Source organism: Erpetoichthys calabaricus, chromosome 3, assembly GCF_900747795.2.
Source record: "Erpetoichthys calabaricus chromosome 3, fErpCal1.3, whole genome shotgun sequence".
NCBI classification, from domain to species: Eukaryota; Metazoa; Chordata; class Cladistia; order Polypteriformes; family Polypteridae; genus Erpetoichthys; species Erpetoichthys calabaricus.
In genome coordinates this window covers 305,452,671-305,523,787 of record NC_041396.2, presented here as the reverse complement: position 1 = coordinate 305,523,787, position 71,117 = coordinate 305,452,671, and the positions used below count along the sequence as shown (strand labels likewise).

Genomic DNA, 71,117 nt, shown 5'->3' with positions numbered 1-71,117 from the left:
CCCTGCCCGGGATTGTTTCCTGCCTTGTGCCCTGTGTTGGCTGGGATTGGCTCCAGCAGACCCCCGTGACCCTGTGTTCGGATTCAGCGGGTTGGAAAATGGATGGATGTATGGATAGTCTACTTTACGTATTGTGTAATTAAACCAGTAGGTGGCACTATTGACCAGAATAAAAGGTACTGCGTAATTACCCAAGACGGCCTTCGTTTACAAAAAAAAAAAAAAAAAGAGTTAAAGTTTATTACTGCAAAAATCAACACATTTTAACGTCCTGAAGCGAAGTAAAGTACAGCGCATCTCTCACCAAAGGTCAACAGTGCACAGACTTAACAAAATGTTCATTCGCAAACAGCAAACATAGCCATAATAGCGCTTTGTATACTTGCACTGAACATCAACGTAAGTTGCAACATTAGCTAAGATATTAAGCTGCTTTGAACACTGCAAAAAAGAAAACAACTTACTTTGTCAGTAACGCTCAACACACAATTACAAAAGGTAGCAGCAAACAAGCAGGCAGAGACTGTGAGCGGCGCGCATGCGCAATAGTCTTGTGGAGGGCGTGTCTTGCCCAGGTTCCGCATAAAGCAGGGAATTTTGTACAATCAGAATTAAAAGCTTTTAAAAACAACTAAATATTTCAATGAAGGTCAAAATTAAAATCCGTTTTTTTTATACACCACTCTCATATTTTCACTATGAATTGTGGAATTGCATCAGCAAATTTAGAGCACATGGAGGGTGAGGAGCAAATGCGCTCTCTCCGCTCTTTCTCTCTCTCGCTGCTATTCTTTTTTAGCCAAATATGCGGCTCACCTGTGTGCGTATAAAGCATGAGATGAGATATGAAACATAACCAGTAGTCAATGTGCTACTTGAATATTCAATAAGCTACTCTTTGGGGGTTCATAGATTTGTAAATCGGACTCTGAAGGGGTCATGAACCTCACCGCACGTCACTGTATGAGGTGGTCTTCGGTTGTTCCACGTCATTTGCCGCTGCACCGACAGATGCAAGTTAAGGCTTTACTGTGCCAAGCAGATGGCACACATCAGCACTCCACAGAAGTGCCAATGACTTCTGTGGGCTCACTCTCATCTCAGATGGAGAGCATGGCATCTTTCAGGGCACCGTTAATGCCAAAAGATATGGATACATTTTGTCTCCAGGGACGTCCTTATATATCTATAAAATGTAAAATGTATATATATATATATATACATACATATATATACATATATATATATATATATATATATATATATATATATATATATATATATATATATAATGTGATATACAAATAAATGTTATTATTAGATAGATAGATACTTTATTAATCCCAATGGGAAATTCATTAATGTTACATCGCAGCAGGACAACAGCAAACCACATTGGGCTCGGATTACAAGGGCATGGCCGGGTAAAGCAGGCAGCGTGGATATGAGATTGGCAGTGTTGACCTGTGTGGCACATTATGAAGCACAAGATAATTGCGGACCTCCACAGTGGATGAATAATGGGGGAGTTCTGCTTGCTGAACCTAACCAACTTGTGCCTAAACGCTTAATAATGTCATTAAAAGAAATGGCGATGCGACACAGCAGGACCTTTCTTGCAGTGCGATGTGATGATGAGATTTGACGTGTGTTTCAGTGTTTTCAAATATCGCACAGGGGGAGCAGAATGAACAAATGACCCCTTTTTGTTGTTATGAGAATCTTCCGCATTGTCCCAACTGTTTTGGAATTGGCGCTTTAGTAACATCGGGATCCGCGCCAGTCAATAACGAGAAGAGCGCGGGCTGCTGCCATGTGGTCACCTGTCGGCTACGGGAGTGGGCGGGGCGCAGCGGAAACGAGGCGGGCTCGGCTCTCTCCAACCACCAGCTTCAGCAACTGCGCAAGAGCGCCACTTTTGAGATTCACGATAAGTCCTAAACGCACTACCGGTAATGCCCACTAGAGGGGGGTAACACTTAGTAAAAATCCCCAGCCAGACTCCCAAAGTGCCGGGAAGAACTTTTAAAAAATAAAAAAAAGTTCATTTTAACAAAATCATCTTCAAGACAACGAAGCAAAGGAATCGCCCAGAAACACAATGCACACAATGTCCCAAAACAAGAGCGCATGTCAAAAGGAGAGCAAAGGTTCAAAAAGGAAGGCACAAGGCACAGCAAAACCCCTAGACCCAGTGGGCATCCAGCAATGAAAAACCGCCAGGAACTATGGGGGCCCTTCAATCTAGAGGGTGATTGGCAGGTGGCCCCGCCCAGAAAATACATGGAACAAAGTCGAGGCAATGAAACATAAAGTCAAAAGAGCCGAAGAAGCACCGGCATAGTGGAGGAGATGTTTGGTTTATGCCAAGGAGACGATCAACTGATGCCATCTTTGCATTGAGACAACCTGAGGGAGAGAAGCATCTAGAAAAACAGAAAGGTCTGCACAGGGTGGTCATCAACTTGGAGAAGACTTTTGACGGAAGGTCACATCAAGAGGTCTGCTGGTGCACGAGAAGGGAAAGGAGTGTGGGAGGATTGTCCGGGATGTGTATGAGTGAGTGAGGACTCGGGTTGGGCTAACAGACAAGACCCCAGTTAGAGGAGATCCGCACCAGGGGATCCCCACCAGGAGTCCTCACCTCTTTGAACTGGTTATGGAGAAGTTAATGGATAAAAGACCAACCCCCCCCCCCCCCGGTGCTGCTTTGTGCTCATGACATGGTGTTGTGTGGCAGCAGAACAGAGGAAATGAAGAGAAAGTTGCAAGAATTTGGAGGAGAAGAAGGAGGAGGAGAAGAAGAAGAAGAAGGAAAGGAAAAATAAGAAGAAGGAGAAGAAGAAGGAGGAGAAGAAGAAGAACTAGGAGAAGAAGAAGAAGGAAAAGAGGAAGATGAAGGAGGAGGAGAAGAAGAAGAAGGAGGAGAAGAAGATGAATGAGGAGGAGGAGGAGAAGAAGAAGGAGGAGGAGGAGGAGGAGAAGGAGAAGAAGGAGAAGAAGAAGATGAAGGAGGAGGAGAAGGAGTAGAAGAAGAAGGAGGAGGAGGAGAAGAAGAAGAAGAAGAAGAAGTAGGAGGATCAGGAGGAGAAGAAGATTAATGAGGAGGAGAAGAAGAAGGAGGAGGAGAAGAAGGAGGAGGAGAATAAGAAGAAGAAAGAGGAGGAGAAGAAGAAGAAGGAGAAGAAGATGAAAGAGGAGGAGAAGAAGAAGTAGAAGAAGAAGAAGGAGGAGGAGAAGAAGAAGAAGAAGAAGAAGGAGGAGGAGGAGGAGAAGAAGAAGAACTAGGAAAAGAAGAAGAAGAAGGAGGAGGAGGAGGAGAAGAAGGACTAGGAGAAGAAGAAGAAGGAAAAGAGGAAGATGAAGGAGGAGGAGAAGAAGGAGGAGGAGAATAAGAAGAAGAAAGAGGAGGAGAAGAAGAAGAAGGAGAAGAAGATGAAAGAGGAGGAGAAGAAGAAGTAGAAGAAGAAGAAGGAGGAGGAGAAGAAGAAGAAGAAGAAGAAGGAGGAGGAGGAGGAGAAGAAGAAGAAGAAGAAGGAGGAGGAGGAGGAGAAGAAGAAGAACTAGGAAAAGAAGAAGAAGAAGGAGGAGGAGGAGAAGAAGGACTAGGAGAAGAAGAAGAAGGAAAAGAGGAAGATGAAGGAGGAGGAGGAGAAGAAAAAGGAGAAGAGAGAGAAGAAAAATAAGAAAGAGAAGAAAAATAAGAAGAAGAAGAAGAGGAAGATGATGAAAGAGGAGGAGAAGAAGAAGGAGGAGAAGAAGATGAATGAGGAGGAGAAGAAGAATAAGAAGGAGGAGAAGAAGAAGATGAAGGAGGAGGAGAACGAGTAGAAGAAGAAGGAGGAGGAGAAGAAGAAGAAGAAGAAGAAGAAGAAGAAGAAGATGATGAATGAGGAGGAGAAGAAGATGAATGAGGAGGAGAAGAAGAAGGAGGAGGAGGAGAAGAAGGAGGAGGAGGAGAAGAAGAAGAAGAAGGAGAAGAAGAAGATGAAGGAGGAGGAGAAGAAGAAGTAGAAGAAGAAGAAGAAAGAGGAGGAGAAGAAGAAGAGGAGATAGGAGAAGAAGAAGGAGGAGGAGGAGAAGAAGAAGAACTAGGAGAAGAAGAAGAGGAAGATAAAGGAGGAGGAGGAGAAGAAGGAGAAGAAGAGGGAGAAGAAAAATAAGAAGGAGAAGAAGGAGAAGAAAAATAAGAAAAATAAGAAGAAGAAGAAGAGGAAGATGGAGGAGGAGAAGAAGAAGGAAGAGGAGAAGAAGAAGAAGGAGAAGAAGATGAAGGAGGAGGAGAAGAATAAGTAGAAGAAGAAGGAGGAGGAGGAGAAGAAGAATAAGAGGAGGTAGGAGAAGAAGAAGACGAAGGAGGAGGAGAAGAAGAAGAAGAAGGCAAAACATTCAAGGTTTAATGATGATCAGCATTCAGAAGCTACCTGTAGGGGGAGCTACTGAGAAGAGTGGAGAAGTTTAAATATGGGGGATCTTTGGTCCCCCAGGATGGAGAACTAGACTCAGAGATAACCCACAGAGTGAAGTGTGGATGGAACAATTGGAAGAAGGTATCAGGAGTGTGGTGTGATCAAAGGATTAAGGTGAAGGTTAAAAGTGAGGTTTGTAAGAGCAGCAGTGATGGATGGAGCTGAGATACAGGCAGTGAAGGGAGCAGAGCAGGAGGAGAAGATGGATGTGGTGGAAAGGAGAAGGTGGAGATGATGGACATGTGGAGTTACAAAAATAGACAGACTTAGAAAAGTGGGACAGAAATCTAAGAAAGTACAAGAAAGGAGGCTGAAGGGGTGTGGACCTGTGATGAGGAGAGACGATGAAGATGAGGGCAAAAGAGTGATGGATGTGAGGAAGAGAACAAAATGGAGGTGGATGGATAAAGTCAAAGAACATCTGAAGGAAAAAGGGCCTGACTGGCAAAGAGATTTTTGGGGAATGTTAATCAGGGATCTATAAATGTGGAAAGACGAAGAGGAGGAGGAAGAAGAAGAAGAAGACATACAATAGATGACACCAAATCTGAATGTGAACACCAGCTGGGCGAGGAACCCATGGCAGCTGTATGAGTGTCATGGAGTGGGCTGTACTATGCAAATGTTTTCTATTGCTAAAGCTCCGCCCTGTGTCACTGCTCTGCCATCTAGTGTTGGACAGGTGAGCTGCAAACACCGGGTGACTGTGGACCTCCATTGTTTATTCAAGGAGAGCCCCCAGGATTGCATTGCTCTGATTTGCAGTCTCAGTTGAGTCACAGGTGCATTTTAGTTTTGGCTTCCATAGGTGTTATTTTCTTGTTTATACACCTCTTACAACTGTGTGAAAAAGGAAATAAATTGCAATACTACAAATGTTTTTGATGCACCATCTGTTGCAATGACAGCTGCATACGTCTCTGTTACATGTCATTTGATATAGAATTGGTAAAATCTTGAGTTGCACCATCTGTTTGAATGACAAATGTAATGCATTTCATTAAAACAGCTCTCCCAGGGGAGAAATTAAGTTCTATCTATTGTAAGTGCCAGAGAGGAGGGACAAGAATCCTGGCCAGGAGGCCATGTCCCTCTGAGCTAAACCTGATCAGGACACCCGCAGGGTGGCATGGGACTTGGCGTCCAGAAATGCAGCCCTGTCGGGGTGTTTTCGGGACCACCAGAGGGAGATGCCGGGGGAGGACAACCCTGGTTTCCACACAACCTGAAAATGCTCTGGACGACCTGGACAGGAGATTGGAAGAAGTTCCCAGCTCTGGTTTAAAAGGAAGCCAACTGCCCCACTTGAACTGAGTCAGAAACAGGAGGCAGTGGGCAACACTCAGTGGGAGGAAGAGAGGAGGAAGAATAATTGAGGAATACATTTGTATTGTGTGTGTGTGGCTGATTGCTGCTTGGTGTGAATAAATACCTTTGATTTTATTCATATAATGGTGTTATACTGTGTCTTGGGTTTGGGGCTCTCTGGCACCCCCAGTGGCCACACCATCTATCTATCAATCTATTATATAGTGTCTTTCACATCTATCATATAGTGTCTTTCATTTATCTGTCTATCTCTATCATATAGTGCCTTTGACATCTATCATCCCTTTTCAGGCAGATGGCACTTTTTAATGTGTGTGACTACGCAGTTATCTTCTGAAAATGGCAAATCTTTATCATACGCATGCATTTTTTTAACACATCTTGAGATGATCAAATTGAAATTCGACCGCTGTGACCATCAAACTTAAAGATCTTAACACCCTGGAGATGCCGGGGATTGAACCCGGGACCTCACACATGCGAAGCGTGCGCTCTACCACTGAGCTACATCCCCTCACCTGTCCCTCTCTGGCGGGGGCGCACACTTCTATTTATCTATCTATCTATCTTTATCGATCAATAGATATGAAAGGCACTATATAATAGATAGACACAATTTAATAGATAAATTAGATAATTTAGAAAGACTATATAATAGATATCAAAGACACTATATAATAGTATGATGGATATATTTTAAAGGCACTATATGGGAGACAGAAAGATAGATTTGAAAGGCACCATACACCAGATAAAGAGATGTGACAGGCGCCCTTGGAGATGCCGGGGATTGAACCCGGGGCCTCACACATGCGAAGCGTGCGCTCTACCACTGAGCTACATCCCCTGTCACTCACTGCCGGGGGCGCGCACTTTATTGTCGGAAGGGGCGGAGTCGGCTGGAGTCCGCGCTTTGCTAGTTGATCAAACGAGCGCCTGAAACCATTGAGCGGCTTGTGGTCACATCGGGCGGAAGGCCTTTGTGGAAGAAGCAACACTTGATCTCTTGTCGCACTTGCTTTGCATGGCATGCAGGGGACAATCGCTGCTCATGTCATCACTTTTTTACACAGTTACCTTCTGAAAATGCCAAATCTTTATCTTAAGCAAGCATTTTTTTTAACAGGGAAATTCTGTGACGGAATTGAAATGCGACCACTGTGACCCTCAAACAGCAAACTTAAAGTTGGCGTCCCTGGAGATGCCGGGGATTGAACCCGGGGCCTCACACATGCGAAGCGTGCGCTCTACCACTGAGCTACATCCCCTCACCTGTCACTCAGTGGCGGGGGCGCGCACTTTATTGTCGGAAGGGGCGGAGTCGGCTGGAGTTTTTTGAAGCCATTGAGCGGCTTGTGGTCACATCGGGCGGAAGGCGGCCGAGTCTGCTGTGACTCCGCGGGGGTCACTACTTGTACCCTTCTGAAAATCAGCCAGTAAAAAAGAGAGTGCCAGTAAGTCGTCCATTGTGTGCGATGGCTGGGTGACCGATGTTGAGCAGCGTAATGAAGGAAAACTAAAGAGAAGTGAAGCAGCCATGATCAATGTGCATTGGGGAAAAAAGAGCCGTTTGTCCTCAGTGGTAAACATGTCTGGAGGAAACCAAACACCGCGTACTAGTCAGGGTTGGGGGAAAGCTGAACGGAGTTCTCTGAAGTTCGGAGATACGGAGCCTGCCACGTCAGACTGGGCCACAGGGGTCACAAAGCAAAGACAACACTGGACAGGAGTGGCTTATAGACAGCTCGGGAAACTTCCCCTAATGTCCCAGCCAGAGTCCCGACTTCACCCCAATCGAGCATTTCTGGCAGAAACCTCAAAAATCGCCGTCCACCCTGACAGAGCTTGAGAAGATCAGCAGAGAAGAAGGGCAGAGAATCCCCAATGTCAAGTTTGTCAAGTTTGTGCCATCAGAGACTGACGGAGACACCAGGTTGGAATCACGAAGGTTCTACTGTATATTTCAGTCAATATGACGCATTTTAAGGTTTTGTTTTTAACTGCTAAAACTCGTAAACTCCTGTTTTTGCTTTGCATTCTGGAGTACTGAGTGTTACTTGTTGAGGGAAAAAATGAGTTGAAATGATTTTAGGACAAGGCAGCAACAAAAGAAAATGTGACCAAAGTGGCGGGTCGGCATTCTTTCTGAAGGCGCTGTGTGCCGCGTATAGCAATGCAGACAGGGGGCGCTCCTGTCGAGCCCCTCTGGAATTCCTAATGGTGTCTCGATATCATTAGCCGCCGCTCGTTACTCCAGCCTGTTGTAGAAATACTCCGTCACCCTTAACATGTCCAACATGAAACTGCGAGCTACTTTGTGAAATGCCTTTTCCAAATCCGGACTAATCGTGGCTGCTTCTCTTAACTTTTCTCAGTTTTCCTCCACTTTAGTCAACCGCCCACAATGGACGACTGACAGGCACGGCTTTTTATTTACCTATTTGTTTGTTTATTTATTTATTTCATTTTCAGAAGGGTACAAGCAGTGACCCCTTGGGGCAGCAGCCCGACTGACTGACTCGGCCGCTTTCTGCTCGAAGTGACCACAAGCCGCTCAATCGCTTCAGGTGCTCGTGACGGCTCCGCCCCTTTTGACAATTAAATGCGCGCCCCCGCCGCAAATATTTAGGTGAGGGGATGTAGCTCAGTGGTAGAGCGCACGCTTCGCATGTGTGAGGCCCCGGGTTCAATCCCCGGCATCTCCAGGGACGCCAACTTTAAGTTTGCTGTTTGAGGGTCACAGTGGTCGCATTTCAATTCCGTCACAGAATTTCCCTGTTAAAAAAAATGCTTGCTTAAGATAAAGATTTGGCATTTTCAGAAGATAACTGTGTAGTCTGCCTAAAAAGTGATGACATGAGCAGCGATTGTCCCCTGCATGCCATGCAAAGCAAGTGAGACAAGTGTTGCTTCTTCCACAAGGGCCTTCCGCCCGATGTGACCACAAGCCGCTCAATGGCTTTAGGCGCTCGTTTGATCAATCAGCAAAGCGCGGACTCCAGCCGACTCCGCCCCTTCCGACAACGAAGTGCGCGCCCCCGGCTCTGAGTGACTGGGGATGTAGCTCAGTGGTAGAGCGCACGCTTCGCATGTGTGAGGCCCCGGGTTCAATCCCCGGCATCTCCAAGGGCGCCTGTCACGTCTCTTTATCTGGTGTATGGTGCCTTTCAAATCCATCTTTCTGTCTCCCATATAGTGCCTTTAAAATATATCCATCATACTATTATATAGTGTCTTTGATATCTATTATATAGTCTTTCTAAATTATCTAATTTATCTGTTAAATAGTGTCTATTATATAGTGCCTTTCATATCTATCGATCGATAAAGATAGATAGATAGATAAATAGAAGTGTGCACCCCCCCAAATGAGGGACAGGGGATGTAGCTCAGTGGTAGAGCGCACGCTTCGCATGTGTGAGGCCCCGGGTTCAATCCCCGGCATCTCCAGGGACGCCAACTTTAAGTTCCCTGTTTGAGGGTCACAGTGGTCGCATTTCAATTCCGTCACAGAATTTCCCTGTTAAAAAAAATGCTTGCTTAAGATAAAGATTTGGCATTTTCAGAAGATAACTGTGTAGTCTGCCTAAAAAGTGATGACATGAGCAGCGATTGTCCCATGCATGCCATGCAAAGCAAGTGCGACAAGAGATCAAGTGTTGCTTCTTCCACAAAGGCCCGATGTGACCACCAGCCGCTCAATGGCTTCCGGCGCTCGTTTGATCAACCAGCAAAGCGCGGACTCCAGCCGACTCCGCCCCTTCCGACAATGAAGTGCGCGCCCCCGCCACTGAGTGACAGGTGAGGGGATGTAGCTCAGTGGTAGAGCGCACGCTTCGCATGTGTGAGGCCCCGGGTTCAATCCCCGGCATCTCCAGGGACGCTGTCTTTAAGTTTGCTGTTTGAAGGCCACAGTGGTCGCATTTCAATTCCGTCACAGAATTTCCCTGTTAAGATAAAGATTTGGCATTTTCAGAAGATAACTGTGTAGTCTGCCTAAAAAGTGATGGCATGAGCAGCGATTGTCCCCTGCATGCCATGCAAAGTAAGTGCGACAAGAGATCAAGTGTTGCTTCTTCCACAAAGGCCCGATGTGACCACCAGCCGCTCAATGGTTTCAGGTGCTCGTTTGATCAACTAGCAAAGCGCCGACTCCGCCCCTTCCGACAATAAAGTGCGCGCCCCCGCCACTGAGTGACAGGTGAGGGGATGTAGCTCAGTGGTAGAGCGCACGCTTCGCATGTGTGAGGCCCCGGGTTCAATCCCCGGCATCTCCAGGGACGCCATCTTTAAGTTTGCTGTTTGAGGGTCACAGTAGTCGCATTTCAATTCCGTTACCTCAAAATGTGGACAGAATTTCCCTGTCAAAAAATGCTTGCGTAACATAAAGATTTGGCATTTTCAGAAGATAACTGTGTAGTCCCCTGCATGCAAAGCAAGTGCGACAAGAGATCAAGTGTTGCTTCTTCTACAAAGATCTTCCAAAAGGACCTGAACACGTTTGTGAAGACCCCTAGAGATGTTCTTCAATGAGTCAAACTCGCCGATTTCTTGAATTTGTGTCACACAATTCGAGCCAGGAAGAAAGTTGTCACTCTGTTATTTGGTGTCATTGTGTGTCCCCACACTGAATACGGACCAGAGACAGCAAAGCAGAGAGTCGTGCGAGGAGATCAGAAAAAAAATGACAGACAAGCATGTTAAAGGCCAAGACTGGAAAGACCACCATCTCCATGCAGCTTGATGTTCCTGTGACAACTGTGTCAAATATTATGAACGAGTTGAAGGTCCATGGGACTGTCACCAACCTCCCTGGACGTGGCCACAAGAGGAAAATGGACCTCCGAATCAGCAGAAGGACAGACAAGAAGCTGAAGGGACACAAGCAGATCTCCATTACCGTTTGCTCGCACCACCTCAATGGAAGAAGATCACCCAGGAGGACTTCACGTTTAAAAATGTAGACTGGAATTTGCTCGAATGTCTATTGATGCGCCATGATGCTTCTGAGAGAAGGTCCTTTGGACAGATGAAACACGACTGGAGCTTTGTGGCAGGTCAAATCCACAGACGAACAAACAAAAGAAAAGACCACCACAGCTACTGTGAAACATGCAGAAGGTTCCCTGATTTTTGGGGGCTGCTTTGCTGTGTCTGGCATGGGGGGGCTCACAGGTCTGTGCAGGGAATAATGAAATCTCATGACCATCAAGAAGACATTCTGGAGTCAAACGTCCTGCCCAGTGTCACCAACCTCTGTCACAGTCGCAGCTCACGGACCCTCCAACAGGATGAGGAGCCAAAACACTCAGCGAAAAGCACCCGAGAATGGCTGAGAACAGCGCGTTGGACTCTTCTGAGGTGGGCTTCTATATGAGCCTTGATTTGAGTCCTATGGCACCATCTGGTGAAGACCCCCGTCAAAGCTGACACCGCTGGAGCTCAGGGCTGCAGGAATCGCTCGTGTGCAGGGATTGCAACCAAACAGGAGGTGAAGGGTCCCGTCATTTTCATTTGCGTTAGCTTCTGAAGGATTCCGTTCAATTAAAACTCTAAAGCAAAGTCTGATTCGTAATAAATACAAAATAAACAATGATGGGGGGGGGGGGGGGTCATGACTTTGGTCAGTTATTTCAGAGATAATTGCGGGGTCTTCTTTTTTTTCATGGAGGGGGTACCCACAAATTTGCCCCCATCTGTAATTCAAACCAGTGCCCATTCTTGGAAAAAAAAAAAACGGAAAGGCCGATTGAGCAGGACAGTGATGTCACCTTAAAATGACAGGCAGCAGACAGAAGGTGACGTGATGCAGACCGTAAAGCCACCGACGATCAAAATGGACTTCAAGCTGCACGTCTGACGGCTTCATTTAATTTGCCACCCTGTCTATTCAGTCCAGGGCAGCACTGGGCACAGGACGCCGGCCATCTTGTCCTGGAATATGAAATGACTTTGGATTGATCTGACTAATAAAACAATTTCTCAACCGGAAAGAAAAAAACGCCCCCCTAACGGCGCTTTATTACACTTAAAAATGAAGGTGACAATGTGGATAATTAGAGAAATGCATAGGGGGAACCAAACGAACCATCCACATGAGGGGTCTTCCTTTATGTAGATCTGTCCCAGGCTCCATACACAATCACAGATTTGTAAAGTCCCAATGGGACGGTCATATCTCGAAAGCTGAAGACGGGCAAACCAAGACATTTAAGCCTTAAACCAAACATCACAGATGAGAAGTTTTTTCTTTTTTGTGTGTATTATCAACTTTCTTCTTTGAATTTCACAAAAATGTTTAAGGACACTTGGACTGTGGAATTCTTTGTACATGAGTCATGCTAGTTGCTCGCACTTTTTTAGGAGCTTCACTTTGAACCATTTGGGAATCCCTTAACAAATGCTGCTGTAAGTTTTAAAAAACTATTTTAATGTCCCAAAAGCTCAAAGTGAAAAAGAAAACAAAATAAAGTAAAAACCATTGTCCTGTAGAGACCAGTCCATCATATCCAACTTAATTAAAGGACAAGTGTCTGCGTATCGGAGAGCCTGTCTAGTTGCTATGTCTCTGTTATATGCCAATTGGAATGGGATTCTTAAAGAAATGTTAATGCTTGTGATGCACAATCTGTTGGAATGACAAATGCAATGCATAGTGTATGTCTCTGTTATAGGAATATTGGTATAGGATTTGTGAAAGCAGTGTTAATGTTTGTGAAACACCATCTGTTGGAATGACAAATGCAATGCATATATCTCTTATATGCCAGTGGGTATAGGATTTGTGAATGCAGTGTTAATGTTTGTGAAACACCATCTGTTGGAATGACAAATGCAATGCATATATCTCTTATATGCCAGTGGGTATAGGATTTGTGAATGCAGTGTTAATGTTTGTGAAACACCATCTGTTGGAATGACAAATGCAGTGCATATATCTCTTATATGCCAGTGGGTATAGTATTTGTGAATGCAGTGTTAATGTTTGTGAAGCACCATCTGTTGGAATGGAAAATGCAGTGCATAGTGTATGTCTCTGTTATATGCCAGTTGGTATAGCATTTGTGAAAGCATTGTTAATGTTTGTGATGCGCCATCTGTTGGAATGACAAATGCAATGCATATATCTCTTATATGCCAGTGGGTATAGGATTTGTGAATGCAGTGTTAATGTTTGTGAAACACTATCTGTTGGAATGACAAATGCAATGCATATATCTCTTATATGCCAGTGGGTATAGGATTTGTGAATGCAGTGTTAATGTTTGTGAAGCACCATCTGTTAGAATGACAAATGCAGTGCATATATCTCTTATATGCCAGTGGGTATGGTATTTGTGAATGCAGTGTTAATGTTTGTGAAGCACCATCTGTTGGAATGGCAAATGCAGTGCATAGTGTATGTCTCTATTATATGCCAGTTGGTATAGCATTTGTGAAAGCAGTGTTAATGTTTGTGATGTGCCATCTGTTGGAATGACAAATGCAATGCATATATCTCTTATATGCCAGTGGGTATAGGATTTGTGAATGCAGTGTTAATGTTTGTGAAACACCGTCAGTTGGAATAACAAATGCAATGCATATGTCTCCTATATGCCACTTGATATAGAATTTGTGAAAGTGGAGTTAATGTTTGTTATGCACCATCTATTGGAATGACAGATGCAATGCATATGTCTCTGATATGCCAGTGGATATAGGATTTGTGAATGCAGTTGGATTGATCTGACGATTCATACAATTTCTCAACCGGGAAGAAAAAAACGCCCCCCTAACGGCGCTTTATTGGACTTAAAAATAAAGGTGACAATGTGGATAATTAGAGCAATGCATAGGGGGAACCAAACGAACCATCCACATGAGGGGTCTTCCTTTATGTAGATCTGTCCCAGGCGCCGTGATTACATAATCACAGATTTGTAAAGTCCCAATGGGACGACCACGCAGGTTTCGGCTTCTCTTGTATCCTGTTAGGTCACCTGCAAGACATTCGGAATGCCTGCTTTGTCCCCTTTTCGGAACCCAAAGACCTAACTCATGGAGTGAAATGGGATTTGGTCCAGCAAGGGTTCCACAAAACCCAGTGAAATAATAAAAAAAACAAAGCCCCCAAGAGTGAGTGCAGAAGCCTTCTTTCCACCTGCATTTACTCTGATCAACATTTCTAGAATCGCAGAACCTGAAATAACACCCCCCCCAACCCCCCCCCCCCCCCCCCCCCCCAATTGAACTGCACTTTCAGGCTTTCAGAATGTGCGGTAACTTCACACTGGAGCCGTCGCCACACTTCATTGTGCCACCACTAGGTGGGGCGATTGAGCTTCTCTGTGTGCGACTCCGCTTTTCCTTCTCCTTTCTACTCTTTTAACATTTTCATCAGTTAAAGTTGGAACTGCAGATGTACATAATATGTTACCACTCATCGGAAACTGAATTCAAAATCAGTGTAAGTTTCCCGGTGCCCCCGGCAAGTTCTGCCCATATCACCGCCACTGAGCACAAAGCTGCAACCTGACAAAATAAAGTGAAGGGGCCTGAATGCTTTCTGAAGGCGCTATATATTTACAGTTTCTCAACCTGGAAGAAAACGCAAACACGTTATTAAGAAAAGCTCTGTTGGGCTTTAGTACACTCTTTAAGATAAGGGTGACAAATCATAGGGTAACACATCCATATGAAGAGTCCAGAAAGAATCCATAACAGGCTCCATAAACACCAATAGGTTCGCTGTGTACGGTCACACAGGACGAAGTCTCCTACAGGACATTCAAAATTTCTCTTTTGTCCACAAGGACCCTTTTCCAAGCCACCAAAACCCAACTTCATATGCAAAGAGCCCCTCACGGAATGAAATGGTTCTTTTTCAAGCTTGGGTTCTACAGGGAATCACACAACCCAGTCAAGTGCCTTTTCAGCACCCTTGTCGTAATAAACTGAGTGAAGAAAAATAAAAAAGAGCCCCCACTCCCCAAAAAGAGTGAGTGGCGTTTACCCCGATCGACATTTCGAGGCATTTAGCATCTGAGGGTCCAGAGAACCTCATGTCCAGACCACCGCACTGCAAGTTACGCTGGCGCAGTAACGTCAAGCGGACACGGCAGTTCTCGGTGCCATCGCTAGGTGGTGCTGTTTAGCTGCGCTGTCTTCGGCTCGCGAACTGTGCCAACGGCGGGCTTTCTGCTTTGATGTTTACAAAGCTCGTATCGAATTACATTCTCATTGATCAGAATTGAATTTCAAATATACGTGATACGCTTCTAGTTATCACAAACCTGAATTCAAGATCGTTGGAATTTGTTTTTAGACTCCTTAAATTTGAAGGACTTTTTTCCCCCCCGATGACGTGTTTCGGACTTGTGTGGAAGTTTACTGTGATTGGTCAACATTAGAATTACGCGAGTCGTAACTGTGTTTGAATTAACGGTATCTGAAAAAGTAATTGTAATCAGTGCCGGTTACTTGGCGTCCTTGGCCAAGCTTATCAGTGCGCCAACGGCTGGGGTTGACCCACCCCACCATAAACAGCGCAATTCGCCTTAATGGTGGCGCCGACCTTGATTGTAGTTACGCGCTCAGTTTTTAACGTCGCCGTTATCACCGATTGGGATTTTTTCCCTGCAGGTTGTGCGCTGCGGGATTTCACAACCGATTTTTTTTAACACAATATTCTCCCATTTATTATGACGTCATATTTTGCTATTAAACCGTTAAGAGGCTAAATATTAAAAATCAGGAGTGGTCCTCCCGGGACCTGTAAAGTTAATGTTAAGAGGAGTTTCACATAGCTACATACTGTGGCCTGTAGGGGGCGTTGCAGTACCCCAAAGCGCAACTTCACCAGACTAAGACCCGGGTTCAAATCAATCATTTAATGCAGTGTTACTTTCACAACGACCACAAGACCATTCTTTTCTCCTGTCTCCTTCTCTACACTTCCCAAGAAGTCTCGTCCACGTCCTCCAGACTACAACCCTGGGTGAAGCAGAGCAGCTTCTTTTATGGTGGACCCGCAAGTACATCTACTGCTATCACACTGCACTCCTGAAGCCCTTCTGCGTCGGGCGGAACCTCCCTGAGAGGCACAACTAACCAGTCTGGATGGGACATCCAGCCACCTGCATCCTTCCATTAAAAGGGCATCCTGGCCAGGTAAGGGACCATCCATCCTGGTCGGGATGCCAACTAATCCATATTGCCCATCATAACTCTTTTACTCCCTATAAGGTAACATGAGAATGTAAAATTCTTAATGTTCTCCTCTATAGTCCTCTACTCAGACAACAGAATGAGCTAACATTGTAGACAGAAAGAAACACACACACACACACACACCATTAGACAGAAAGGTATAAAGGCAAGCTGCACTTTGAACCATTTGGGAATCCCTTAACAAATTCTGCTGTAACTTTTAAAAAACTATTTTAATGTCCCAAAAGCTCAAAGTGAAAAAGAAAACAAAATAAATTAAAAACCATTGGCCTGTAGAGACCAGTCCACCATATCCAACTTAATTAAAGGACAAGTGTCTGTGTGTCTGAGAGCCTATCTAGTTGCTATGTCTCTGTTATATGCCAATTGGAATGGGATTCTTAAAGAAGTGTTAATGCTTGTGATGCACAATCTGTTGGAATGACAAATGCAATGCATACTGTGTGTCTCTGTTATAGGGCAATTGGTATAGGATTTGTGAAAGGAGTGTTAATGTTGGGCGGCACAGTGGTGCAGTGGTAGTGCTGCTGCCTCGCAGTTAGGAGACCCAGGTTTGCTTCCTGGGTGGAGTTTGCATGTTCTCCCTGTGTCTGCGTGGGTTTCCTCCCAAAGACATGCAGGTTAGGTGGATTGGAGATTCTAAATTGGGCTTGGTGTGTTTGTGTGTGTCCTGTGGTGGGTTGGCACCCTGCCCAGGATTGTTTCCGTGATTGGCACCCGTGACCCTGTGTTCGGATTCAGTGGGTTAGAAAATGGATGGATGGTGTTAATGTTTGTGATGCACCATCTTTTGGAATGACAAATGCAATGTATATATCTCTTATATGCCAGTGGGTATAGGATTTGTGAATGCAGTGTTAATGTTTGTGAAACACCATCAGTTGGAATAACAAAGGCAATGCATATGTCTCTTATATGCCAGTGGGTATAGGAATTGTGAAAGCAGTGTTAATGTTTGCGAAGCACCATCTGTTGGAATGACAAATGCAGTGTATAGTGTATGTCTCTGTTATATCCCAATTGGTATAGCATTTGTGAAAGCAGTGTTAATGTTTGTGATGCACCATCTGTTGGAATGACAAATGCAATGCATATATCTCTTATATGCCAGTTGATATAGAATTTGTGAAAGTGGAGTTAATGTTTGTTATGCACCATCTATTGGAATGACAAATGCAATGCATGTGTCTCTATTACATGCCAAATGGTATGGGATTCATAAAAGCAGTGCTAATGCTTGTGATGTGCCATCTGTTAAAATGACAACTGCATTGCATATATCCGTCTCTATTATATGCCAATTGATATGGCAATTCGTAAAAGAAGTGTTAATATGTGTGATGCACCATTTGTTGGAATGACACATTCAATGTACTTTATTACTATAAATGTTTGGATGTGCCATGTATTGGAATGACAAATACAAAGGACATGACCCCTCTATATGCCATTTGCTATAGGATTCATAACAAACATTGCTAATGTTGGTGATGCACCACTTGCTGGAATGACAATTGCAATGAATTGTATTACTACATGCATTACAAAATACATCCCAATAAGATGGTGCACTGCAAACTTTAACAATAAATACACAGAGGTCCATATTGATTATAAAAATGTTTCAGAAGGGTAGCACAGTGAGTTATGAACAAAATCTAAATGAATAAAAGGATAAGTGTCCATGTGTCTGTGTGTCTGTCCAGTTGCTATGCCTCTATCATTCCAACAGATGGAACATCATAAACATTAACATTGCTTTTGCAAATACCATAACAAATGACATAAGACGGAGACATACAGTATGCATTGCATTTTCATTCCAACAGATGGTGCATCAGAAACATTTGCAGGAATGATTTTATTGTTACAAATATCTGTGATGTACCATATATTGGAATGACAAATGTTTGTGATGCGCCATCTGTCTGAAAGATAAATGCAATGCACATGACTCTGTTATATGCCATTTCCTGTGACATTCATAAAACCAGTGCTAAGTTTGCTGATGCACACCTGCTGTAATGAAAAATGCAATGACTATTAATAACTACTTGTATTATAAAGTACACTCCAATAAATGGTGCACTGCAATCATTAACATTAAATACACTGAGGTCTATTTAAATTTCAACACATCTTAGATGGGTAGCACGGATATGAATATAATCCACCTTAATAAGAGGATAAGTGTCTGTAGGTCTGTTTGTGTGTCCGCCCACCTACCACGTTGTCATGTCTCTCTCATTCCAAGAAATGTTGCATCACAAACATTAACACCGCGTTTGTAAATCCCATATCAAATGGCGTATAACAGAGATATGGGCATTGTATTTTTATTCCAACAGGTGGTTCATCACTAACATTAACTCTGCTTTTACAAAACCCATACCAAATGGCATATGACGGAGACACATGCATGGCATTTGCCATTGTACCAGAAGGTGCATGTCAAACATTTGTAGTTGTGCTACAAGTTGTCTACTAATGTTTGTGATGCGCCATCTGTTGGAATGACAAATGCAATGCACGTTTTTACTACATGAGCTACAAAATGCATTCTAATAGACGGTGCACTGTAAATGTTAACACTGAGGCCTACGTTGATTACTTAGATTTCAAACCAAAGGGTTGGGGAGCACAGCAAGTTAATAACAGAAAATGACAGAAAACATTTGAAAAGCTAAACAAAACTATTAAATAAATAAAAAGACACTTGATCTGGGGCTCCACTCCTAGCTAAACCATAGCACGAAGTTCTTGAAGTTACTCACATTAACTTTTGCCAGCTGGCAAATCAGGCAAGGTCTTCTGGAAGTAAAAGGGCAGCTGGTCTCTGTTTGTGCTATGGTCTAGCTCGGGTACCCGTGTATAGAAGGTGCCACAACGCACACTGCATGGTGGGTTAAAAATCAAGCCATGAGATCCAAGGAACTCTCTACAGATGTCCACAGATTACAGCAAAGGGTCAAAACCATTTGTAAAGCTTTGAGTGCTCCAAAACTCCAAGGTTTGGATCCACCAGTTTTGACTCTTCCTTGAGTTGGCTCTACGGCCAAACCAAGTAACTGGGTAGGAAGGGCCTTGGCTGACAAGGTGACCAAAACCCAATGGTCACTCAAACAGAGCTGCAGAAATCCTCTGCTGAGATGGGAGAACCTGCTGGAAGGACAACCCTCTCAGCAGCACTCCATCAAGCGGGCATTTCTTAGGCACTGCTCATCACTTGCCTAATGCCACCCCTGGTGGTGGCAGTGTCAAGTGATGAGACCAAGACAACTAGTCAGAATTGGGGGATGGATGAAAGCAGCCAGCTTCAAGGAGGTCCCTGAAGAACACCTGCTCCAGACTGCATGCCACCTCAGGCTGGGGTGACATGACAATGACCCTAATCCCTGAATCATACAGCTAGGGTGGCTTTATGACAAGTCTCCGAGTGCTCTTGGGTGGCCCAGCTAAATGTAAATCCCAGAGAACATTTGTGGAGAGACCTGAAGATGGCAGTTTACAGACGCTCCCCATTCAGTCTAAGGGAGCTGCCAGGAAGAACGGGATAAACTGCCCAAATCCAGGTGTGCAAAGCTTGTAGAGATTTAACCAAAAAAAAAACTCAAAGCTGGAATCACTGGAGATGCACAGTCCTCCTTAGACGTCTTCTCCTTTTCATTTTGAGCCCCGTACCTGCTCATTGCCTGTGTGTGTTTCTCACATGTCCATTTGGGTTCTACTCCAGCGTCTCAAAGGACGTGCATATTATGTTGTGTGGCCCAGTGATGGATGGGCATTCATTCCTGGATTATTTTGTGCCCTATGCTACTGGCATTGGCTTCTGCCCACGTACCCAGATTGAAGATGCTGTTACTATTTATGTATTTTCAACAAGTATTGTATTTGATTTAAATGGCACCTGCTCTTTTGTATGCTTTGTTTTCTTACTGTTTTCTGTACACGCAGTACTGGGTGACTTTTACAATGTGCCCGCCAGTTGAAATGAACTTTATTGTCCCGCTCTGAGGGGCGCCACCCAGGGCTTGTGAAAGCTTTGCACCTGGACGTACCCCGCCCTTGGTGACAGTCACCTGCGGGCGACTGAGGCTCTCGATCCTGCGCACATTTTCTCGCGGTCACCTGCGCCAATCTGCGGGGCCCCACGCAGGGCCAGAAGAATGCCTGCGTGCCCCATTGTTTCGTTGTGAATAGCGGGCAGGCCTATCGCCCTCGATCTACTTTCCTTTTCCATTAAAAGCATGTGATCGAGCTATTCTTAACACTTCCCCTGTCGCGCTCGAGATCCACACAAAGGCGTGCTATTGTCGGCGCTATTTTTGGCAACTTTCACGTTCCTTTTGAGCAGCCGGTTCCCAGCCCACTGACGTCAGCCCTTGGGATTCCACCTACGTCAATGGAGCCCGGCATTGACGTCATCGGAGAGCGGTGCCTTGCCCCGAGTCGAGCGCGGCTGCCTTTCCTGGCCAGGAACTGCATTGCAAAGCGCGCGGGGCCGCTGGAAAAAAGAAGAGCGTCAGATTACAGGCGGAGTAGAAAGCCCTGCTATTGTCACCAGACTGGTTTTCCTTGATGCAAATCGCAATGGCTCGCGCTTTCAAAGGCCGGATTGAGAGACAGAGGCAGCATTGTAACCGAGCCGCTAAGCGGAGGAGCAGGGCGCAGCACGCGGGGCCCACGGAGGCTCGCCTTCCATCCGGCTCGACACAGCACGGCGGGGCCACACCGGGCGACTGGGGAGACGGCGGGCGCGTAAGTATACAGCTCAAGAAATCGTCCGCCTCGCGTTAGTCGGTCGCCGGTGAAAAGCTAAAGAGGGGGAGGGACGAAAAAAAAATATGACACGTTAAAAAGATGAAACGAGACTTGAAAAGGATTTGGCCGTTTTGTTAAAACGGCGGCAGGCCAAGTGCAGGGAATCGGAAACGGAGCGATCGTCAAGGCTGAATCACAACGGAATGTCAGTTTAGTGTGTGTGTGTGTTTATATAGCGCCTTTACCAAGTGGACAGACTCAGAGAGATGAGCGGGCACGAAAGTACCAGGGAAACACAGCCAGTCACGTAATACACCACACACATGTATGTATACACGTATAGAGGCTGGCACAGACGAGAACAATATTGTACACCAACTGTATATATACATACATATACACACTCACAGCCCCAGAAATATTCCGTGTGTTTGCTTATATTTCTGCAAATGTTTGTGTGTGTATATATATATATATAAATACAGAAAGAGCGAGAGATACTAGTAAATGTAGATTTATACACATATATGTAGATACAGAATTATAGATAGAGCTATAGATATATAAAGAGAATGGGATGGATAAATAGCTGTGTTTAGATTTATACAGTATACGTTCATACATATATACTGTATATACATAGAGAGGGTGACAGACTGATAGGCAGACAAATCTATCATATATATTTTTTTTGTTCTTTATTTCGCCTTATACAATTTCTTGTATTAGGAATTTGGCAGTTTTCGCATACCCCTTGGGGTCAGAGCACAGGGTCAGCCATTGTACAGCGCCCCTGGAGCAATTACAGGTTAAGGGCCTTGCTCAAGGGCCCAGCAGAGCAGTGGCCTTTATGGCAGTGACGGGGATTCGAACCGGCAACCTTTGGGATACCAGCGCAGATCCTTAGCCTCAGAGCCACCACTCCGCCCCTAGCACCTTTAATATCTATCTATATTATATAGCGCCTTTCATATCTATATATCTGTGTTATATAGCGCCTTTCATATCTATCTATAATTTACATTTATGCCCATATATATATATATATATATATATATATATATACACACACACATATCTATACACACACACACACACATACATACATATATATACATATATTTTTCTACAGTATATACATTCATACACACAGATATACTGACTGCTAGAGTAAGTATGAATGCATCCATACACGTGTGGTTTCATAAATGTATCTCTCTCTCTCTCTATATATATATAAATGTGAGTGTGTGTGTGTATATATATATATATATATATATATATATATATATATATATATAAAATATCTATATACTGTATATTCACGCACACACACATACACAGAGGGCTGACATCTTTACAGACACACCACACCCCCCCACGGACTCTACATATTAAATATGCATTGGCTCATCTGGCGCCCTGCCCAGGGTTTGTTTCCTGCCTTGTGCCCGGTGTTGGCTGGGATTGGCTCCAGCTGACCCCCGTGACCCTGTACTTAGGATGTAGCGGGTTGGATGATGTCTGGACGGACGGATGGCTGGCATTGGCTGGTGTATCTTCATGTATGTTGCACGTGCCCATGCCGTCTAAACTGTATACCAGCACACATTCAGAAGTTCTTCAGTTCTACAGATCTACAATGGCGTGGTCTAATATTGCAGACGTTTCCAGGCTTGTTTTTGCCATCTGTTGTGCTCTGCCATTTGTTTCTGCGGCCCCTCGGCTAACTAACTGGCTCTAAAATGGATGTCGGTGTTGAGACCTGTGTGAGTGACTGACCGGTCACTCTGTGACTCTCCGCTCTTTTGCTGTCCTGTTTTTTCCGGTGAGGTCTTTACATTATCTATCAGGTGGCAGCTCCCCATGGATGTACGTATGTCGGACCCCCGTGTGCCAGCAGGCCACAACCTTTTTGATGTGTTAAATGACGACTGGTCGAGTCCTCACTGGATGGTCCTGGCTAAGTACCAGGTAGGGAGTGGTCTCCTAGGATGCTGTGCCTGGGTCAGTAGCCAGCGTGCTGTCCTTTTTGTTTCCCCCCCTTGTTGCTGGTGCCAGGCGTATCTTGGCATTAATTTTTGTCCAGGGCTGACATCCAACTGGCATTTCTGATTTGCCCTTCTGTCAACATCATGGACGAGATGCGCTTTAATTTCATTTGGACTGACGTTCTGTTCCGGTTGATGGTTTGTGTGTGGTCCATGAGAAAGGGTGGGCATTTGTTATAGAGAAGTGGGGCAGAGGAGCAACAAAACAAACAGATGGTAGCGTGTGATCTTATTAGGCTGCCATCAGGGGGGCGGGGGTCTCCAAGAAGTCCAAAACTGCAGCGGTGACATGAAGGTGAAAGCTGCCCTCTGGCACAGTGGATAAGGCCTGACCAACCTGTAGGCCGTCTACAAGCACACCGCTCTGGCACTGCCAAGGCAGCCCGGTCTGACCTGTGCCCGGGGGCCCACCCCTGCTCTCCTATGTGTTTGGTTTGTTACAACCAGAAACTCAACCTTGACATGGGAGACACACACACACACACACACACACACACACACACACACACTCGGCTGTAAACATCCGCTAGGCACTGGACTGAATGTGTGTGTGTTAGTAAATCCTGTGGAGACGTCAGCATGGATCAGCAAAATAAGAGGCCTGGGGGAAATGTGGATGAATGAATGAAAGAATAAAAAAATAAAAAAAGGGAATGAGAGTAAAAAAATTAAAGAAAAAAAGAGAAATGTGGCATTGCTTATAGCAGGTGTGTCTATACAGTACGACTGTACATAGAGTGGGCGTAGGGGGTCTGTAGAGTCCTTACCAACACGTGTGCAAAATCCAGTGGAATTCTCATTCATGTGTGCCAGTCAACATGCCACACGTCAGCACTCTGTGGTGCCATGAGGAGTGGGAAGAGCTGCCACACCTCGACACGTCTGTCTGCGTTACCTGAAAACTCTCCGGGCACAAAATGCCATTGGGCAGGAGACTTGGCGAGTCCGAGTGTGTTGAGCACCTGCCAGTGTCACCTGGGCTCTTCAAGAGGAGGGACGGACGTGAAAGACACTATATGAGAGAGAGAAAGAGACATGGCACTAGATGACAGATATATTAATAGGTTTAACATGCACAATGTAAGAGAGAGCTGGATATGAAAGGCGCTATACAATAGGTAACCTTAATAGTGAAGGCACTGCAGGTAAATAATTAGGTTTAAAATGCACAACAGAATATATGGCTGGATATGAAAGGCGCTATACAACACACACCTTAATAAAGAAGACACTCTATGTTAGATGGAAAAAAATGGGTTTAAAATGCACAACATCATATACAGCTGGACATGAGAGGCAATCTGTAACTGATGGGTGTGAAAGGCGCTATACATACCAGGGGTGGGCATCATCAGTCCACCCCTGGTATAGTGCCCACCTAGGAGATGGCATCATAGGTCCACCCCTGGTATAGTGCCCACCCAGGAGTGGGCATCGTCAGTCCACCCTGGTATAGTGCCCACCCAGGAGTGGGCATCATAGGTCCACCCCTGGTATAGTGCCCACCCAGGAGTGGGCATCATCAGTCCACCCCTGGTATAGTGCCCACCCAGGAGCGGGCATCATCGGTCCACCCCAGTATTGTGCCCACCTAGGTGTTGGCATCATAGGTCCACCCCTGGTATAGTGCCCACCCATTGTATAGTGCCAGGGGTGGGCATCGTCATTCCTGGAGGGCTGCAGGTGTCTGTTCCGACCCGACTGCTTCGTTAGAACCCAATCCTTGCCAATCTCAGACCTTATTTGATTTTATGGCTTCTTAGTCCGCAACGTTAGCTTCTTATATTCGTATTTTGAAGCCTAAAACATGTCATTCTCTGCCTGTCCCGTTTTTCTCTTAAGTGCGTGCAGGATGAACCCACACAGATGGTAAGTGGGGACCAGTCTGACAGAGACCTGCTGGCTCTTATTGCTAATGAGGAGCCATTTAAAAACGCTGTTTAAGACTGAAATAAGCAATGAAGGGCGGGGACCTTTAACAAGCGAGACCACCAAGATGAAGTGTCAAAATGTCACTTGAGCACTTCAGCGCTTCATCAGCAGTCAGCATTGATCTCTCATTAAGAAACTGGGGTGAAACAAAAACCGGCGGCTCCTCCAGAACCAACGCTGCCCAGCCCGGCACTACACAATACATTCAATGACATGAAAGGCACTATATGGCCGACTGATATGAAAGGCACTATATATTGGACAGCGTGATATACTGTAAAAGCACTAGATAATAGAATAAAATATAATAATGTAATATATAATGAGCAGATGAACAATGCTGAAATAGGCTTACATGAGACTGAGAATGCCACTCTATGCCACATTTAGACCAGGGCATCTACATTGGCATTGATATGCCTGCAAGCCATCCATCCATCCATTCATTTATTTTCTAGCCATCTCATTATCTTGGGGAGCCACAGCCTTCCCTGACAGCCATGGCTAAAAGGCAGGACCCGACCCCGGAAAGGAGGCTACTGTGCTAACATCTTGAGCAGGTGATGAAAGGCACATATAGTGCCTTGACCTTACACCCCCCCACCCACCGCACACTTAGTCATTCATTCTGTGTGCCACTGAAGTCACCTTCACATTTAGAGGACAACAACTCCAGGAAGAAGTTTTGGTTGTTGAATTCAAATCCATCTGAGACCACCTTGGTATGGCACTATATATATATATATATCATAGCATCCCAGTAATCTGGGCCAAAACCAACCCCCCAGCAGATCCTTTTCTCGCCTAATGCTGGTTGGTCCTCAGGCATCATCCTCGTCTTCTTGCCTGTTTGACGCCATTAAATTCAGTGGGCCAGCAGGTGGCGCCCTAGAGCTTTCACCTGGAAGTGCTGGGTCTGGACCACTTGGGAGTGTGGGGTTGCAGTTAGATGGCTCTTTCCAGTGCTTACCTACCTTGTCCTCTGTCTCCATTAAACCCAATGGCACAGCAGATGGCACCCTAGAGCCTTCATGGTGTAGTAAGAAGGCCTATGGAGTCAGATGTGTGGGGGTCTGGCTTGGTCTGGATGGGGGCAGCTGTTGGACGGACCATTCATGTCATGTTTTAGCCAGTTTAATGCGGTAGGTGCATGTGTGGGTGCTGGTGCCAGTCTGCTCGTCCACCACGCTAACACAACGTGGCTGATCCCTGTGGGTAACAATGCGTGGCAGTTGTAGTAGCCAGTTTATCTTTGTAATCCTGACACCATCACTGGTGGTCAAAGACAAGGTGGCATTGAAGGACGGGTGGTTAAGCTGCTATAAAAATCATCGGAGAGGAATGGGTCGCTCAGGTTCCCCCCTTCCAGAAGGTTCTAGGACTTGCTGGGTTTCTGTCCATTTTCTGAAGTTGCTTATCCCAATTCAGATTATGGGGGACTGGCACAGGCTTAGGTGGAATTTAGGAAACAACTCTGAACTGGGCACACTCTCACTGTCACAAACATGCCTATGAGATTTGGGAGGCCACCAGGGAGGACATGCAAGTCACAGACGGCCAGTGAAGGTCACTGGAGTCACCAGGCGGCTCTTCAGCTACTGGGTAGTAAATTTCAAATGTCTATTACAGCCTGGCATCTCCTTTTGCTATGCGGAGAATGCAGCTTTGATTTATAGCGCCTTTATGGCACGATGTTAAGCTCAGTGCCCCCCAAACCCCCCCACAACCATTCTGTCAACCCTGTCACTAGCCGCTCCAACTTTTGACCAACTGCCACCCTCGTGAGGAGATACTGCGTGCCCGGGGGGGCTGGCATTTCTCTGGAAGTGGCAGCTAAACACCCCCCCACCCCACCCCCGGACACTTGTGGAATTCAGTCGGAAATTAATTTGTTCTTTGTGAAACGTAAAACGGGTGTCGTAATTGGAGCTCAGAGGAAGGCCATTGACCCAAACCGCCACCCCATAACCCCCTCGGCCCCCCGGCCTCCATGAACAGATGAAGTGTAGGGATGACTTCAAAAGAGTCGGAAGTTGTGTCCCACCAGAGCAGAATCCGGAGAGCGTAATGGGGTAGCAGCTGGTGGAGTCGGTCAGGGATACGAGGCTGCGTGGCTGGGGCTAAAACAAGCCCAATAGATTCACAGTGAAAGGCGCTATATAAAATAACAGTACACTGCCATATTGGCTACCACTGTTTTGTAGTTTTTCACTCCGCCTCTAGGTGGCACTCTCATGGTCCTCCTTTGAGTTCCATGTACATTTCTATTGATTTTTTTCCGCTGCCACATTTATCCAAGGTGACTTGCGCCAGTTGGCATGCAGTACAATCGGTTCCATTTCTTTTGTTTTTCCAATAGGAATGCAAACAGCTGAAGTGACTTGCTCAGGGTGACACGGGTGTCAGTTGTAGGATTTGAACCCACAACCTCAAGGGTTCCAAGTCCAAGGCCTTTAACAACCTGCACCAAACTGCCACTAGGGGGCACTTTCAAGGCCTCTGGGGAGGGCAACCTGGGAAAGCCTTCTTTAATCTACTGGCTGCCTGCCTCCTCCAAAGGAGAGCTGGAGTCCTTCCAGAGTGAAAGGTCTGCGTCAGGGTGTTCTATCGGTGAAGAACAGAACAAGAAATTAAACAACAACCACCCACACGTGGCACCGTCAAAGAGCTCAAAATAGGCCAGCGATGTGAGGGGGACCACCAGGACAGGACAGGACATCAGGATGGCTTTGCTTTCCCTGAATGGAAGTGTTTACTCAAACTGGGCGGGGCTAAGCCTCCACAAGTGTTTTTATTGGGCAGTGTTGGGGTTGAGGCGGAGTCAACCATGGCCCCATTTTTTTTTTTTTTTTTTTTTATGCAGTGGGGCGGGACTTTGTAGCATTGATATATTTTAGGCCAGGGGGTGGGGCACAGCTTCCTGATGGGTGGGGTCAAAGCCATCTGAGATCTACTTATCATACAGTGGGGTGGAGTCAGAGCCCCCCGACTTCTACATGTCATATGCTGTGAGTGTTTTATGTTTTAATTTTAGGCTTCCTAGGGTCTGCTTATCTTGCGGTTGAGGGTAGGAGGGGCACCTATTGTTTGGTGGGGTATTGGGACAGACCCTTTAATGGCCTGCTTTTACAGCCTCATGGGGTGCATTTATTGAATAGAAGCATAGGGACAGAGCCTCCTGGGGGATGCTGTTGTATGCTGGGGGGGTCTCTGCTTAGGATATGTCCAGGTTAAAGCCTTCTGAGGCACACTTACTGTTTTAGCACTTTCTAGGGGGCATATGGCCTGAAGATGGGATTGGGGTAAGGTGTAAGAGTAAAATGTCACCGCGGAAAGGCGCCATAAGACAACATGAGGTGGCTGTGACCCTGAGGGAGTCGATACACTGGCCTGAGCTCACAATCAAATCTGGAAATGACAGCAGTGCACCGGTTTAATCTACTACATTGAGTGTTAGGTGTAAAAAGGCGCTATATAACAATGTCTTGGGTTTAATATTTGTGCAGTGTGTTAACCATAGAAAGGCGCTATATAAAATAAAGCCGTATCTTTAATATTTTTCCATAGTGTTAACTTTAGAAAGGTGCTATATATACAATAAAGCCTGTCTTAAATGTCCTTGCAGTGTGTTAAAGGTGCTATATAAAATAAAGCTTTATGCGTAACATTTCTTGGCATAGTGTTAACTGTTGAAAGGCGCTATATAACATAAAGCCTAGGGTTGAGTATTTTTGGTATAGTATTCGCGATAGAAGGGCACTATACTGTATATAGCATCATGAGGTGACACGAGTCACCCTGGGCGAGTCATAAAAATCAAACCGTGTCGATGTAAAGCGCTAATGGCCGGTGTTGACTCCAGAAAGGCGCTATAGAAAACCACAAAGGCCAGTTGTCACAGCTGCCTCTCTGTGTGACCAAAGGAGAGTTAAGTCACCTGCCAGAGCTGACAATGACAACTGGAAATGACTCCAGCGCATGGGTTTCTTGTTTTTTGGTGTAGCAGTGACACCTGAAAGGCGCTATATAAAACACAGTCATGTGCAGGTATTTTGAAATCTTCTAAATCCTTTGTAAAGATGGTTGCTGTGATGGCTGGCTGACTGAGGGTGCTGCGAGACTCTGGTGGTCCACACGTCCCACTCCCACACTTGTCTCGACTCTCCCGTTTTGCATTTTTAGCCGTCGGCTCCTGTGGTTTATTTATGGCCGCTGTCTCAGTTTGTGGGGTATTTCTGCGTGTCTGGAGTTGACTCCACGGACCACCGGGATGGGCGCCTGATACCTCAGGACAGGTGGTGGTGTGGACGCAGGGAAAGGGCGTCACATGTCAGCGGGTTCAAAGGAGGGTCACCTCGACGAGGCATGTCTGTGAGGCGGGGGGGGTCACGGGCATGTGAGGAGCTGCTTTGGAGTGGTGGTCTCTGGAAATGGCGCCTTATAGAGTGAGCGGGGGGGGGGGGGGGGGGGGGGGGGTGGAGGTCAGGTCATTTGTGGGCTTGAGGGAGACTGAATGGACACCTCCTTGGGGTTGTTGTTTAGTTCAGTAAGTCCTTGTTAGCTCTTCCTTATATAGCGCCTTGTCTGGATAAGCCCTTTAAAGTGTTGAATGTCTTTCTGGGGATGGGGGGGGGTCGGTTGATTGGGTGGGCATTTCTGAAAGGAACAGTTTTATCTCAATTATCTAAGCATGTCCATCTTGTGCCGGACAGTGTCCCCCTGGCCCTGTCTTATATAGTGCCTTGCAGGATGAAGCCCTTTCAAATATGGCATATTACTATGAAGGGGGGGGGGTGTCACTTGTGGTGACTTCCTAGGGGGCTCACTCCAGGACGTTTGTCACTACTTATTGTTTAAGCATGTCCACTTTGTGCCAGACAGTGGCCCCCTGCCTCTGCTTATATATAGCGACTTTCAAGTGTTTTATATTTCTAAGAAGGGGGTGGTGGTGGAGGGGTTGCACTCGTGCTGACTTTCTAGGGGGGGCACCCCTGAAAGGCTGCCACTGTCGATGACCTCAGCTTTATCCTGCCCCGGTCCTATATGGCACCTTACAAATGTCCTGAAGAATGGAGGGGTTGTCACTCGTGGTGACTTTGCAGGGCGACTGCCATTGGCAATGATCTGAGCATGCCCACCTTGTGCTGGATAGCGGCCTCCTGCCTCTTTTGTGTATAGCACCTTGTAGGGTGAAGCCCTTTTCTTAGTGTTGTGTATTCCAACTGAACGGGTGGTGTCACTTGCAGGTGACCTTCTACGTGACATTCCTGAAACTCGTTGGTTTTTGTGACTCTGTCTTATAAAGTGCCTGGTGGAGTGACGCCATTTCACTTGAGCTGAACATTCATGCCTACATCATAATCTTGTGCCTTGCCAGGTGACAGCCTTTCCAAATGTTGGATGTCCTTAAAAAAAAAAAAACGAAGAAAAGCCACTTCTGGTGACATTCTAGGAGTCACTCTTGTCGGCTATCTCACGGTGGTCAGCATCACGTCCCGGTTGTATATAGCGCCTTGCCGGGTAAAGCCCATTCAAGCGTTGTCATCTTCCTTAGGCTTTGTCACTACAGGCATAGTGCCACCTAGTGGCCGGCCAGCACGTCAGGCTCTCCATCTTTCTCACACCTGCTTCTCTTTATCTTTCATCCGCCCCCTCGGCGTGCCATGCTGGTTTCCGCCGGCTGTTTTCGCGGCTTATGGAGGAGGAATCCCCCCATTACCCCCCCCCCCCTCCCCTTCCGCCTCGTCTTCCAGCGCTGACCTCATTTTCCAGGCTGTCGGAGGGTCTCGTGCGCATTTCTCTCTCTCACTCCAACCCACCGTCTGTCTTTTCCAGCAGAGCTGCGGCGCCTGAGCTCCTTTATCAGAGATGTCTGCGCTTTCTCTCGAGTCGGCCTTCAGCTTCACAGACGAGAACCAAGTCCGTCTTTCCTTTATATAGCGCCTTGTATCTTTTAGGCAGAAAACATTTGATTCAGTTTGCATCTGTTCGTCCTCCAGGACATTAAATGGCCTTGCGCCTTTCCTTCTGAAGTAGTGATCAACCCCCCCCCCCCCACTCAAATAATGATGGTTCTGCCACCCCCCCTATCACTTGTTCCGTTTTCAGGGTGGGATTCTGTGGGTTTCCTCCCACTGCCCAAACACTCATATTAATCCAGGGGGTCTCAACCTCTTTTTTTTTTTTCTTTCTAATTCTAATAAGTGGGCTGCACAATAACAAGTGCCACATTTCCCATGAACTCGACTCTAAACGCCAAGTCTGGTAAATGTTTATTAATATTTCATCATCTTTAAAAAAAATTGATTCTTTGTGAAGATATGGCACCACTGAACAACTTTTTACAATCAATAAGAACAAAACCAAGCCGACATTACAAATGGTTTGTTAAAGAAATAAAATTACAAATAGAATTGGGGGGGGGACATTTGGCCGGGGGGGCTCCTTTTACCTGAACCAAAATCGAAGTGGCAGTGACTCTCACACCGCTGACCCATGGAGTAAGGCGTTCAGCGTCGTCCCTCCCCTTGTAGAGGCGGAGCCACACAAGTAATGTGGGCGTGGCCTGTGTGTCACCAGGAGGAGGTGCTCTGCTTGCAGCCACTATCATTTCAGCCAAGGCGCCTCCTTTATCTCAGGCCAAGTGAGACACTGTGTCCTAATGCCGTCGTATTCCAGATGTCGGGGGGGTTGGGGTCCACGGCTGGCCCCCGCCAGTTACCACAGTGCACATCTGCAAACTTTAGATGGCTTGTGGTGTATGGGGGTGTGTAAAGATGGGAGTCTGTGACAAAACTCCCTACTGCATGTTCATGTCATCCGCAAACCTGCAAGTGCCGATGAGAGGACTACAATTCCCATCAAGCAGCAGTGCACTGGGACTACAGTAATCCCTCACTTATCGTGGGAGATAGGTTCCAAGGCCGACCGCGATAACTGAATTTCCGCGAAGTAGGGACACCATATTTATTTAATTAACGTGTATTTGGATGTTTTTAAACCCTCCCTGTATTGTTTACAACCCACCCTTTACTCTATTAATAACAGGGACAACTGCTAAGCAATATGAAATCGGTAGATAAGTTTACACTTACTGTACAGCGAAGTACACGTAGCTATATATGACGTGATGATGGTGATGAATATGCTGCGCAGTAAAAATGATGACGATGAAGGTGATAATCCCCTGAATGCAGTAGCAAGAGCACGTTAATGCTGAATGAGTGAGATGAGACTTCCTGGTTAATGCAGCACTCCGTCGCTGAGCCAATCAGCAGCACACAGGAACTTAACTGCGTGCTCTGATTGGGTAGCTTCTCAGCCATCCGCCAATAGCATCTCTTGTATGAAATCAACTGGGCAGACTAACTGAGGAAGCAAGTACCAGAAGTAAAAAGACCCATTGTACGCAGAAACCCGCGAAGCAGCGAAAAATCCGCGTTATATATTTAGATATGCTTACATAGAAAATCCGCGAAGTCGTGAAACCGCGAAAAGTGAACTGCAAAGTAGCGAGGGATTACTGTATAGAAGGGGACACCTGATTAGCATGCACTGATCGGAGACTGCATAAAAGCTCATGTCGCATTACATGGCTTCTCGTCGTAGGGAATGTCATATTTGCCGACTGCAGTTGCTGATCTCGAAGTTGGACTGAAAATCGATGGGCAACTTCGCGCCGACTTTTCAGCACAGTTGCGCACGTCCCTTTATCTGGCAGCCAACAGCATGCCGCCTGACGGAGCAGGTGCTGGACGAAGGGTTAATATCCTTGACACCTTTATTATGTTATTCATTTCATTTTGTGTTTCCATTCCGTCGTGGTGACATAAAACACGTCACATCAGACAGGCGAGCTTCTATTCTGTTTGTGAGGTCCGAAGCCCCCCCACCATGTTCCTTATTGCCGCATTCTATGCATTGTACATCTGGTTCTCACACACACAGCCACACAAACCAGACCCGTGAGAGGGGCGAGTGGCGGACTAGTGGCAGTGAGTCACTGGTGATGTCACAATATGGGGACGGCACTGCCGACTACGCTTCACGGGACCACTGGCTGCCATTCGTCTTGCTAAGATAATGTAGGCGGAGTGCAAACCACTGGGAAAAGTCGTGTAATGTAAATCGTGATACACCGCCTCGCTGGATTACGGCTTTGCCCCTAGAGGGCGCCCTTTTTGTCTCATTGTGGCTCGTGTTTGGCCGTGTGGCATTTCCCAAAGTCACCTCGCCACTGTTTATGCTTTTTTGAGGAATTTCCAGATTCAGATGGAGTTGGGGGATCATGAGGTCACTTTAAAGGGGTGTGTGGCGCTCCTGATATCTCTGTAAAAGGATGAAGGCCCAGGTCTTAAGAGTCCTGTTGCCCCCTGATTTTGAGACATGGACGCTATCCAGTGACCTGAGACTTCTTCACACCTGTCTCTTCAGAGGGTCCTTGGGTGCTGCTGGTTTGACACACGGGTGTCAGTTGTAGGATTTGAACCCACAACCTCAAGGGTTTCAAGTCCAAAGCCTTTAACAACCTGCACCAAACTGCCACTAGGGGGCACTTTCAAGGCCTCTGGGGAGGGCAACCTGGGAAAGCCTTCTTTCATCTGCTGGCTGCCTGCCTCCTCCAAAGGAGAGCTGGAGTCCTTCCAGAGTGAAAGGTCTGCGTCAGGGTGTTCTATCGGTGAAGAACAGAACAAGAAATTAAACAACAACCACCCACACGTGGCACCGTCAAAGAGCTCAAAATAGGCCAGCGATGTGAGGGGGACCACCAGGACAGGACAGGACAGGACAGGACGTCAGGATGGCTTTGCTTTCCCTGAATGGAAGTGTTTACTCAAACTGGGCGGGGCTAAGCCTCCATGAGTGTTTTTATTGGGCAGTGTTGGGGTTGAGGCGGAGTCAACCATGGCCCCTTTTTTTTTTTCTTTCTTTATACAGTGGGGCGGGACTTTGTAGCATTGATATATTTTAGGCCAGGGGGTGGAGCACAGCTTCCTGGTGGGTGGGGTCAAAACCATCTGAGATCTACTTATCATACAGTGGGGTGGAGTCCGAGCCCCCGACTTCTACATGTCATATGCTGTGAGTGTCCCAAATGAGCCACATGATCTGCACTGTGAGGGGTTGTCAGGCCAAGGGGACGCCCAAGTAACACCTGACTGCGTCAGATAGATGAGTGGGACTGGACCGTGTGTCTTCCTGTGCCAACTGGGACCCCAAGCTGTTTGGTCGTGTGGTGGGTGTGACAACGCACTGCACCAGTGCCTGCTCCCCAACTTGACCTGACCTGTGTTTTATGGGTAAACCATCACCAGAGGGGATGCACACAGTCACAGCGTTGCACTTTTAAAGAGCCCACCGGACTCATTTCCTGCCACATGCAGTCACCAGATGTGTTCTGGTAGTCCAATCCCCACACTGCCCAGTATGACGACAGTCTCTGTGATTGCAATCCTATTGATGCATCAGAAGCAGAAAAGAATCTCAAAGCTCCACGCCACTTGGATGGTGGGCACCCTCATGAAACAGAAGTGGGGGGGGAGGGTGGTCTCAGGATAATGGGCTTGTTGGCTTCCTGTGTAGTGATAGTATCTGTGAAGAAAACCCAGTAATTTCACATGGCAAACATGCAGCATGTGACTTGCACTGCCCCCTCCATGGTGATGTGAACAAAGGGCTATCAATAGAATTCTGATGGGAGGCGACAGATCAGGATTGCAAATGTTATGTATGGGAAAGGCGCTATATAAGTAAAATGTATTATTATTATTACGTAGCTACAGAACAGAACACCGGTAAACACAAAAGTGTGAACGAGGCTTTAAGTGTTAGGGGGTTTAAATTCTCATTTAAAGTTTGTTTTATTCAATTTGGATTCTTTAATTTCTGTTATTGTTTTTTTATGTAGTTTCTGTGCATCTTTACTTCTCTTGTTATGTTCCATGTGTTTTGTGGGTGGATCCCCAAGAGGCGGGGCCACCTGTCCATCACATCCAGGGACTGCCCCCTCAGCTCAATAAAGGCAGAGGTTTCCCACAGTTCCCGGCGGGTCCTCTGAATGCGCTCGTGATGTGGTGAACTCTTGGACCTTGGGATTATTTTCTCGTGTGGCTTTTGTGAGTCTCTGGATTTTGGACGTGTGCTGTGTGTCTTGACTTCACCTTGGATTTCATCCTGGGAGTTTTGTTGGCCTTGCATTGCCTTTGACTTTTGAGGTATTCCTCTTTTTGCACTCTATGGAGCTTCATGTTATTTCAGAGCATTTTGTATTTAGAATAAATCTTTGATTTTATAACTAGCTGCGATACCTGTCTGAGACAGTTTGAAATCTTAAGTAATCAACGTTGACCTCAGTATTAACATTTGCACTGCCCCACCGTATGCCATTTGGTATGGCATTTTGAAAAAAGAAAAAAAAAGTGTTAGTTTGTGATGCACCATCTGTTGGAATTACAAATACAATACATAGTTTATGTCTCTATGCCATTTGGTATGGGTTATGTGAAAGCAGTATTAAAGTTTGCATTTGTAATTCCAACAGACGGTGCATCACAAACTTCAATACTGCTTTCACATAACCCATATCAAATGGCATAGAGACATAAACCATGTATTGCATTTGTAATTCCAACAGACGGTGCATCACAATACATAGTTTATGTCTCTATTCTATGCCATTTGGTATGGGTTATGTGAAAGCAGTATTAAAGTTTGTGATATTGCATCTGTAATTCCAACAGATGGCGTAAGTTTTAAGCCAATTTGAAAAGAATTTGAATAAGCATTGTTATGGTTTGTGATGCGTCATCTGTTGGAATAATGAATGCAATACATACTGTATGTCTCTACTATATGCCATTTGGTATTAGATGGCATATAAAAGCAGTATTAAAGTTTGTGATGCGTGATCTGTTGGAATTACAAATGCAATACATAGTTTATGTCTCTATTCTATGCCATCTGGTATGGGTTATGTGAAAGCAGTATTAAAGTTTGTGATGCGCAATCTGTTGGAATGACAGATGCAATACATATGTCTAGTTTTAACCCATCTGGTATGTGATTTGTATAAGGATTTTCATGCGTCATCTGTTGGAATAACAAATGCAATACATACTGTATGTCTCTATTCCATTTCGTAAGGGATATGTAAAAGCAGTACTAAAGTTTGTGATGCGCCATCTGTTGGAATGACAGATGCAATAAGTTTTAAGCCAATTTGTAAGGAATTTGAATAAGCATTGTTATGGTTTGTGATGCGTCATCTGTTGGAATAATGAATGCAATGCATACTGTATGTCTCTACTATATGCCATTTGGTATGGGATACATAAAAGCAGCATTAAAGCTTATGATGCGCCATCTGTTGGAATGACAGATGCAATACATATGTCTAAGTTTTAACCCATCTGGTATGTGATTTGTATAAGCGGTGTTATGGATTTTGATGCGTCATCTGTTGGAATAACAAATGCAGTACATACTGTATGTCTCTATTCCATTTCGTAAGGGATACGTAAAAGCAGTACTAAAATTTGTGATGCGCCATCTGTTGGAATGACAGATGCAATACGTTTTAAGCCAATTTGTAAGGAATTTGTATAAGCATTGTTATGGTTTGTGATGTGTCACCTGTTGGAGTAACAAATGCAATACATACTGTATGTCTCCAATATATGACATTTGGTATGGGATATGTAAAAGCAATATTAAAGTTTGTGATGCACCATCTGTTGGAATGACAAATGCAATACATATGTCTAAGTTTTAAGTAATTTGGAATTTGTATAAGCATTGCTATGGTTTGTGAGGCGTCACCTGTTGGAATAACAAATGCAATACATACTGTATGTCTCATTTGGTATGGGATATGTAAAATATGTTACAAGTTTGTGATGTGCCATGTGTTGGAATGACAGAGACATAGCAACCAGATGGACACACAGACAGACACTTATCCTTTTATTACGGTAGAAGGTTCTACGTGCCTCTTTTTTTTTTTTTTGCGCAGGACTTCTCCCACTAGTGGGCAGTTTTGGAACTGTTTGGGACTTGCCTGCTAGTGATCTCTCAAACAACATAACATTATGCAGGCAGTGTGGTGTAGTGGTTAATTCTTTGGCCTTCAAACCCTGAGGCTGTGGCTTCAAGTCCCGCTAGTGACACCACTGTGTGACCCTGAGCAAGTCACTTGGACTGCCAGTGTTCCAATTGGGAAACCAAAAGAAATGCAACCAGTTGTATCGTAAATGTTGTAAGTCACCTTGCATTAAGACATCAGCCGAAAAAGTCAATTGTGCAATTGCACAATCGGCTGCAAAACGAATTGTACAGTAGTGTCACTTTCACAAAACTGTATGCAAACCGGATATGCGGCGGTTTCCCTCATCAGAACAAGTGACCGTACAGGGCTGAGACGGGGAAGGCATCCTGGGTTCATTCACCTTCATGAGGCACGTATGCTCTCCTCTAACAAGGCCCCAGACTGGGTGACGGTTGTGCTGGACACCCCGGTGGTCTGCTGGTCATTAGTCCACTTTAGTGTTCTTCACTCCTTTATAAACCAGGCGGCTTCTTTCTCCTTAGTTTTACAAAAGTGACGCATGCAAATGTAACTGAGCGTACCAAAGTAAGGCCTGAGCAGCGACAATGGGGGTTAAAGGTATGGATAAGCCCACTGCTTAAAATGAACAAGTGCATGACGGCAAGAGCTGAAAGCATTTAAGTCATAATGATGATGATGATGATGATAATAAAATGTGAAACTGAATGTCTTTGTTATGCCAGCGGTTCTTAAGCTACATCCACAGTCCTACATTATTTTTGTTTATAAAACTCGGACCTTAGTCTCCATTTTGTGTTGCGTTCCCCCAAGCCCACCATAATCCATCGTCTATGGGGGAGAAGCAAAAGCTTTAGATTCATTAAAAATTTGGATCTGCAGTTATCTATGGATCTCAATGTTTTAGGGTCCCCCCTGATACCGAAAACATCTGTGTGTGCGTGTCACAGTTTCTCGAGGACAGTCGAGAGCTAAAGGGGCTGGATGGAAAAACACCAAAGTCGAAATTTCAGCCTGTTATGAGATGACAAATCTGCCGATTGGGTTTTGAGCCAAGTCATGCAGAAGAAAGAGGTCGCTGTAGAGGAACCCTCACATACCGTAATTCTGCAATGAATCCTCGTCCATTGCTATCGTAATGACCGAAATTATTGTTATGATCCGAAAGATCAGCATCAGAGCGGTAAACAGTTACTGAAGTGTTATCGAATAGTTTGGGTAACTTGCTTCCGGGGACACAAAGTCTACCGATGCATTTGGTCCCCACTATCTTGGGGCCTCACGTATAACGCTGTGTGTAGAACTCACACTAAAACACGGCATACGTACAAAAGTGGAAACGTGCGTACACACAAAGAAAAATTCAGATGCACAAAACCATGCGTAAGCCAATTTCCATGCACTTCAGCGCCATAAATCCATAACCCCACCCTGACTCCTCCCAGAATATTACATATTTTAATATGCAAATCAATATACATATCACCTTCCCCGTTCACGTTTGGTTAAAAGGCAATGGCAAAAGCACGCGAGAAAGCAGAATTTCAGCGAATGTGAAGTGGAGGCAAGAAAAAACGCACCGTTTGTTGGCTTAAGCAGTGGTATAAACAAGAAAAGGAAGTCAATTGAGTGACACGCAATGGCGGGGGACACTCGAAAGCGCCCAAAATAACAAAAGAAGTGGACACCGTGAAAAGGCGAGTTGCAGCCTGCCATCGGAGTGTCATTGGAAGCGTATTAAGGGTACAGAGAAAAGGAAAAAATAATAGGTTGAAATGTCCACTTCAATTTCATAGTTTATTTTGTCATTAAAGTAGAATGTCGTAAACTTCATCTTAAAATCAATGTTTAATTTACTAGAGTTTCTCAGATCCCATCGTAACTACATTAGCACGTTAAATGCTTCGTATTCTACGTGCGTGAATCATGACGTGCTTCTTAAGATGGGTTTTTTCTTATGCCGACAGGACACAGAATACATTACATTCATGATATCACAGCTCTCTGAACAATTTAAAATACTAAGATGTACACTTCATATTATTTTCATTGATAAAATGCATTAAAAGCGTGTATTAAACGTGGGGCCGCAGTGGTGGCGACGACGAGCTGGCACCCCATCCTGTGATTGTTCCTGCCTCCCGCAAGATGCTTGCTGACCCTCAATGGTATCAATTAACGCAGCAGTACCCTCTCTGTCAAACGTACCAGCCCCCCCCCCCCAATTCCTGTCCTTCCTTTTCTTTCTCCACTTAACCAATCGCCACACAATAAGCTCTGTAATAAATGTCAAGCCACCTGTAAGCTTAGAACGCCGATTCTTCAAAAACTCCCCTTCTTAGAAGATGCAGGACGCTTGGGAGCCATCGTAGGGCTGAAAACAAAATGAAAAGTTCACAAAAAGTTTCCCCACAACAATCGGACCACAAGCAAGAGAACGGAGATGCGTCGGGGACCCACGCTTGCTGTTCTTGCGAGATTACACCACGTTAGCAGCAGCCAATCAGAGCCCAAGAGAATGAAAATCCCGCTCTGACTGGTTTAGTCTCCTCTTTTTAGCCAAGAACAGGCCTAGTAAGAAATCATCTGGGTACTGTAACGCGAAACTCTGTCTACCGTAGTGTACAATGTATGTACAGTGCATCCGGAAAGTATTCACAGCACATCACTTTTTCCACATTTTGTTATGTTACAGCCTTATTCCAAAATGGATTAAATTCATTTTTTTCCTCAGAATTCTACACACAACACCCCATAATGACAACGTGAATAAAGTTTACTTGAGATTTTTGCAAATTTATTAAAAATAAAAACATTGAGAAAGCACATGTCCATAAGTATTCACAGCCTTTGCCATGAAGCTCCAAATTGAGCTCAGGTGCATCCTGTTTCCCCTGATCATCCTTGAGATGTTTCTGCAGCTTCATTGGAGTCCACCTGTGGTAAATTCAGTTGACTGGACCTGATTTGGAAAGGCACACACCTGTCTATAGAAGGTCCCACAGTTGACAGTTCATGTCAGAGCACAAACCAAGCATGAAGTCAAAGGAATTGTCTGTAGACCTCCGAGACAGGATTGTCTCGAGGCACAAATCTGGGGAAGGTTACAGAAAAATTTCTGCTGCTTTGAAGGTCCCAATGAGCACAGTGGCCTCCATCATCCATAAGTGGAAGAAGTTCAAAACCACCAGGACTCTTCCTAGAGCTGGCCGGTCATCTAAACTGAGCGATCGGGGGAGAAGGACAGGGAGGTGACCAAGAACCCGATGGTCACTCTGTCAGAGCTCCAGAGGTCCTCTGTGGAGAGAGGAGAACCTTCCAGAAGGACAACCATCTCTGCAGCAATCCACCAATCAGGCCTGTATGGTAGAGTGGCCAGACGGAAGCCACTCCTTAGTAAAAGGCACATGGCAGCCCGCCTGGAGTTTGCCAAAAGGCACCTGAAGGTCTCTCAGACCATGAGAGAGAAAATTCTCTGGTCTGATGAGACAAAGATTGAACTCTTTGGTGTGAATGCCAGGTGTCACGTTTGGAGGAAACCAGGCACTGCTCATCACCAGGCCAATACCATCCCTACAGTGAAGCATGGTGGTGGCAGCATCATGCTGTGGGGACTGGGAGACTAGTCAGGATAAAGGGAAAGATGACTGCAGCAATGTACAGAGACATCCTGGATGAAAACCTGCTCCAGAGCGCTCTTGACCTCAGACTGGGGCGACGGTTCATCTTTCAGCAGGACAACGACCCTAAGCACACAGCCAAGATATCAAAGGAGTGGCTTCAGGACAACTCTGTGAATGTCCTTGAGTGGCCCAGCCAGAGCCCAGACTTGAATCTGATTGAACATCTCTAGAGAGATCTTAAAATGGCTGTGCACCGACGCTTCCCATCCAACCTGATGGAGCTTGAGAGGTGCTGCAAAGAGGAATGGGCGAAACTGGCCAAGGATAGGTGTGCCAAGCTTGTGGCATCATATTCAAAAAGGCTTGAGGCTGGAATTGCTGCCAACGGGGCATCGACAAAGTATTGAGCAAAGGCTGTGAATACTTATGGACATGGGATTTCTCAGGCTTTTGATTTTTAATAAATTTGCAAAAACCTCAAGTAAACTTTTTTCACGTTGTCATTATGGGGTGTTGTGTGTAGAATTCTGAGGAAAAAAATGAATTGAATCCATTTTGGAATAAGGCTGTAACATAAGAAAATGTGGAAAAAGTGATGCGCTGGGAATACTTTCCAGATGCACTGTGTATTTAATGATTTACTGTATTGCTCAAATGTTAGATTCACAGAAAAATCCGTGCTGTAGCGGGGGATCACCGTACGTCTTCCAGATCTCTTTCACACACGTCTGTACCCACTGGCTCACAGTTTCCTTACTAATGCACGGTTGGTGCTGCTGACCCCGTCACGACAACGAGGCTCCGCGATCGCGACGGCACCCGCCTGTATAATGGCTCGAGCCAGCCAGGTTCGGTTTTTCGTGCGCCACCCTGTACAACAGTAATAATAAATAAACAAACAGGAACTACTCCGCAATGATTAAAATTAGCCTGTTTAAAAGGAAGGTTTTCAGTTGTTTTTGAAAAGAATCAACAGACTCGGCTGCACGCACGCCATAAGGCATAGTCTCGGTGCCACAGACTGAAAGGCACAATCCCCACGGGTTTTTAGCCGAGTGCGGGGGACAACTACAAGGCCCCGCTGCCCAGATCCGAGAGACCGAGAAGCTGTATAGCGTTAGAGCAGGCTGGTTAGGTCCTCAGGAGCGTGTCCATGCAAAGCTCTGAAAGTAAAGTAGCAAAACTTTAAAATGAAATCTATAAAACACTGGGAGCCAGTGCAGGGTGTGCAGAATGGGGGTGATGGGATCATTCCAGCTGGCGCGAGTTTGAACAACCTGAAGACGTGAGAGAGAGGACTTGCTCAGACCCGTATATCATCTCATCCTCCATCCCGAACACCGTTGACCCACTCCAGTTCGCCTACCGTCCTAACAGATCGACGGAGGACGCCATTTCCCACGTACTGCACAGCCATGTGAACAAGAAACAGGGGAACTATGTGAGATTGTTGTTCATTGACTATAGTTCAGCATTCAATACAATAATACCCTGTAGGCTATTGGCGAAACTGAGGGACTTAGGACTCAACAACCACTTGTGTACGTGGGTGCTGGACTTCCTCACAGGCAGAACACAGGCAGTGCGGGTTGGTAGCTGGCTTTCCAACAGCATCACCATCAACACAGGAGCTCCACTAGGGTGTGTTCTTAGCCCCCTGCTGTACTCGCCCTGCACCCATGACTGCATGGCCACGTATTCCTCCAGCACTATCGTGAAGTTTGCAGATGACACGGTGGTACCAGGCTTCACCGCGGACAACGATGAGACGGCCCACATGGATGAAGTTGCAAACCTGAAATTGTGGTGTCAGGAAAACTGCCTCCAGCTCAACGTCAGCAAAACCAAGGAGCCGATGGTGGACTTCAGCAGGAGACAGCAGTGGGACTATAAGCCCCTCATCATTAACGGGACTCCAGTAGAGAGGGTGAACAGTTTTAAATACCTGGGGGTTCACATCTCTGAGGACCTGGCATGGTCTGAACACATCCAAGTTCAGACCAGAAGGGCAAAGCGGAGACTCTTTATCATCTCAGACAGCTTAGGAAGTTTGAGGTCTTTTCAAGGATTCTAAAGACTTTCTACACAGAACATTACATCCTGGTTTGGAAACTGCTGTGTTCAGGACCGTAAAGCCCCACAGGGAGTGATCCGTGCAGAGGAACACTGCTGTGGGTCAGCTCTACCATCTGTTCAGGAGATTTACACCAGAAGATGCAGGACCAGAGCTCTCAGGATCATCAAAGAGTCATCTCATCCCAGCAATAGCCTGTTTCATCTGTTAAAATCAGCATCCTGGCCAGGACAGAGAGACTCTGAAGGAGTTTCCATCCTCAAGCCACAGGATTGTTAAATCAGAACATGCCATCTCATCCATGACCCTCCACAGACTGGACTGTAATTGTAGCATGACGTCTACCCTTACCTTGTTTTGGAAATTGATAGATAGATAGATAGATAGATATGAAAGGCACTATAAGATAGATAGATAGATAGATAGATAGATAGATAGATAGATAGATAGATAGATAGATAGATAGATAGATAGATAGATACTTTATTAATCCCAATGGGAAATTCACATTCTTCAGCAGCAGCATACTGATACAATAAATAATATTAAATTAAAGAATGATAATAATGCAGGTGAAAAACAGACAATAACTTTGTATAATGCTAAATGTTAACGTTTACCCGCCTGGATGGAATTAAAGAGTCGCACAGTTTGGGGAGGAACGATCCCCTCAGTCTGTCAGTGAGCAGGACGGTGACAGCAGTCTGTCGCTGAAGCTGCTCCTCTGTCTGGAGATGATCCTGTTCAGTGGATTCTCCATGATTGACAGGAGTCTGCTTAGCGCCCGTCGCTCTGCCACAGATGTTAAACTGTCCAGCTCCATGCCAACAATAGAGCTTGCCTTCCTCACCAGTTTGTCCAGGCGTGAGGCGTCCCTCTTCTTTATGCTGCCTCCCCAGCACACCACCGCGTAGAAGAGGGCGCTCGCCACAACTGTTTGATAGAACATCTGCAGCATCTTATTGCAGGTGTTGAAGGACGCCAGCCTTCTAAGGTAGTATAACTGGCTCTGTCCTTTCTTGCACAGCGCATCAGTATTGGCAGTCCAGTCTAATTTATCATCCAGCTGCACTCCCAGATATTTATAGGTCTGCACACAGTCACCTCTGATGATCACTGGGTCTATGAGGGGTCTGGTCCTCCTAAAATCCACCACCAGCTCCTTGGTTTTGCTGGTGTTCAGGTGTAGGTGGTTTGAGTCGCACCATTTAACAAAGTCCTTGATTAGGTTCCTATACTCCTCCTCCTGCCCATTCCTGATACAGCCCACGATAGCAGTGTCATCAGCGAACTTTTGCACGTGGCAGGACTCCGAGTTATATTGGAAGTCTGATGTATATAGGCTGAATAGGACCGGTGAAAATACAGTCCCCTGTGGCGCTCCTGTGTTGCTGACCACAATGTCAGACGTGCAGTTCCCAAGACGCACATACTGAGGTCTGTCTGTAAGATAGTCCACGATCCATGCCACTAGGTATGAATTTAATCCCATCTCTATCAGCTTGTCCCTAAGGAGCAGAGGTTGGATTGTGTTGAAGGCGCTACAGAAGTCTAGAAACATAATTCTTACAGCGCCACTGCCTCTGTCCAAGTGGGAGAGGGATAGATGTAGCATATAGATGATGGCATCCTCCACTCCCACCTTCTCCTGATATGCAAACTGCAGAGGGTCAAGGGTGTGTTAAACCTGTGGCCTCAGGTGGTGAAGCAGCAGCCTCTCCATGGTCTTCATCACATGTGATGTCAGAGCAACAGGCCGAAAGTCATTCAGCTCACTAGGACGTGATACCTTTGGGACTGGGGTGATGCAAGATGTTTTCCAAAGCCTCGGGACTCTCCTCTGTTCCAGGCTCAGGTTGAAGATGCGCTGTAGAGGACCCCCCAGCTCCGACGCACAGACCTTCAGCAGTCGTGGCGATACTCCATCTGGACCCGCTGCTTTGCTGGCACGAAGTCTCCTCAGCTCTCTGCTCACTTGCGCTGTTGTTATTATGGGTGGGGATGTTTTTCCTATGCTGGTATCAGCAGAAGGATGTGTGGAGGGTGCAGTACTCCGAGGTGAGAGTGAGAGTGGGTTAGGGTGGTCAAACCTGTTAAAGAAGTTGTTCATTTGGTTTGCTCTCTTCACGTCTCTCTCGATGGTGGTACCCCGCTTCGAGCTGCAGCCAGTGATGATCTTCATCCCATCCCACACTTCCTTCATGCTGTTATTCTGCAACTTCTGCTCCAGCTTTCTCCTGTACTGCTCCTTCGCCGCCCTGAGCTGGACTCGGAGTTCCTTCTGCACACGCGTGAGCTCATGCTGATCACCGTCTTTAAAAGCCCTTTTCTTCTGATTCAAAAGGCCCTTGATGTCACTTGTAATCCATGGCTTGTTGTTAGCATAGCAGCGTACTGTTCTTACTGGAACTACAATGTCCATACAGAAGTTGATGTAGTCAGTAGTGCAGTCAACAACCTCCTCAATGTTCTCATTATGAGATCCCTGCAGGATATCCCAGTCTGTAGTTCCAAAACATTCTCTCAGAGTATTCTCAGCCTCCGGGGTCCACTTCCTGAATGATCGTGTGGTTACAGGTAGGACCCTAACTTTTGGTTTATAGTGAGGCTGAAGCAGAACCAGGTTATGATCTGCTTTCCCAAGCGCAGGCAGCGGGGTGGCGCTGTATGCGTCTTTAACGTTTGCATACAGTAAATCAATAGTCTTATTTCCCCGGGTGTTACAGTCCACATACTGGGAGAATGCAGGCAATGTTTTGTCTGTCCTTTAACACTATGCACCTGTCTAGCTTTGGTTCTGCACGATAATCACTGCACTATTGCACCTTAACACTTAATTCTACTTTATTTCACTTTATTTATCAATGTCCTATCATATTGTTATCTTTCAGTCAAGGACTTTTTGTTAATCTAACTGATATTCTTCTAACTTTGTGAATCAGGATGCATTTCACTGCGTGTTGTCCTGTATAACTAGGCATGTGACAAATAAAGAATCTTGAATTTTGTATAAGAGAGTGTTACAGTAATCAAGTTGCGAGGAAATAAAAGAATGACCAAGCGTCTCCAATTCTGACTTTGAAACAGCAGTTTAGGAAATGAAAGAAATGCGAGCGGCCGACTGATCTACCGTATGATTTGAGCGTCTGGTTAGAGATGACCCCGAGGTCACGTAAACTTGACTTAATAGCAGGAGAGACAGAAGATAGTCTGCTGGATGCTGTGCCCCGATAATCCTCATGTCAGTGTAATTGATAAAGCCGCATCAGGGAAGTGGATCTAAAAAAATAAAAGGAAATCACACTGGAACAGTAGCACTGCTTTTGACGTGGGGTGCCGCTAGTTTTCAAAAACCGAGCCAAAAACTTGTGTATGCCGGCAGCGGTGGGGGCTACCGTGAAAATGTGCGTGGCTTTACGGCAAGTTTAATTACTGGCCAATCGGATTGCTTAGAGGGACAAGAAACACAAATCGTAGGGTTTTATTAGATAAAGAGATCAACATGTGGATATGAAAGGCACTATATAATAGACAGATTGATAGGAAAGGTGCTATATAACGGAGTGAAAGGGCACTATATGATAAATACTTTATTAAATTCCCATACTCCAGCAGCAGCATATTGATAATAACAATATTAAATTAAAGAGTGATAACAATGCAGGTATAACAGACAATAACTTTATATAATGTTAACGTTTACCCCCCCAGTGGAATTGAAGAGTCGCGTAGTGTGATGGAGGAACGATCTCCTCAGTCTGTCAGTGAGCAGGACGGTGAGAGCAGTCTGTCGCTGAAGCTGCTCCTCTGTCTGGAGATGATCCTGTTCAGTGGATGCAGTGGATTCTCCATAATTGACAGGAGTCTGCTCAGCGCCCGTCTGCTCTGCCACAGATGTCAGACTGCCCAGCTCCGTGCCTACAATAGAGCCTGCCTTCCTCACCAGTTTGTCCAGGCGTGAGGCGTCCTTCTTCTTAATGCTGCCTCCCCAGCACACCACTGTGTAGAAGAGGGCGTTCGCCACAACTGTCTGATAGAACATCTGCAGCATCTTATTGCAGATGTTGAAGGACGCCAGCCTTCTAAGGTAGTATAACCGGCTCTGTCCTTTCTTGCACAGATCATCAGTATTGGCAGTCCAGTCTAATTTATCATCCAGCTGCACTCCCAGGTATTTATAGGTCTGCACCCTCTGCACACTGTCACCTCTGATGATCACGGGGTCCATGAGGGGTCTGGTCCTCCTAAAATCCACCACCAGCTCCTTGGTTTTGCTGGTGTTCAGGTGTAGGTGGTTTGAGTCGCACCATTTAACAAAGTCATTGATTAGGTCCCTATACTCCTCCTCCTGCCCACTCCTGATGCAGCCCACCATAGCAGTGTCATCAGCGAACTTTTGCACGTGGCAGGACTCCGAGTTGTAAGTTCTAAGTCTGATGTATATAGGCTGAACAGGACCGGAGAAAGTACAGTCCCCTGTGGCGCTCCGGTGCTGCTGACCACAATGTCAGACCTGCAGTTCCCAAGACGCACATACTGAGGTCTGTCTGTAAGATAGTCCACGATCCATGCCACCAGGTATGAATCTACTCCCATCTCTGTCAGCTTGTCCCTAAGGAGCAGAGGTTGGATGATGTTGAAGGCACTAGAGAAGTCCAGAAACATAATTCTTACAGCACCACTGCCTCTGTCCAAGTCGGACAGGGATCGGTGTAGCATGTAGATGATGGCATCCTCCGCTCCCACCTTCTCCTGGTATGCGAACTTCAGAAGGCTGAGAGCATGGCAGACCTGTGGTCTCAGGTGGTGAAGCAGCAGCCACTCCATGGTCTTCATCACATGCGATGTCAGAACGACAGGCCGGAAGTCATTCAGCTCACCAGGACGTGATACCTTTGGGACTGGGGTGATGCAAGATGTTTTCCAAAGCCTGGGGACTCTCCCCTGTTCCAGGCTCAGGTTGAAGATGCGCTGTAGAAGACTCCCCAGCTCCAAAGCACAGGCCTTCAGCAGTCATGGCGATACTCCATCTGGACCTGCTGCTTTGCTGGCACGAAGTCTCCTCAGCTCTCTGCTCACCTGGGCTGCTGTAATTGTTTGTAAGGATGTCTCTCCTATGCTGGTGTCAGCAGAAGGATGTGTGGAGAGTGCAGTACTCCAAGGTGAGAGTGGGTTAGGGTGGTCAAACCTGTTAAAGAAGTTGTTCATCTGGTTTGCTCTCTCCACATCTCTCTCGATGGTGGCACCCCGCTTCGAGCTGCAGCCAGTGATGATCTTCATCCCATCCCACACTTCCTTCATGCTGTTATTCTGCAACTTCTGCTCCAGCTTTCTCCTGTACTGCTCCTTCGCCACCCTGAGCTGGACTCGGAGTTCCTTCTGCACACGCGTGAGCTCATGCTGATCACCGTCTTTAAAAGCCCTTTTCTTCTGGTTCAAAAGACCCTTGATGTCACTTGTAATCCATGGCTTGTTCTTAGCATAGCAGCTTACTGGTACTACAATGTCCATACAGAAGTTGATGTAGTCAGTGGTGCAGTCAACAACCTCCTCAATGTTCTCACTATGTGACCCCTGTAGGATATCCCAGTCTGTAGTTCCAGTCTCTCAGAGCCTGCTCTGCCTCAGGGGACCACTTCATGAATGAGCGTGTGGTTGTAGGTAGGACCCTCACTCTTGGTTTGTAGTGAGGCTGAAGCAGAACCAGGTTATGATCTGCTTTCCCAAGTGCAGGCAGCGGGGTGGCACTGTATGCGTCTTTAAAGCACTATATAACAGCTATGAAAGGCATTATTTCATTATTAAAATAAAGCGAAATATTGAATTAGCAGCAAAAACTGGTCACTAATTAAGAAATGGGTTAGAATGAAAGCCTGCAGCCACAGTAGCTCTCCAGGACTGGAGTTGGAGACCCCTGCATTATATAATAGATGTAAAAGGCATGAGAGATATGAAAGGCACTATACAAAATAAACAGATGTGAAAGGCACTACATAACAGATAGATATAAAAGGCACTATATAAGGTAGATAGATACAGGAAAAGCAATATATAATAGCTATGAAAGGCACTATATAACATGTGAAAGGCATGATAGATATGAGATGCACTATATAATAGATAGACAGATGTGAAAGGCAATATATACAGTTAGGTCTATAAATATTTGGACAGAGACAACTTTTGTCTAATTTTGGTTCTGTACATTACCACAATGAATTTTAAATGAAACAACTCCGATGCAGTTGAAGTGCAGACTTTCAGCTTTAATTCAGTGGGGTGAACAAAACGATTGCATAAAAATGTGAGGCAACTAAAGCATTTTTTGAACACAATCCCTTCATTTCAGGGGCTCAAAAGTAATTGGACAATTGACCCAAAGGCTATTTCATGGGCAGGTGTGGTCAAGTCCGTCGTTATGTCCTTATCAATTAAGCAGATAAAAGGCCAGGAGTTGATTTGAGGTGTGGTGCTTGCATGAGGAAGATTTTGCTGTGAACTGACAACATGCGGTCAAAGGAGCTCTCCATGCAGGTGACAGAAGCCATCCTTAAGCTGCGAAAACAGAAAAAACCCATCTGAGAAATTGCTACAATATTACGAGTGGCAAAATCTACAGTTTGGTCCATCCTGAGAAAGAAAGCAAGCACTGGAGAACTCAGCAACGCAAAAAGACCTGGACGTCCACGGAAGACAACAGTGGTGGATGATCGCAGAATCATTTCCATGGTGAAGAGAAACCCCTTCACAACAGCCAACCAAGTGAACAACACTCTCCAGGGGGTAGGCGGGCGTATCGATATCCAAGTCTACCATAAAGAGAAGACTGCATGAAAGTAAATACAGAGGGTGCACTGCAAGGTGCAAGCCACTCATAAGCCTCAAGAATAGAAAGGCTAGATTGGACTTTGCTAAAGAACATCTAAAAAAAGCCAGCACAGTTCTGGAAAAACATTCTTTGGACAGATGAAACCAAGATCAACCTCTACCAGAATGATGGCAAGAAGAAAGTATGGAGAAGGCGTGGAACAGCTCATTATCCAAAGCATAGCACATCATCTGTAAAACACGGTGGAGGGAGGCAGTGTGATGGCTGTCAGTGGCACTGGGACACTCGTGTTTATTGATGATGTGACACAGGACAGAAGCAGCCGAATGAATTCTGAGGTGTTCAGAGACATACTGTCTGCTCAAATCCAGCTAAATACAGCAGTCACATTGATTCATGATACAGATGGACAATGACCCAAAACATACAGCCAAAGCAACCCAGGAGTTTATTAAAGCAAAGAAGTGGAAAATTCTTGAATGGCCAAGTCAGTCACCTGATCTTAACCCAACTGAGCAGACATTTCACTTGTTGAAGTCTAAACTTCAGACAGAAAGGCCCACAAACAAACAGCAACTGAAAGCCACTGCAGTAAAGGCCTGGCAAAGCATTAAAAAGGAGGAAACCCAACATCTGGTGACGTCCAGGAGTTCAAGACTTCAGGCTGTCATTGCCAGCAAAGGGTTTTCAACCAAGTATTAGAAATGAACATTTGATTTCCAGTTATTTCATTTGTCCAATTACTTTTGAGCCCCTGAAATGAAGGGATTGTGTTCACAAAATGCTTTAGTTGCCTCACATTTTTATGCAATCGTTTTGTTCTCCCCACTGAATTAAAGCTGAAAGTCTGCACTTCAACTGCATCGGAGTTGTTTCATTTCAAATTCATTGTGGTAATGTACAGAACCAAAATGAGAAAAAAGTAGTCTCTGTCCAAATATTTATGGACCTAAGATAAATAGACAGATGTGAAAGTCACTATATAACAGATAAACAGATAGATAGATATTAAAGACAATACATAACAAATAGATAGGTGTGAAAGGCACTATATATATCTACCACATAGACAGATCGCACCGTCTCTGCATTATTTGCTTTATCTTTCAATGATTAGCTCTGCTTTCTCGTTTTCTTTTTAATTCCCTTTTCACACCAGGAATGCTAATGAGCAGCTCTTCCCCTTTTAGCTAACCAGAACATTAAAACAGGTTACTGTAAAAGGTTCCCGTGTGCCCACCCGTTTTGTACGCGTATGTGACATTTTTCAAGGGCGTGTATACTGAGGATGACTTCAGACCAAATAAAGAAGCAAAACTGAATGAATTCTTACTCAGATTCTTAATTCATTCTGTGAATGTCCAGTTTGTAACTGTTGGATTTACACAACAAGATACAAACACAAACTCCGAAGTGTCCTCTTGCTCACCTCTGGTCCAAGTCCACTTAAAAGCTGAGGCTGCTGCTTGAGATGGAAACCTGCAGCCACGAGGGGTGGTTTGGGGGGCACCAGGACCCCATGAGTGCTAATCCACACCATCAAACCAAATTTTCCCACAGAGCTCCTCCAACCCCCCACCCCTACCCCCTTTGCACAGGCTGAGTCTCCTTACTAAATGATGTCACGCCTTTGCTTTATTAGGGTGGTGCCCCCTTAGGTGGCATTTCTGGGACTTGACACAGCCAGGCTGTTCCTCCAGGTGGGTTTCTTCAGTGAAATTTTGGTTTTGAGGCAGAATTTGTACCCCTTAAGGAAATGTATTTAGTGACCGCACCTGCACTGGAGACAACCCTGGCAGTGGTGGGTAGCCCTGCTAGTGATAATGCTAATAATTTAATTTCTTTTGCTCTAAGTGAGCACTGTTGGCTCTACAGCTGCTTCTCGGGACTTATTTCTGTGAAATTTACTAGCAGATTTAAATGTGTTTTTATTTATTTTTGTGCAGGCTCAGATCGCTGTAAGAAACAGGTACAGACGTTTAGTTGTTACTTTATGCACACACGTGAAAATGCACTGAAACAAGGCCGTCTCAAAGTTCATGGCACGAAAAGATGCCAACAGCACCTGTCCAGTAATGTTATCTGCTTGACAACGGAAAACAAAATTCAAGTCAGCAGCACGAGTGGGGAAAATAAGCTGCCCTTGGGGTGGTCCGCAGTCAACCATAACAGACAAAGTCCGACGTGGTGACAGCCACCTGCTCCCTCTGGTCATTTTACAGCGCAAGTCCCGCGCTGGGACATCTAACAAGATGACAAAATCCGTTCATGCCAAGGATCCCAGGATCCTACTCTCTTTCAAGAATGGGCAGGAGAACCGCTTGGATGTACAGCAGGATACCGAGAGGACAGAGCTGGCCGAGTGAATTTTTATATCGGTACTACCAAGCAGGTGCCACATACACAGCTAATCAGGGCATGCGAGTCTTCAGGCTCGTTTAATGGCAGAGATCGAGTTGGGCATCTCTCATAGAAGAACATAAGGCATCCGGCAAATGGGACCCCCTCGGTCCATTTGTCACTCGTTTGTTTAACGGATTACTAAGCTGCCCCCCATATCTCCTCCAGAGCCTTCCTTGGGGTGTATGCACCAACTCACATGTCCCACAGTCTGTCCTTCCTGGCTCGGTTCCCCTTCATTTCCACAGCCCTAAACGTCTCACCACACACTGTTGTTTTATTCATCTTTGGCCGCTTTAGGTGGGCTTCAGATCTTTATGTGCGCTCTGGTGTGTAGGTAATGAGAAGTTCAGGTCAGTACACGGGGTCTCGGACATTTTAAAGCTTTAAATGTAAGGAGGGGGATTTTGAAATCAGCTCTAAATTTAACTGGAAACCATTGTGACAACTCAAGGACTGGAGTTATGGGTTCCTACTTTGTAGTTTTAGTAGCGACTCCTGCAGCAGCATTTTGAATGAACTGAAGGTTGTCCACAGAACAGCATCTTATTAATGCACTGCTGTTGTAAATTGTTCGTCTGGTTAGGAATAAATGCATTAAGACATTTCCCAGCATCCTCCATACTTAGAAACCATCTTACATTTTGCAATGATTTTCAGCTGCAGAAGGTTTTTGCGTCACACTTACAGTTTAGGTGGTGGTGACCGTTCTCTTCTTCGTGAGTCTTTGTGCGTAGCCAGTGCTATTACCAGTGGAAAATCAATGCAGCCGCTTCCCTTGTTAAGGTGGTCCATCCTGAAGAGAAGAAAAGGAAAGGGTGACTAACAAAATCATTAGGGGGGGACGTGTTCTACAAGTGCAGACAGACTTTTGATATAAGGGTTCGGGTTGTGTTAGGGTTAGCAGTCGTGTAATGTTAATGTCACAGAAGTCTCAGCAATACACACTGCGGGGGGCAGCGGTCCACCAAGTGTGTTCTGTTCAGAGGAAGAAGATGACATGCAAGCCCCCCGCCTTGTGCTGCCCGACACAAACTGAGCAAACTTCTATAAGAACAGGAGAAATGTGACAAATGGGAGGAGACCCTTCAGTGGATTTGTCATTCGCTTATTTAGCTCATAGCTAAGCTGCCCCCCAATATCTCCTTCCAGGTCCTCCTTCAAGGTTCTCAAGGTTTCTACTTCAACTACACGTCTCAGTAGTTTGTTTCAAATTCCCCACAGTGCCCTGCATAATGGAGTGCACCTTGGCTTCAGCCCCCTCAGTTTCCACCGGTGTCCTCGAATCAGTGATTCAACATTCAGTGGATCGACTTCATGTCTTTGAGGATTCTGAAGACCTGGACGAGGTCCTCACGCAAGTCCCCTCTTCTCATGAATACACTGTTTAAATTCTAAAAGTCTGTCTGGTTGTTCTCCTCTGCATCACTTCAGGTGCTGCTTTGTCTTTCTCGTAGCGTGGTGACCAGAACTGCACACAGGACTTCAGAGGTGGTCTCATTAGTGTGTTTCATAGTCTGTTGCAGACTCAGCAGGTTTAATTCTCTCAGTCTGTCACAGTAGTGCATGTCCTTAACTCCCATGATGCATCTGGTTGTTCTCCTCTGCCCCCCTTCAGGTGCTGCTATGTCTGTCTTGTAGTGTGCTGACCAGAACTGAACACAGGACTGCAAATGGTGGTCTCTCTAGTGTGTTTCATAGTCTTTTGAAGACTCAGCAGGTTTAATTCTCCGAGTTTGTCAGAAGGCGGACATGTCCTTCAGTCCCATGATGCACCTGGTCTCCTCTGCACGGCTTCAAGTGCTGCTATGTCTTTTGTGAAATGAAACGCCTTGGCACCACAAACAGATTTGGGCAGCCTCCCCCGTATACTTGAAGTGTGGCTGAAAAAAATGGTAAAGTAAAGTAGCAACTGAAGGTCTTTACAGACAAGAGTCCAACACAGAACTGACAAACAGGAGGATTATGGCGGATTTTAAGGTCGGTCAGGTGAAGTGATGTCATCTGGCCCAGAACCGGAAGTAATGTCACCTGAATCAAAGGTGATGTCAACAGGTCCAGAAACAGAAGTGGCATCCTCGGTTCCAGACAGAATTTCCCGGTTTTGGTCAGCAGGGATAAAAGAGAAAGGATGAGTGTACTCTGCCACCCCCTGGCCTGGCATGGAATTACCTTCTTTTGAGCCCTTTAGCTGCCTCCTGTGCGCATGTATGTGACACTTTCTCGTAGCGTGGTGACCAGACAGAGGTGGTCTCTCTAGTGTGTTTCATAGTCTGTTGGTTTAATTCTCCAAGTCTGTCACAGGCGGACGTGTCCTTCAGTCCTGTAATGCACTCGCTTGCTCTTCTCTGCCCCTCTTCAGGTGCTGCTATGTCTCTCTTGTAGAGTGAACTGCAGAACTGCACACAGGACTCCAGAGGTGGTCTCATTAGTGTGTTTCATAGTCTGTTGGAGACTCAGCAGGTTTAATTCTCTCAGTCTGTCACAGTAGTGCATGTCCTTAACTCCCATGATGCACCTGGTTGTTCTCCTCTGCCCCTCTTCAAGTGCTGCTATGTCTTTCTTGTAGTGTGGTGAACAGAACTGAACACAGAACTGCAGAGGTGGTCTCTCTAGTGTGTTTCATAGTCTGTTGGAGACTCCCATGATGCACCTGGTTGTTCTCCTCTGCCCCTCTTCAAGTGCTGCTATGTCTTTCTTGTACCGTGGCGAACAGAACTGCCCAAAGTTCTCCAGCGGCGGTCTCACTAGTGCGTTATAAAGTCTGTGGATAACATCCCTTGATTTATATTGAACAGTTTTTACGATGTAACCTAACATGTGCCTTTAACTGCTTCACCGCGCTGCTCAGATAATGAAGACGTCATGTTGGCATAAACCCCAAATCCTATGGTGAGGTTGCTTCCTGTAAGCTCAGTATTTTGTATTCATAATTAACGTTCCTTTTTGCCCACATGTAGCACTTTCTACATTAAACGGCGTTTTCCAAGTGTTTGCCCACTTGTCTGTGAAGCTTGTATTCCGTACAAATGAAAATACTAATATTGCATTAAATAGTCCATGGCCGCCGACTCGCTGCTTGAACCAAACTGACCTAAACGTCAGCAGTCGCTCTGTTGCTGTGTGCTTGTATGGCATCGTCTGAGGGCTCTTCCCAGTGTCCTTATAAATCATCTCCGCTGCCCCCTTTCACTCAAACTTTACACTTTATATATTTATGTTAAAAATGCACTCTTTCATGGTGGAGTCTAAAAGGTGTGAACGTACTGATTTACTTGCCCATTATTTTTTTGGCCCATACCTTTGTCCAAGGCGACCTATGCATTATTTAATTATTATTTTTTATTTTTTTACAATTGGGGAACAGGCAGGGTGAAGTGACTTGCTCAAGGACACATTTTGAACCCATGACCCCAGGGTCTGACTTACCAGGACAAGACAACCCTCACATATGATACACAGTATCGTTAGGCTCGATTTGAAGTCTATTGGCTTTTTGGGACCCCCCCCCTTCTTATTTTTGGGCCACTAGGCACCAAAAACAACTCATTTTTTTAGACTATTTTTGAACCATAATTTACACAAGAAATTAAACCCTTATGTAAACGGTAGAGCCAGGACTCGCTGGGAGGATTACATCTCCCAGAAGGCCTGGGGACGCCTCGGGATCCCCACAGTATGAGTTAGCAGGTGGGGCTGAGGAAAGGGACGTGGGGGCCCCCCTTGACCTGACTTTGGATATGCAGTGGAAAATTAATTTGAAGGGTAAACCAATATGTGTCTTCAGGAACACATCGGCTGCCCCCCTAATGGGATACAAGGGGTCAAAAATGAATCGTTTTCACAAAACTTAGGAGTTTGGAGTGTCGTTGTATGCGATTTCATGTTTGCTGTCCTCCAATACGATCATTTCCTGATGATGGTCCTAGTGCACTAACAGTCTCTCCCAGAAGGTTAAAAATGACACGTTTCAAACATAAGCACCATTTCAGACGATTTCAAGGTCAGTATTATGACTATCAGGTTATTTTTGAGTTTCGATCCTTTACTGGCCCAATAAGGACCCCCGTCAGAAAGTGAAAAATGACAAATTTCTATTGCAGTTGAGAACATTTAAACCAAAGCCCACATTTTTAGGTTTCTAATATCTGACACAATTATACTAATTTATTATGTACTTCCACCTCATGAAGTAAACCATTACATCCCTCCATTATCCAACCCGCTATATCCTAATTACAGGGTCACGGGGGTCTGCTGGAGCCAACCCCAGCCAACACAGGGCACAAGGCAGGGTGCCAGCCCACTGCAGTAAATCATTACATTTTTAGCAAACCCTGGATTAGGCAGCATATGCTTATTCCGACTTATTAATTCAGTTCTTTATATAACATTCTTCACGGGAAGGCTCAGACTTTTAAAACAACACAAAGCAGAGGCCAAATTCAGACACTGCTCCACATTTTCTTATTTATTTTATCTTTTAATAATCACTGTAGTATATCAATATGACAACAATTCAAACTGGTTCCCCACCATCTCCAACTTGTTCGAGAAGTTTCTGTATAGTTGTAATAACATTATTTTTTGTGGTTATTAGGAATACACTATGCACTTAAAACAGTTCGACAAGTAGTATGGCGAACACGTAACTGAATTAAATTATTTTTCAATGCCTAGGGGTCTCTTTAAAGGCCGCCAGCCTGACCCTCGATCACACGACTTGCCAAGGGCTCACGTTAAATGGGTCGTATATACGGAATTAACAACGGGCTCCATTGCGTTCACAAACAAAATAAATACATAAATAAAATACAGGTCGGCCAACTGCAGGCCTCCCCAGCCCCCCGACATAACTCCCGTCGCACCCCCGGCAGTGAGTGCGTAACACGACGCACTCCTGACCGGGTTTCCATTACCTGAAGCCGCTGGATCGCGCAGTTCGGGGGGGGCGGAGGGGGAAGCCCCTCTCGCACCTGTCAGGGTGTGCACCTCCTTGTGCCGTTTTCATCGCCCGTTCTATTTATGTCATCACCCGGTTATTTTTAGCCCCTCGCACGCCGTAATAGCTTTACGCGTGTGGCCTCGACGCCGCGGGCCTATTTTTAGATGAGACGATTCCGCCCGCCTGTGCGTCAATGGAACCCCGTGTGTGCGTCAGCTGAGAGCGTGTAAGGGAGTCGGCGCTCCATTGGTCGGGCGCCGGAAATCTCCCCGCCCTCTTCTCCTTATATGGCACAGCGCGCGCCCACTCCCCCCGCCTCCCTCGGAGCCAGGCGCCCCGTGACGTCACAGGCAGTTAAAGACAAGTAAGTTGTCCGCGGGCTGCACTCAGCAGTAGAAAAGTTGTGGCGCTACAGCTGAGGACGGAGCTTACAGTGGGACTGTCGAGCGGCGCTGTGTTTGTTGCGAGCACCGGTTTGCAGCGGTAGGAGGACAGGCGAGCATACAAATAAGCAGGTGGGTGTGCGTCGGCGTTTCGTCTGGATGTTTGCTTACTGCAAATGAAATACAACTTTTTGGAATGCTTTCGGGTCGGGGGGGGGGGGGGGGTCTCCAGATAGAGCGGCTTTTTTTTTTTTTTTTGGTGTTTGTCTTTTCGTTATAGTCTTGCCCGTATGACTGATACTGACAGGGCAGTTGGTCCCCTAATTACAGCCTGGTTCTCCTGCCGGGGACTTTGTTCCCCCCCCTATATGGGTGGACTTGACGGGTTGAGGATTGTGTTGGCATCTTCGCCCGGTACTCTAAAGGCTGCCAGCCTGTTGCCCGGTGTTCAAGGATGAGCATCCGCAAGCTCGCTGCGTTAACCTGTCGATCGCTCAATTTTCCATTCTCGGTTTTGGGTTTGATTCTACTCGCTCCACCACACAGAACTTGTTGGAAGGGGCAGCCACCGACCGAAAACTGTCGGATAAATGATCACCCTCACGCTGCTGCGCATCCACTTTTTATTCAATTTCACGTTTACTATTTGTAATTTTCAAAGGCACTTCCTTTGTAAATGTGTACATCCGAGATTCCGAAAAACTGGATCAAGTTAAGAATAAGGGGTTGGGGGGGGTGTAGTCAGTCTGTCCATATGTTTATTAGGTTTAAAATGGGAAGAAACCCACCTCGGTATGATCAGGTACCACACTCCTGCAACAACTGACCGTGCAAATAATTGTCGATTAGAACGTGTTGGAAGCCCGTGCGTTTATAAACTGCGTATTGGAAATCAGTCCTGTAAACTGGCGTGCACGGAGATTGCACCGTTTGATTTATTCCACAAGGGGGCGGTAGGGTGTGTGTTTGGGGGGGGTTGGGGGGTATCGCTTTGCGTCTCTTATTGCACTTACAGTATTATATAAATCGAGAACGCAAATCCAGACGTTCATGGAGTTCCTCCTTTTGATTTTAGTCAACAAGAAGGCTTCGTTTCTGCAAAGCCATGAATGAAGGTCTGCTTCTTCTTACCTCCCGATCCTCCTGTTATTTTAAACTTTTCAGAGACTACCAAAGCATGTTGGATCTTTGCTTGTCTGCTTATTCCTCTGCTTTAGATGTTTGTGCCCTCTGCTGTTTTCTCAAGAAGTGGTGGCGCAGCATCATCTTGACTGCCCGCAGTGTTTCAGATTTCGCACCTTGCTTTTCTTACAGTTGGCGCACTTGTTCAGGTGGGCATTGATCTGACAAAGTTGTGGTTTAACCCGGCAAGGGAGATGAACCAAGTGGTCATCTCATTCCTTTAACTTTGGGGCAAAGGGCTCAAATCATGAATGGTAGGGTGATAATAATACTTCAATAATTAAATGTGTGGCACCGTCACCCACCGCTAACCAAAATGTTGTTGCCACTGCAAGACACTTAAAAATCGTTTTCCCTGAAATTCCATTCTGGAAATCCTCTCGACCTTCTCCTTCCATTATTTTATTTTTTTTTAAATTCGTTTACGAGTGCCACATAAGATGCCCAGAGGCAGTGGCCTATTAATGATGAGGCGCTTTGTTATGCCACCTGTGCTTTTTGTGGAGCTCTGCAACTTGAGAGCCGCTCGTTGGAATGCGACACAGCACGTGCTCGAGTGTTCAAATGTTGAAGGACAAGCGGGTCCAAATTTGCGAGTGTCTTGCCTCCGCCATACTCGTGGTGGTCCCAGGGGGAGAAGGACATTTTGGTGCTCTGCGTTGGTGTAAAACAACTCCTCCTGCTGTTAAGCCCTCTGTGTCCCTGTGGCGTTTGTGTTTATGCCGTGAAATTTTTCACTACATAAAGCCGTAACCTGAGCCCGATGGTTCCACAGGACCATCCTGGCAACCTCGGCGAGCTGCTAAAAGCTGTACCACTTCCAATGGGGGGGGGGGGGTGTGTGAGGTCGGAAAGCGGATCCGACTGCGGGTGCCAGCCGCATCTGTTCGGTTGCGGCTGAAGAAGGTGGGCCCTGCCAGGCGGCCCTGCGCTGCTCTGGCCAGGCCTTCTGTTTTTTTGGGCGGCGCTTAAGTGCTTTCTCATTTTGGGAAATAAACAGGTCCCGGATTATTTTGGTCACAGGCAGGCCGCCACTTTCAAACGCTGCACCCCGGCCGCCCTCCCGCTGTACGTCCTGGAAACATTTACTGCGCCGTGCTGGAATGCCATGCCTGCTTTGTCTTGTTCCGCCTTTCCTTTTCACGGGTGTGTGTGTGTGTGTGTGTGTGTGTGTGTGTGTGTGTGTTGCTCCCAGTGGTGGCTGCCGACTCCGAAAAACTGGCTGCTCTGTTCAGGAGCGTCTTGGGAGGGGCGGAGCCTGGAGAACTGGGCTCATTTACGTTTGAACCCGGGGTGAGGGCTGAGCTGTGCTGTGTGGCCTGTTGTCCGCTTTGCCACCTTCCCTTCCGGCTTCTGCAACATCCATTAGAATCCTGGTCAGTCTCAGTGATTTTCCCCCTAAGGGGTTTTGGGATGGCGGGTAACTCCTTCCCGTTGCTCTACGTCTTTTCTCACCCCCACTTTGTGGCTTCTGTCTCCTCTGCAGAGATGCCCTGTGTCCAAGCCCAGTATGGGACCTTGCCGCAAGCAGGAGGACTTTTTGAGTGCTTCACCTCTGACTTCTTGACTCCCGATTTCAGCAAGTTCACCATGGACCTCAACGGCACCCGGGATCAACTCTCCTCGGCAGCCTGCACCTCCCTGCCGGGCTTCAGCAGCTTTGTGGACAGCTACAATGGAGAATTTGACGCTTATCTGTGCCAGGTCAGCGCCACCAGCGAGGGCACCCCACAGACGGCCTTCAAACTCGATGACTTTCAGGTGTACGGCTGCTACCCTGGCACCTTTAGCGCCGCGGCGGCCGCCTCTCCCCTGGAGGAGAACTTGTCGTCCTGCAGCTCGGATTACTATGGCAGCCCGGCGTCCGCTCCTTTCTCCACGCCTGGATACCAAGCTCAGCCCGCCCAGATGTGGGATGGCTCCTTCAGCCCGTATTCTTCCCCCACTTCATCCTATGAAAACTTAAACTCGTGGACCGTGGACCATCGCAAGAATCCTCTATCCCAGCCGTCCTTCTTCACGTTCAGCCCCGGTGTGGAACCTGACGGCCGTCTCCAGTCCCCTCTGCACGGTATGGAGCAGCCTTTGGCGGAGCCCGAGGGTTTTGGCTTCTCTTCGCCGCAGCATTCGCCCATGGCCTTCTGCGCCCTTCCCATGGAGCACCACTCCTCTGCCCTGGGCAGTCCGGTCGCAGGTGACGGTTCACTGTCTTCACCCAAAGGCCGAAGCCCGACGTCCGAGGGCCGCTGCGCGGTGTGTGGAGACAATGCCTCCTGCCAGCACTATGGGGTCCGTACCTGCGAAGGATGCAAAGGATTCTTCAAGGTAAGTGGTTGTCCTCGTCTGATGGGCCGAACCCGAGTGCGATTCTGCAACGGGAACGGCTTCCTGGGCTCCTGCTTGGGGTGTCCCATTTGGGACCAGCAGTTACAAGTCGCTTGTTCTCCGGGGTTAACACAAATGAGGACGTTCTGGGCTTCAAATCCAACGAGTGACCCTTTGGGGGCTCACAATGACAGCCGCACGTGTTACAGATGGGACACTTCTGTGGTTGCTCGCCGTTCTGGTTGAGAAGTTTCCAGAGTTGCATCGCACTCGCACATTCCGGTATGGTAGTGGTTGAGTGCCAGGGGAGCGTAGAAATAATTTTACTGTGCGGTCAGTGGAAAGAAAAGAGACTTCCGACGGCTGCGAAGGACGAGAAATTTCCACCGTTTTGATGGGTGGAAATCTCAATTACGCATACGTTGGAAAAAGAGAACCGTCTGTCCGTACCAATCCTTCCTTCTCCCAAATACTGGAAAAGCCTGTTTCCTGAAGTGGTAGGAGTGCCACACTGGCCTTCATGTTTGGCTTTGTGTCCCAGGAACACCCGAAAAGGGCAGAGAGCTGAACGGGTTTGTCGTGGGGGAGACACGCCGATCCAACGGTTAAAAACCTTCTGGGGGAGCTGAGGTGGAGCAGTTCAGGACGTGATGCAAGTGACCGTTTTCTGGGTGTTGTGTTCTTCTCTCAGGTCAGCTTAGGTTAGGGTGGGCAGCCTGCGCTGGTAATGGCGTGTTGTGACTCGCACAACCACATGACGAAACACCTCGGGATCCCCCTAGCCAGGTGATACATGGGCGTCCCCTTGTCCAGTTCCTCAACAATGAGCCGGATCACCCTCGGGTAATGGTGCCACATGACTGTAACCAACGCCCCCTCACAATGCAGGTCATGTGCCTCATTTCGGGACTCTGTGACCAGCGGGACCCAATAATTCTCTGAAGAGACACCAAAGAAATCCAATCTTCGTTTCCAGTCACTGGATGGCGTCCATGTCTCTGCCATTTTGTTTTTTTAGGGGGGTACAGTGATCGCCATACTCGATTGAGATGGACGTGTAGTCCTTCTGAGAAGGTGGCGATCTTCTGCCAATTCAAATCTCTACTCCGGTATCATGTAGAAGTGAGGTGAATAGGATTGGCGTTCTCGTTGGGCTCCTAATTCCTATGAGGGAGGCCACGTCGATCCCCACGAAAAGTACCCGGAGCTGTTCTGCCATTGATGGTAGGACTATCTCATAAAGATGTGGTGGTACCTGTTGTGGGCTGTGCACTACATGAGAAGTAAGAGGACTGTAACGGACACCCCCTCACAATGCAGATCATGTATCTCTGCCATTCTGTTTTTTTTTTTGGGGGGGGGGGGTTAGAGGTACAGCAACTCCATACTCAATGAGGTGTACGTGTAGCCCTTTTGAGAAGGTGGCAATCTCTCCCAATTCAAATTTCGACTCCGGTATCGTGTAGAAATGAGGTGAATAGGATTGGCGATCTCGTTGGGCTCCTAATTCCTATGAGGGAGGCCGCGTCGATCCCCACGAAAAATACCTGGAGCTGTTCTGCCATTGACAGTAGGACTATCCCATAAAGACGTGGTGGTACCTGTTGTGGGGTGCGCACTACACAGGAAGTAAGAGGATTGTAACTGACGCCCCCTCACAATGCAGGTCATGTGCCTCATTTGGGACTCTGACCAGCGGTACCCAAGGATTCTCCGAAAAGAGACACTAAAGGAGTCCAGTCCTCATCTCAGGTCACTAGATAGCGATGTGTCTCTGCCATTTTGTGTTTTTTTTTTTTGGTACAGCGATCGCCATACTCGATGAGATGGACGTGTAGCCCTTTTGAGAAGGTGGTGATCTTCTCTCAATTCAAATCTTGACTCCGTTATCCTGTAGAAGTGAAGTGAATAGGATTGGTGTTCTTGTTGGGCTCCTAATTTCTATGAGGGAGGTCGCGCCGATCCCCACGAAAAGTAGTCGGAGCGGTTCTGTCATTGATGGTAGGACTATCTCATAAAGATGTGGTGGTACCTGTTGTGGGCTGTGCACTACATGAGAAGTAAGAGGACTGTAACGGACACCCCCTCACAATGCAGATCATGTGTCTCTGCCATTTTGTGTTTTTTTGGGGGGGGGGGGGAAACAGAGGTACAGTGACTCCATACTCGATGAGATGGGCGTGTAGCCCTTTTGAGAAGGTGGTGATCTTCTCCCATTTCAAATCTCGACTCCGGTATCCTGTAGAAGTGAGGTGAATAGGATCGGCGTTCTCGTTGGGCTCCTAATTCCTATGAGGGAGGCCGCGTCGATCCCCACGAAAAGTACCCGGAGCTGTTCTGCCATTGACAGAAGAACTTCTCCCATAAAGACGTGGTGGTACCTGTTGTAGGGTGCGCTTTACAAGGGAAGTAGGGTAACACGGGTGTGAAGGAAACCCTGCTTGTCATGCTGATCACGAGATACTTTTATTGTCGGTGATCGCAACTTTAATGCAACGTCCGACGCATGTTGGTTCGAAAACGTCGGGTGCCTTCTGGGTGACATTTTACGGGTTTATCGCTCTTTCGGTTGAGTCCAAGTGAGCCAGTTGATTTTTGCTGTCACGGGAGGTGTTTGATGTCCCCTATCCAGTCGTCGACACCTCATTCCCAAGGTCGCTGAGGCTGCTGCTTTAACACCCACCCCTACCATGCCCCCCCGTTTGCATGACCTCGCGCTCGCTGGAATTCCTCCACTCTGCTGTGGTCTTCCTCCTCCTCCGTTTTTCAAGCTCTCACTCTCTCTCTCCTCTCTTTGCTCCCCACCTGTCTGTCGGGTGCTAATATTTCTCTGCTGCTGGGCAGCACAGCTGTGACCCCGTTCACCTCGCTCAGCTGATCTCCTTCTGGAAAAATCGCACGGCTGCTCACATGCTGACCTTGGATGGCGTCTGTGCCCCTGCAGAATCCGTTCTGTTGGCTGCTGCCCAGTGCTGTTTAGAATGTAAAAGCCCGTCACGTCTCTTGCCGTTTTGCCGTTTAAATGATAAAAAGGACGCAAAGTTCTAGCGGGTGGTGGTGGTGGCGAGGGGGGTGTGGGTTTAGTGCTGCGAAACCTGCTGCGTTTCCTTGGAGAGACGCAGAGGGAACGCCAGCAGTTTTGAGACCAAATTGGCCGCCTTGGCACATTGACTCTCGGAGGCTCTATCAACAAAGTCGCCTTTTATTCTCTCCGCAGCGCACAGTGCAGAAGAACGCCAAGTATGTGTGTCTCGCCAACAAAGACTGCCCTGTGGACAAGAGGCGGAGGAATCGATGTCAGTTCTGCCGCTTCCAGAAGTGCCTCGCTGTGGGAATGGTTAAGGAAGGTGGGTACTGTGCTTCTAGCCTGGCATTATATCACATGGCATTTATAGCACCTTTCCCTGTGGTGGGACAGGAGGGCAGGACTTTGCCATCTCTTGTCTCTTAAGCCACGTGGAGGCTTTAACACATCCGAGGGTGACGAGGAGGGCAGCTCTGGAAAGCTGTTGTCTGAAATGGGATCTGAACTGGGAGTCTTCTGGGTTTTCAGACCCCTGACCTCCCAGGCCACTTATCCCCATCACACACTGATGAATACAGCAACTTGATCGCCTCCTGCTGGCATTCCTCCTAGAAATGTGCTCACCTAGCAGCTTGGGGAGTGTGGACGCGCTGCTGGGATATTTCGGGGATGTGGTAATCCAGCGCCATCGCCGTGCCACCGCAGCCTGCCTTTGGCCAAGCAGTGGGCTTCTCAGTGTTTGCCAAATGCTATCTTCATACCTCTCAATGCATCTCAATGTCCTTCTTTAATTTATTTATTTATTTATTTTCTTATTCAGTGGTCCGGACAGATAGCTTGAAAGGTCGCCGGGGCCGCCTACCTTCTAAACCCAAGAACGCCCCCGACAGCTCTGCAGCCTCGGCCCCCATCAACATCATCTCGGCGCTCGTGAGGGCTCACGTGAACTCGAACCCGGATATCTCCAAGCTGGACTACTCCAAGGTAAGCTGCTTGATGGCCAAACTCCTGCAGGTCCACTTAAAGACAGACCCCCCCCGTTCCCCCCCCCCCCCCCCCCACCTACCGGTCGAGGACCCCCCCCCCCCTCTCTCTCTCTTGCTCTTGCTCAGTGCCAGGCCTAACTTGTGTTTTATTGTGGCACTCTGCAGTACCAGGAGTCTGTGACCAGCTTGTCTGACAAAGAAGAGGCCAGTGATATCCAGCAGTTCTACGACCTGCTGACCAGCTCCATGGAGGTCATCCGCAGATGGGCACAGAACATCCCCGGCTTCACCAGTTTTACCCAGGAGGACCAGGAGCTGCTTCTGGAGTCTGCCTTTGTGGAACTCTTCATTTTGCGGCTCGCTTACCAGTAAGCACCATTTTGGGGGTCTACCATGAGGGATTTATTTAGGACAAACTTGGTGTAAAACTGCAGGATGGTGGGTTCCATGCCAGCCAAGCTGGTTGCGTGGATTCTCTTTCCATTTCTTGCACTAACACCATTTAGGAAGTGGGGATCATGATCATGAGGGTTTTAGGACAAGCTTGGTGTAAAACTGCAGGATGGCGAGTTCCATGCCAGCCAACGAAGCTGGTGCCCGGGTTTCCTTCCAGCTCTTGTAGTAAAACCATTTACGAAACTGGAATCGTGACCATAAGGGTTTTAGGACAAGCGTGGTGTAAAACTGCAGAACGGCGGGTTCCATGCCAGCCATCAAAGCTGGTGCCCGGGTTTCCTTCCAGTTCTTGTACTAAAAAATTTTTAGGAAATGGGGATCGTGATCATGAGGGTTTTAGGACAAGCTTGGTGTAAAACCACAGGACGGCGGGTTCCATGCCAGTCAAGCCTTGTGCCCAGGTTTCTTTCCAGCTCTTGCACTAACACCATTTAGGACATAGGGGTCGTGATTATGAGGGTTTTAGGACAAGCTTGGTGTAAAACCGCAGGATGGCGGGTTCCATGCCAGCCAAGCTAGTGCCCGGGTTTTCCTTCCAATTCTTACACTAATACCATTTAGTCAGTCAGTCATTGTCCAACCCGCCATTTAGGAAACGGGAATCGTGATCATGAGGGTTTTAGGACAAGCTTGCTGTAAAGCTGCAGGATGGCTGGTTTCATGCCAGTCAAGCTTGTGCCCGGGTTCTCCTTCCAATTCTTGCACTAACACCATGTAGGAAATGGGGATCGTGATCATGAGGGATTTAGGACAAGCTTGCTGTAAAGCTGCAGGATGGCTGGTTTCATGCCAGTCAAGCTTGTGCCCGGGTTCTCCTTCCAATTCTTGCACTAACACCATTTTAGGAAGTGGGGATCGTGAAGGCCTGTTTAGATCTTAACTCCTTCTTCTTGTTCCTGCAGGTCCAGCCCCGAGAAGAACAAGCTAATCTTCTGTAACGGGATGGTGTTGCATCGAGTGCAGTGTGTTCGAGGCTTCGGGGAGTGGATCGATTCCATCATGGACTTCTCCCAGAGCCTTCACCGGATGAGCATTGACATGTCGGCCTTCTCCTGCCTGGCGGCTCTTGTCCTCATCACTGGTGGGTGTCTGTTCTTTGGCTTTGGAGTCCAACTGCCCATTTGTTTGTTTCTTCCTGAAGGGCACTGCCCGGTATAGCGACTCGGTTTAAATTTCTGGGCATTTTTTTTTTGTTTCCTTTTAGATCGGCATGGTCTGAAGGAGCCCAAGAGGGTAGAGGAGTTCCAGAACCGCCTTGTCACCTGCCTTAAAGAGTACGTGACGACGACCGTTTCGGAGGCCAGCCAGCCCAACTACCTTTCCAAGCTGCTGAGCAAACTGCCGGAGCTCCGGACGCTGTGTACGCAGGGCCTGCAGCGCATCTTCTACCTGAAACTGGAAAACCTGGTGCCGCCACCCCCCATCGTGGACAAAATCTTCATGGATGCCCTTCCATTCTGAAAGGAGTTGGACTGACCTTTTGAGCTTACAGAGGGGCAGGATTGTTGGGGCGGCAGTGGACGGAAAACGGTCGTCGCCGTGATGCCCGCTGCTTGCCTACCTGTGGAGGCTTGTGTTGCCCGTCTCTGTTTATCAAAAAGCTGGTCCACTGGAGTTGGGGCTTTGGAGGAATAGCCTATAGGACAAGTGTATATGTGTGTACATGTAGGAATACCCACGAGCGCCACCCTCTGGACTGAACTGCTTGAACCAAGTGGCATACGGGCCTGCCTGCTGCGGAGTGAAATGACCACTATAAACCGAGAAGCCCTGTGGATGGAGAATGTGACTCTGCAGGCTGAAGTGGCCCCCCTTAACACATCTGTTTTGGGGGTGGGGGGGTCCAATACAAATCCCAGGGCCATGTGATCTGGCTTTTGGAATTGGTGGGGTGTCTAATGTTTGTTGAAGTGGGCAGACCTGTGCTTAGGCACAAAGGCTGAATGGCACGGCTGCGGCCCTCAAAGCTGGCACACATGCACTCCCAGTTTGTAGATATCAAGTGACACGGGTGCCAGACTGAATATAAAGTTGCCTTATTTGGGGGGCGGGGGGGATTTTGATTGGGGGGGGTTAGTTACGCAATTTCTACTTAACAGATGGGTGCCTCGTATGTAATATGACAAAACCCAACAGATGAGCAGCTAAGAGCTTGTACATTATTTAAACTCCAGTTTTGTATGTATATATTATATATATATATATCAAACGATTTATATTTGTGAAATTCTTTAGTTCAATGCTTTTTGAGTAATATATATATTTAATATTTCATTAAAAGGATTTCAGTTGATTTTCTTTTTCCGTGCTCCATCCCGTCCTGACCTTCACCCCACTTCATGTCCTCATTTTAAAAGCTGCCCCTGTCTTTCTGGGGTTCACTTCAGTGCCCCGCTGGGATATTTTGGTGTGGTAGGGGGGGTTGTGAAGTTTGTGTGCTCACAGCTAGGGGACCCTCTCTAGGCCAGGTGTGTCTGCAGCTCCTAATCAAGCCAATCTCTGGAATTGAGCACAGGTGGGCTCCACACATCTCAGTGACAATGGGACACACCTGAGCCAAGGCAGAGGCTCCCAGTACTGGTGTCACAATCGGGGCCAGAAGGCTGGTGATGACACCAGTGACCAGACACTGCAGGACCTCATCTTTCACCTCTCTACTTCAGGGCCTGGTTCTGGTAAGTTGTTCTCACTCAGAAGCCCACCCGTCCATTGAACATTTGGAATGAGTCTGTTGTTGCTTCAGAGTGCAGTCGGGGCCAAAAGTTTGGAGAATGAGCCCTGGGTCGGTTTGCCACTTCAGTGTTTTTAGATCTTTGTGTCAGATGAGATACTGAAGGAGAATGACAAGCAGTTCAGAAGTTTCAAAGGCTTTCATTGATAATGACATGACGTTTATGCACACTGTGTCCATATCTGCAGTGTTGGTCCTTCTTTCTTTTTCAAGACCTCTGTGATTCGCCCTGGCAGGCTGTCAATCAACTTCTGGGCGGCGGCCACCAGTCAGGATTGGGCCCATTCTTGCAAAGTCAGAACTGGTGGGTTTTTGTTTGTCCACCCGCCTTCTCAATGGTCACCAAGGGTTCAGATGAGGGAGTCATGTTTTACTAAGCAGAGAGCTGAGGAGACTTTGTGCCAGCAAAGCAGCGGGTCCAGATGGAGTATCGCCACGACTGCTGAAGGCCTGTGCGCTGGAGCTGGGGGGTCCTCTACAGCGCATCTTCAACCTGAGCCTGGAACAGGGGAGAGTCCCCAGGCTTTGGAAAACATCTTGCATCACCCCAGTCCCAAAGGTATCACATCCTAGTGAGCTGAATGACTTCCGGCCTGTTGCTCTGACATCACATTTGATGAAGACCATGGAGCGGCTGCTGCTTCACCACCTTAGGCCACAGGTTCAACATGCCCTCGACCCTCTGCAGTTCGCATACCAGGAGAAGGTGGGAGCGGAAGATGCCATCATCTATATGCTACACCGATCCCTCTCCCACTTGGACATAGGCAGTGGTGCTGTAAGAATTATGTTTCTAGACTTCTCTAGCGCCTCCAACACCATCCAACCTCTGCTCCTCAGGGACAAGCTGACAGAGATGGGAGTAGATTCATACCTGGTGGCATGGATCGTGGACTATCTTACAGACAGACCTCAGTATGTGCGTCTCGGGAACTGCAGATCTGACATTGTGGTCAGCAACACAGGAGCGCCACAGGGGACTGTACTTTCTCCAGTCCTGTTCAGCCATCGGACTTCCAATACAACTCCGAGTCCTGCCACGTGTAAAAGTTCACTGACGACACTGCTATGGTGGGCTGCATCAGGAGTGGGCAGGAGGAGGAGTATAGGGACCTAATCAATGACTTTGTTAGATGGTGCGACTCAAACCACCTACACCTGAACACCAGCAAAACCAAGGAGCTGGTGATGGATTTTAGGAGGACCAGACCCCTCATGGACCCCATGATCATCAAAGGTGACTGTGTGTAGATGGTGCAGACCTAGAAATACCTGGGAGTGCAGCTGGATGATAAATTAGACTGGACTGCCAATACTGATGATCTGTGCAAGAGAGGACAGAGCCGACTATACTTCACTAGAAGGCTGGCGTCCTTCAACATCTGCAATAAGATGCTACAGATGTTCTATCAGACGGTTGTGGCGAGCGCCCTCTTCTACGCAGTGGTGTGCTGGGGAGGCAGCATTAAGAAGAAGGACACCTCACACCTGGACAAACTGGTGAGGAAGGCAGGCTCTATTGTAGGCACAGAGCTGGACAGTTTGACATCCATGGCAGAGCGACGGACGCTGAGCAGACTCCTGTCAATCATGGAGAATCCACTGCATCCACTGAACAGGATCATCTCCAGACAGAGGAGCAGCTTCAGTGACAGACTGCTGTCACCGTCCTGCTCACTGACAGACTGAGGAGATCGTTCCTCCACCACACTATGCAACTCTTCAATTCCACCCGGGGGGATAAACGTTAACATTATATAAAGTTATTGTCTGTTATACCTGCATTATTATCACTCTTTAATTTAATATTGTTATTATCAGTATACTGCTGCTGGAGTATTGGAATTTCCCCATGGGATTAATAAAGTATCTATCTATCTATCTATCTATCTATCTATCTATCTATCTATCTATCATATAGCACCTTTCTATCTATCTATCTATCTATCTATCTATCTATCTATCTATCTATCTATCTATCTATCATATAGCACCTTTCTATCTATCTATCTATCTATCTATCTATCTATCTATCTATCTATCTATCTATCAATCAGGCTGGAATTCTATGAAGAAGAAACAGAAGGATACAACCAGAGAGGAGCAGATTTTATTGATCTGGACTGTCAGAGAGCATTTGATGAGGTGCCACACAAGAGGGTGGGCATCAAACTAAAAGAAGTGGCAATTCAGGGTGTGGTGTGTAGATGGGTGAAGAATTGGCTCAGACACAGAAAGCAGAGGGTGATGGTGAGAGGAACCTCATCAAATTGGGTGAAGTTAAAAGTGGTGACCAGCAGGGGGCAGTGCTGGGGCTGTGGCTATTCTTATTAAATATAAATGATTTAGATAGGAATATAAAGAACAAGCTGGTGAAGTTGGCAGATGATACCAAGATATGTGGATTAGCAGATAATTTGGAATCCGTTATATCATCACAGAAGGACTTGGACAGCAGACAGGCCTGGGCAGATGAAATTTAATGTCATTAAATGTAAAGAATTACACATAGGAAGTCAAAATGTGAGGTGTGAATACACAATGGGGGGTCTGAAAATCGAGAGTCCACCTTATGAGAAGGAGTTAGGAGTCGTAGTGGACTCTAAGCTTTCAACTTCCAGACAGTATTCAGAAGCCATTATGAAGGCTAACAGAATGTCAGGTTATATAGCGCCTTGATGTGTGGAGTACTAGTCACAGGAGGGTCTGCTCAAGCTTTATAACACACTGGTGAGGCCTCATCTGGAGTCCTGTGGTCAGTTTATGACTCCATAAAGACACAGCAGCACTGGAGAAAGTCCAGAGAAGAGCGACGAGGCTGATTGAGGGCTACAGAGAGTAAGTTATGAAGATTAAAAGAGCTGAGCCTTAAGGAGATGAAGAGGAGACCTGACTGAAGTGTTTAAAATGATGAAGGGAATTAGTGCAGTGGGTCAGACGGTGACTTTAAAATGAGGTCATCAAGAATATGGGGACACAGGTGGAAACTTGTGAAGGACGAATGTCACACAAACATTAAGAAATTGTTCTTCACATAGAGAGCCACAGCCCCACGGAGTAAGAGACCAAGTAGTGTGGTGGACAGGAGGACGTTAGGATCTTTCAAAACTTGACTTGATGTTATTTTACAGAAGTCAAGTGGACAGGACTGGTGGGTTTTGGTGAGCTGAGTGGTCTACTCTCATCCAGATTGTTCCAATGTTCTTGTCCAGGCTTTCAAACTTCTCAAAGCATTGTGTCAGTAGATCTAACAGAACTCTTTCAGCGTAAGCATAACTCGGGTACTCAAGGTTCTCCAGGGGAAATTAATGGAAAGATCATTTAGGACTGAAGCCAGGAAGCT

General features: G+C 46.6%; 1 protein-coding gene and 8 non-coding genes across 10 annotated transcripts; 6 read left to right on the top strand and 3 right to left on the bottom strand.

Moving 5' to 3' along the window:
* Positions 1-6,240: 6,240 nt before the first annotated feature.
* On the bottom strand, positions 6,241-6,312 carry trnaa-cgc (transfer RNA alanine (anticodon CGC)). The gene has a single exon. It is a non-coding gene; the product is annotated as a tRNA-Ala (tRNA).
* A 261-nt stretch (positions 6,313-6,573) lies between these two features.
* On the bottom strand, positions 6,574-6,645 carry trnaa-cgc (transfer RNA alanine (anticodon CGC)). The gene has a single exon. It is a non-coding gene; the product is annotated as a tRNA-Ala (tRNA).
* Positions 6,646-6,994: 349 nt separating this feature from the next.
* Positions 6,995-7,066, bottom strand: trnaa-cgc (transfer RNA alanine (anticodon CGC)). Its single transcript has one exon. It is a non-coding gene; the product is annotated as a tRNA-Ala (tRNA).
* A 1,365-nt stretch (positions 7,067-8,431) lies between these two features.
* On the top strand, positions 8,432-8,503 carry trnaa-cgc (transfer RNA alanine (anticodon CGC)). Its single transcript has one exon. It is a non-coding gene; the product is annotated as a tRNA-Ala (tRNA).
* A 349-nt stretch (positions 8,504-8,852) lies between these two features.
* On the top strand, positions 8,853-8,924 carry trnaa-cgc (transfer RNA alanine (anticodon CGC)). Its single transcript has one exon. It is a non-coding gene; the product is annotated as a tRNA-Ala (tRNA).
* Positions 8,925-9,176: 252 nt separating this feature from the next.
* On the top strand, positions 9,177-9,248 carry trnaa-cgc (transfer RNA alanine (anticodon CGC)). Its single transcript has one exon. It is a non-coding gene; the product is annotated as a tRNA-Ala (tRNA).
* A 355-nt stretch (positions 9,249-9,603) lies between these two features.
* trnaa-cgc (transfer RNA alanine (anticodon CGC)) lies at positions 9,604-9,675 on the top strand. The gene has a single exon. It is a non-coding gene; the product is annotated as a tRNA-Ala (tRNA).
* Positions 9,676-10,003: 328 nt separating this feature from the next.
* trnaa-cgc (transfer RNA alanine (anticodon CGC)) lies at positions 10,004-10,075 on the top strand. Its single transcript has one exon. It is a non-coding gene; the product is annotated as a tRNA-Ala (tRNA).
* Positions 10,076-20,478: 10,403 nt separating this feature from the next.
* nr4a1 (nuclear receptor subfamily 4, group A, member 1) lies at positions 20,479-67,336 on the top strand. Of its 2 annotated transcripts, none has more exons than XM_028798643.2 (7): positions 20,479-20,768; positions 59,738-60,576; positions 63,794-63,923; positions 64,422-64,585; positions 64,753-64,955; positions 65,946-66,124; positions 66,248-67,336. In XM_028798643.2, exons 2-7 carry the CDS (start codon positions 59,740-59,742, stop codon positions 66,502-66,504), a joined length of 1,770 nt encoding a protein of 589 aa, XP_028654476.1. In that variant the 5' UTR covers positions 20,479-20,768; positions 59,738-59,739; the 3' UTR covers positions 66,505-67,336. The 2 variants fall into 2 exon arrangements, with proteins under 2 accessions (XP_028654476.1, XP_028654475.1); XM_028798642.2 differs by lacking the exon at positions 20,479-20,768 and adding an exon at positions 56,674-57,201.
* Positions 67,337-71,117: the final 3,781 nt, after the last annotated feature.

Excerpts from the sequence above, each read along its gene's own strand:
- nr4a1 (XM_028798643.2), top strand. The coding sequence starts at position 59,740 with ATGCCCTGTGTCCAAGCCCAGTATGGGACCTTGCCGCAAGCAGGAGGA. Across the intron at positions 60,577-63,793 it reads GATGCAAAGGATTCTTCAAG|CGCACAGTGCAGAAGAACGC; the intron begins GTAAGTGGTTGT and ends TTCTCTCCGCAG. Across the intron at positions 66,125-66,247 it reads GGCTCTTGTCCTCATCACTG|ATCGGCATGGTCTGAAGGAG; the intron begins GTGGGTGTCTGT and ends GTTTCCTTTTAG.